Below are 67,428 nucleotides of genomic sequence, written 5' to 3'. Positions count from 1 at the left end.
ATCTACATGTAAAATGCCTAATATTTGAATGCTTAAGGATGATAAAGAGTAGCAAGAAAGTTGTAGATCAGCAAGCTAAGAAAAATGGCTACAATTATGCACCAGCATGAAACTTTTTAAAACGAACAAAATTTCATTATTATGTTAAGAATGACAATCACAGCAGTAATTCAACAAACAGCAATCAGCATTCTATGTATTAGAATTACTCCTAATCATGATGATCAGTAAAAGAACAGTAGACATAATCATAGGAGCAATGACGAGGAAAAAACACATAGCATCCTCAAACCAAACCCAGTAATATCACGTTATCTCATATATTCTCCCCATATGTTAGACAAAGGAGCTAAAATAACATGAGAAGCTAAGGAGCCAAAGTACAAGAGATAAACAGCTGATAGAAACCCAAGAAAATCATCCCCAATGATTAGACCTTACTTTTATTCACCAGAATGGCCTATCATTAGTCATTCTCTGGTTACTTCACTATGTATCTCAACCAAGGACACTTGTCGAGCCAAGAAGTCTCCATCTCATTTCATTTTTGGTAAAAGGACATCCTTTGTTCTTTCTTTGCTATGAGCTCTGCAAATGGATGTGGACCAGATAAATAAGCAAAAGCTATTGGTTGGTGACCTGAATCTAGTAATCATTTATCTTAGAACTTTCTTTTTCCGCGTTTTTTATTTCCGAGTTATACCACACAAGATATTCTACCTTTCTTTCATTGTCTCTCATGTTGATAAGAATTCCATCTTAGACATGATAAAATTGTACAATGAGGTCCAGCCCTACAAATGCCGACGAAAAGATGTCACAACAGACACAACTTGCTATTTTTCATGAGCTTGCATTTTCTTTGGAGTAAAAGATTACTCGAGTTTAAGATTAAGCAACCCTTCATTATGTAGTTTCCCTATCATTCAAGATTAAACATCCATATAGTTGCTTCCAATCCTAACAAAATACGCTTATCAAAATAACTATTCAAGCTTATAAAGTTGTTCATTTCTCTCATCTTTTTCGAGGGACAGGATAACTCACATGGGTTTTCCTTGGGATCTCAATAATCATGTTTGCTCAAGCTAGGGATCATATATATGTAATACACTTCTGAAAACTTGAGAGGCAAACTTTATAATTTAAGAACATGTAAAAGTTGTTACATAAATAAACATATCTTAAACATAATTACAAAATGCTAAACTCCATTTAAGAGAAAGGAAGCCATGCATTTGATATTTTTCAAACAAAATAAATAAAGTAGTTATTCCTATCATTGAAGCTTTAAGCATCCATATCGTCACCCAACCAGACTAACTCCTCAAGCTTATAAAGTAGTTTATTTCCCCTCATTTAGTAAAGGAAAATTTGTCAGAAACCATCTTTTATAATCACTTTTTTGTGAGAAACCACCTTTTAAAAAAAATTGGTTAATTAGCCACCTTTTTGGTTCTTTTTTTTGTTGGAAGCCACCACTTGCCGGAATCCGGCATTGACTTTAATTTTCCGGCGTTGACCATCAGATTTTCGCCATTCTTCCCCCTTTATCTTTCTCTCCCCTCCTTTCCCCCTCGCATCCCTGGCAACCCACCCTCCCTCTCGCATCCCCCGGCAACCCCCTTCCTCCCTCGTAACCGGCCGACAAACACCCCCCCCCCCCAACGACCATCCCCACCCTCCCAGCCCTGAGCCCATCTCCTCCCTCGCATTCCCCGACATCTCAGGTGGAAGAAATGGCGAAAATCTGGAAAAAATAGCGAAAATCTGATAGTCAACACCGGAAAATCAAGGTTAACGCCGGATTCCGGTAAGTGGTGGCTTCCAACAAAAAAAAGAACCAAAAAGGTGGCTAATTAACCAAATTTTTTTAAAAGGTGGTTTCTCACAAAAAAGTGATTATAAAAGGTGGTTTCTGACAAATTTTCCTTTAGTAAATGTGGGATAACTCACGCGGTTCGCCATGGGATGAAGCATTATGTTTGTACACACTTGTGAAAACTAAAAGAGTTTCAAAACTCATGATTAATAGAACATATAAGATTTACATAAAAAACACAAACTATCAAATCAAAACAACATAATGGCTGACATAATGCATTAACTTTAACTCAAAAAGCAAGAAATAGCTAGTACTAAACAGAATCACTTGATCAAAATAGGGATGGAAGAGAAACCTGAAAGAGAATATAAGAGCAGACACGTGTCAAGAATAGAGAGGTCATGATGAGCATTTGCTACGCCTTGTTGATAACTTACCCATCTCAAGAAGAATATGCTAAAAAATAAAAATCTTGTGGGCGACGAGGAATCAATCAAAGGCCAAATATAAAGTTGCTTTCTTACTCAAAATCACAAGTGTCTCTTGCAGCATCAACCTAGTGACTCAATACTCATCATATCTACAGCATCCCACATAACTTGTCTGATATTTCATTGCACAACTTGGTGAAAGAGCAATAATTTAAACATGCACATCATCATTTTTGAGTTTATTTCTTATTATAAAATTTAAGAAAATAAAAGAAATATATATTAGCGAATTATCGAATGAGACAATAAGACAATCTGAGAGGTTGTTTGATTGACATAAAATGTACGGGAAATGGAGTTTTCTAGTAGAATAGGGTGAAGTTGTTTGGTTGGTAAAAATATTGTAAGTAGACTTCCTGTATAATGGACAAAGTTCCTTACTTACTTAGGGAGACCCGGTAAGTAGAACTTCCTAAATTTCATATGAACAACCAAACAACTTTTGTTCACTCCCTAAAAATTGAAATTCTTTTAAAAAAATCTAGGAAATAATACCTCGTATGTTCAACCAAACAATACTTAGGACTCAATTGATTACCATTAGAACAAGTCTTATTTCATGGGAAGTAAACTCTCTCGTCTATTTCTTAGAAAGTGCCTTTGGGTTTTTGATTAAGCATAGGAATTTGTAATTGAGACAGAAATTTCTAATCATCAAGAGAGGTTGGTGATTAATTTCCTACACTTCACAAGAATTTCTAAAATTGGAAATTCTATTTCCCATAAATTCCCTATTTCCTGTATACCAAACAAGTACCCTATTTTGTACTTCCTAGAAAATCCAAATTCCATTGAAATTTGAGGTGAACCAAACGACCTCTTAGTTATCCAATCCAAAAGAGGTTAGTTTTTGTTTACGCGACTTTTTAGATGACCCCTTTAACTCAAATAGTAAGGTAAGATGATCTTATTCCAAAAATTCAAAGTTGGTGCATGTTTGTACAAAAAAGTTTAAACAAGATACATGGGAAGTATTGAAATGAAATTACTGGTGAACGAACAAACTTCAAATTGTGAAAGATCGAAGTTTTGAATCTTGAAACTAGCAGGAGTACTGAAATTACCTCTAAATAAAGGAACCTTCATAATTTTGGAAGATTCGAGTTCTAATCTCGTCCAAAGGTTTAATATGCTCCAAATTCTCTCCTCAAAAACCCAAATTGCGTGTTATTATCAAACTTTTAGATGGAAAGTTGGAATGGACAATCTAATCTAGACTAGGGATAAAAAGAGGGTGTTAGAGTTTATTTCTTACGAAGGCAGAGTGTTATATTCTTATAAGATTATGATTTATGGCTATGGTAAAGATAGATTTGAGGAAAACTTAAAGGTTTGTACTCATATTTGATGATTTAGTTTGTCAATCTTTTAATTTGAGTGTTTCGTAAATGAAAGCTTCAAATAGCTAATTGGGGATAAAAACAATCTTTTTGAAAAAAGTTGGGAATGACTATTTGACAATAGAGGTTTGGAAATGAGTGAGTCAAATTTTATTTATATTCTAAAATTCTTGAAAATTAAAATAATAAACAATAGTCCTGTTTGGCAATTAGCGAATAACGGTTAGCTATTAGCTAATTGTATTGGCTGATAGCTTATTGTATAAGCTGATTTTACTGGCTGGTTGTATTAACAATTTGTATAAAGGTGTTTGGTAAATATATAGTTGATTGATACATAATTATGTAGAATGACCAATAAGGAAATGTGCATAATCTATTGTTTTACTTTTTATTAGTTATTAATGTAATTTTCAAAAACTTTATGACATAAATTAATTGACCCACTCATTTCCAAACCTTTAAGTCAAAAAGCTCCTCCAATTTTTTCAAAGAGAGCTTTTTGGGCCCAATCATCTAAATGAAACTTCTCTTTATTTAGAGGATGACTAGTCAAATCCTCTAATATGAGTTTAAACCTCTAGTTTTCCCACAATTCTCTCTTTATATAACAAGGCCATATATATAATGATATAATAATAACGGATTATGCTCGTATCTTTATTGGTCATTTTACACAATTATGTAGCAATCAACTATCAACTACTTACCAAACACATTTATACAAACAATTAATGGGAATCTTTATAATAGACCTGGGTGTACCATGCTCATGGTACACCCAAGACTATTTTCTCCAAATGAGCAAAATGAGCAAATGAGCAAATGAGCAAAATGAGCAAGCATTTATACCCATTTAAGAAAATGAGCACATTTTTACCCGAATGAGCAAACTTTGTCATTTGCTCATCATCATCTTCCTCAATTTCAAATCTGGAAATTTCTTTTTTTTTCGCGAATTTTAGATCTTCATTGTTGTGTTTGGAAGGTTTGGAAGGAGGAGAGAGAGAAGAATTGAAACAACAACAACAATAACAGAACAATTGAACAAATGAACAACAATGAGCAAAACAATAAGAATAGAACAAACGAGCAACAATGGCATCGTCGGAAAACCCTAACCCCCCAATCATCTTGAGAAATTTCAACTCCAATTCCGACAAAATCGACGAATTTCAACTCGTTTATTTTTTAGATAAATAACTCTTCTAAAATGAAAAACAAAACCAGAACCATTGAAAATTGCATCAATTTATTCAAAAAAACATAAAATAAATGAACTTTTAGCAAGAAATAAGAAAGACCTGGGAGGAAAAAGAGCAAAAAAAAGAAGAGGGTTTGTCTCTTCTTCGTCAATTTTAGGAGGATCGACATTCAAGTCTACCAAAACGACGAGTTTCATGAGTCGTGGCTGCTTCCTCAAGTTTTCTTCCATTGCTGACATCTGATCTCCATTTTTATGGGTTTTGTGTTTTTCTTTACTTTTTCGCCGGCGGTGAGAGGTAGAGGAGTAGAAATGAGCAGCGGCAGCATCACCGGGAAAAATGACAGTGAAAGCACGTGGAAGAGGAGAACATGTGGAAGAGGGAGATGAGAAAGAGTAGGCAAAATTACGAACGTGCCCCATAACTAATTTATTACAAAAATACTTGGGTGTACCATGCTCATGGTACACCCGGATGTACCATGAGTGAACTCACAACTAATACAACCAACTAGTCAAATTAACTAATACAATAATCTATTAGTTATCAGCTAATTCAATCACCTAACACCTACAATCATCTAATCGCCAAATAGGGCCTATTTGGTAAGTGGTAACTAGTAAGTGTAACCAACTTAATTCATAATATAAACGAGCCAAAATATTAAAGGTGTTAATATAATTATAGTTATTTGATGGAAAATTTTAAGGAATTATCTTTATATGAAAAAGTTATTCCAAAAAACTATATTTTTTTTTTTTCTCAAAAAAATATATATTTTACAATAAAGTTTCTTTTAAAATAAATACTACCAGATGAAAGTCGCAGTTATGTTTGGTCATTTATTCCGCCATTGACTTGTATATGGTAGGCATGTAACCTTATTGCCACAAACCAAAAAAATCTGCGATTGATTTGTAGGTTCATTGGACAAATCTCTCAAATTTGAGCTTCGGATGGAGCCAAAAAAGGAATGTGGTTACTACGTTTAAGAATAGTGAGAAAAATCTAGAAGATTCCTTTTAATTATGAATAATGTCAAGATTACACGTGAGAAACTAAAAAAATACACAGGGAGTAAAACATTAGGGTTTAAATATCAACATTTATAAACTAAAATACAATTTTTAAAACTGATAACAACATTATTCATTTGTTAAATATAATTTGTTTTATTTATGATATTGCGATTGATACATGTGTCTTTTGCATGTAAACTAGTTATTAGGCCCGAGCTATGCCCCGGGTAAGAAAAAAATTTCATTTATTAATATAATACTTTATGATAATTACAATAAATACAACTTAGTCTAATGGTTAAGACTTTAGTATATGTACTTGAGGTCTCGGGATCAAACCCTATACTAAGCAATTTCTAAATTTTTTTATGTACATAGATTACATGAACTAAAACTCCCTACTATAGTGGTCAACACTGCTCTTCAAATGGTATGATGATACATAATTAATTTTAATGAACATGCAAATTTATTTATTTTTAAAGATGCAAGGGATATGTTTAATAACATTAACTAATTACAACACATACTTATAATTTTGCGGAAACATGGATCACTAAGAGATGTTAGATGAGATGGTGATTCTTTGAAAATCCTTACATAAGGTAAGGGGTTTGAGCCCAAGCTTTAGCATATTTATTTTTAAATAATGACAGCTTGACTTTTGTTGGTTAACAGAAACTTGGCAAAATTTTGGTGGCCAGAGGAGGGTGCCATGTGGCGCATCGACGTTGTTACGCACGCCTTTTAATATATTTGTATAGATTCATGTAACAACTCATGATTTGGCATTTTTCATCAACCGAGGGTTTAAATATCAACATTTATAAACTAAAATACAATTTTTTAAAACTGATAACAACATTATTCATTTGTTAAATATAATTTGTTTTATTTATGATATTGCGATTGATACATGCGTCTTTTGCATGTAAATTCATGTAACAACTCATGATTTGGCATTTTTCATCAACCGAGTTATTGAACTGAGTAACTTATCAAAATTTGTGCATCCTTCTTTATTTAATAGTTGCAATGTTTTGAATTTCATATTTGCCAATACGCTACTTTGACTATTAATTTCTGTAGATTTTTGACAAGTTTATGAGAATAGAGAAACAATATGATTTTATTAAGTTATGTTCAATAATGAACGATGACTACAATATATATATAGGAGTACATAGAAACTCCCACCCGGAAATCACCTCCAGAAGATATATTATTCTTAATACTTATCTGAAATAAATCATAAGATAATATTTCCCTAATATAATTCATATCCTAACTACTAATATATCCTAAAGATATTTATCATATCTTTAGTATCCTAATATATCTTTAACACCCTCCCGCAATCGCAACGGCAGTAATACGAACGTTGCGATTGGAAAAACAAAAAAAATTAAGTCAAATCAAATTAAATAAATATATTGTTGGGAACGCCATTCTTTTCGAACCCACCAAATTTTTTCTTCTTCTTGATGAGAACGCCAATTCTTTTCGAACTCACCAAATATTTCAATAAATCGGGATCTTTCGGTTTAGGCATGTTCAGCAAGTCTAAGAGGTTCTGCCACTGATCAGGCGTGATGCCTGCCAATCATGCGCTTGCAGGGTCGCGTGGTTGAGAGTTCCCAACACCCCCACCACCTGATTTTTCGTGAGAGCCACTACCACCAGCCACGGTTTTATTGGCGCGGGCTAATTTTCCCGGGGTAGAAGGCTTAGGAATAGTGCTCTGCAAGAACCCTAATTTACGTTTAGCATTCAGAGACATGCGAATTGCACGTGCCCATTCATCAAAGTTGTCATCTTTCAACTGAATCAGAGTGATTAAGTTGCCTGGATTATCATTGGAGCCTAGAAAGTAGGCGGGATCCGGTTTGGGAATATTGGTTTATGTGGATTCGGTCATTATTGGCGAAAAAAATTTGGAGTGCTCACGTTCTGTGGTTCATATGTTTGGTGTTTTTGGTTCGGAGTTCAAGATCTTGGTTTCGGTTTTTTTTTTCTTCTTCTTCGATCTGTCGATCGATTTTTGGTTCGTGGGTGGAGAAAATTTTTCTCAACCTTTGGCTCTTGATACCATGTTAAGTTTGGTTAATTTTGTGTGTCCCTTCTCATTCATCAATAACGTATATATATACATCCAGAAACTCCCACCCGAAAACCACCTCCAGAAGATATATTATTCTTAATACTTATCTGAAATAAATCATAAGATAATATTTCCCTAATATAATTAATATCCTAACTACTAATATATCCTAAAGATATTTATCATATCTTTAGTATCCTAATATATCTCTAACAATTTTTTAAAGAGCAAAAAAATTTTTCGTCATACATTTTAAAGTTTGTATTATATAATAGTCATAAATTCCTTCATCATAATATATATACATAAATAGTACAAAAGTTAAAATGTAAGATTTGAGAATGTGTGAATTTTAGAATTGTTTTTGGTCCTACTACAAGGAGTTTATCACCGCCTTCAACGAGTGGACTAATCTCCTTAGGGAGTTTGCATGGGTACCTCAAATGGCATCATTTTTCACTCGAGCCCGAGATCTTAATTAAGAAGCGAGAAGCCCTAATTACTCACGCCAATCTCAATTGATATTTTTGTAGAGTGTTAACGCTCTCTCCTCAAAAAAAAAAAAAAAAAAAAAAAAATCAAACTCACCTTTACTGATTGCAGATCATTTTCTCCCTCCTCAAAATCCCTAAGGTCAGTAAGGTGCTGTACTCTTACCAGGGGCGGATTTAGCACATAACACGCTGGTGCGTTCTTTTCCTCACCCCACACTCGCGACCTTTCTCTCTCATAAAATCCCCAACTTTCTCGCTGCCTCGCTTCGTCCGGCGGCCTCACCGGCGGCGCCTCGTTGACTAATAGTCCTGGGCGATTTGTGGCTTCGTCACTGCTGGTGGCTTCGTCCTTCGTGGGCGATTCGTGGCTTCGTGCAGTCATTGAGTGTTCGTCTGTTCCTTGACCATTCGCCGACGTGCAGCCGCAAAAGTGGTCGGAATTCATTCCTTGGTGGACGACGGTGGACGGACAAATCGTGAATCTGCTCTAGGTATATCTTAATCTACTCAATTTGCTTGATTTTTGTTTTACTTTATAGATTAGGGTTTATAAATTTCACGAGAATTAAAAAATAAATTGCAATTTCAATTGTTATGGGTGTTTATATATCAGATTATGTAATGTAGAATTCTTATAATTGTTGATTTTGTTGTTGTATTTTGATTTGTGTGTTATTGGTGTTTGATAATTGAAATTACATTATATTTGAATTGGGTGTTATCTGTTGACAAATTGACATATGTTTCATTTTTTGAGATACATCAAATTTAGTTCAATTGTTACTTGATTTTCAGATTTGATAATGAAGAGAAAACGTACTCCAAACAAAATGCAAAACATTGGTAGTTTTTTCACAAAATGCAAATAAAATCCCCAACTTTCAGATTCTAGTACTATTTGGTTGTATTTTGTATAATTATTGTTTATATATTTATTTTCTTTTCGATTGAAATTTAGTTTGGAGTATTTTTTATCAAAAATTATTTTGATTTAGTGAACGGTAATGGATGGTGAACCACCATTAGGAAATTCCTGGATCCGCCAGTGACTCTTACTACTCTATTCGACCGACGACCCTGACGACAATGGCGCCACGGCTGCAATAAACGCCGGTGTCTGGTGGCCGGCAGTTCAATTGGAATTTGAAAGTTGACACAAGGTATTTATTAATTGTTATCTTCAATTGCTATAATATGTTTTAGTTTTGATAAATTAGTAGATGTAATTAAGTAATTTTAGTTTGAGTGAGTTCACATTGTTTGGATTTAATTTTTATATGTCTTTTTTGGATTGTGACTTGTGAGTTAATTGTTAAACAAGTGAATTTCTTCCTAAAAACAATTGCCGTATGACGTTAGGATATTTTTTTGGACCCCCATTTTGAAATTCGTAGATCCGCCATTGCTGCCAGCTATGTTTTACCTCCCGTTTAACACGAAAGAACAGCTGCCATTACTACCATGGCAACAGAACTAAAATCATATATAAACAGGGGAAAAGATGTTAGTACTTATTGGTAGGGGAAAGATGTTAGTACTTAGTTGTAGGGGAAAAGATGTCAGTACTTATAAGAAAATATGGTATTTTTTTTTTGGATTTTAGGGTTTGTAGAGTTTGGCGTAGCAATGCAATGCAAGTATGATTGGAGTATTTATAGCGATAGATTTAGTTTTTAAAACAATGTTTTTGAAAACATTAATTCGGTTTTTTTTTTCTTTAGGAAAACCGTATATAATGAGTTTTAATATATCAAATCCCTAAGATCATTCTTTCAAAAAAAAATCCCTAAGATCATGTTTTTTCAAATTAGGAATGATTTAGAATTAGTTGATTAAAGAATGACCAATTAAATAGAAATTTAGGTGGCAAAAGAAGGCTTAAGAAACGACACGTGGCGAAGACAATACTTAGGATGATTTTTGCTTTGCCAAATGCGAGAGCAAACCTATGGATCACACTTAGGACAAATTATCAAGGTTTATTAGTATATATAGATTTTATAGATTAATTGATTGAGAGAAACTTGATTGAAGATGACCAATTAAATAGAAATCTAGGTGGCAAAAGAAGGCTAAAAAACCGACACGTGCGAAGACAATACTTTGGACAAATTTGCTTTGCCAAATGGCAAGTGTAAACCTATGGATCACACTTAGGACTAACTATCAAGGTTTATTAGCATATATAGATATAGATTGTCATTGATATATGCGTCTTTTGCATATAACAACTCAAGACTTGACGTTTCTCATCAATCGTGTTATTGAATTGAGTAACTTATCAAATTTTGTGGTTCCTCCTTTATTTGATAGTTACAACCTTTTGACTTTCATGCTTGCCAATACACAACTTTGATCATTAATTTCTCTAGTTCTTTTAACAGAAAAAAACTAAATTATATATATATATATATATATATATATATATATATATATATATATATATATATATATATATATATATATATATATATATATATATATATATATATATGGATTTTTTGTCCCAAACTATCTATAACTTTCAAGTTTTTGCGAGAAACTACCTTATAAAAAAATTGTTGTCCTAAACTACCTTACTTTACAATTTTGTTGTTGACAGCTACCTTATGCCGGTTTCCGGCGTTGACTTTTGTTTTTTCAGTTCAAAATTGTGGAAAAAACAAAATTACCCTTGTGGGAATTGAGGAGGGTGATTGTTTCAATTTTAGTTTAAGTAGAAGAGGAATTTAATGGTGGATTGGTGGTACAAAGTGTCACATAGATATGAGGGAGAGAGCGCGCGCACACCGGAAAATGAGGAAATTAAGGTGGGGAAAATTAAAAAAAGGGTTTGAAGAGGTCAAGTGATATAATGTGACAATAAAAAAGCGGAAAAAACAAAAGTCAACGTCGGAAATCGGCCTAAGGTAGTTGTCAACAACAAAATGGTAAAAGTAAGGTAGTTTGGGACAACAATTTTTTTATAAGGTAGTTTCTCGCAAAAACATAAAAGTTAAAGGTAGTTTGGGACAAAAAACCCTATATATATATATATATATATATATATATATATATATATATATATATATATATAGGGGTAGGATCCGCTGAAAACAGCTCTTAGTCTGAAAACTGAAAACAAGGGTAACTTTTACCACTTTTAGGGTAACTTTATATACTTTAGAGGTAACTTTTGCCTGTTTTAGGGTAACTTCACTATATTAAGGATAACTTTATATATTTCCAGGGCAACTTTATATATTATAAGGGTAACTTTTAGTACGTTTAGGATAACTTTAGTATATCATAATTAATTTTTATCTTTCTAGGGTAACTTTGAGTATTATAAGGGTAACTTTGAGTATTATGAGGGTAACTTTTAAGTCTTCAACAAATCAACACCAAAATCCACCAAAAATTCACAAGTCAAAAATCAAATCGCCGACAACTTCTAATTTCCCCCCACCTTCTTCTTCCACTTTCATCTTCTTCAGCCTTCTCTTTCTTTCTCAACTCTCATAATAAAAAAATCTGGTGAAATAATAATATCAATTGAGCTAAAAATAGCGAATTCAAAAGCTAAAAATTTGAAACACAAGCGAATTCTCAAACTACTAGACCAGAATTGAATATCAAATGAGCTGAAAATAGCGAATTCAAGAAATTCAACCTTAAAATGCGAAAACACAAACAATTTGTCAAACAACTAAAGCAAATTTGAGCAAAAATAAGCTAAAAGTAGCAAATCACAAGTTTAAAGAATGAGTAATATAAGAAAAGAAAAAACTAATCCAAATCATACAATTTGAACATTTGCTCTGCCACCATAGATCAAACCAACCACTGCATCATACACAAGAAGATGCATACAGAGAAGACTTAACGTCACCTTCATATGTTCTAGAGCATGGTTTTCACTTCAGGAAGGTGAGCAACCCTCTCGCCGGCGATTTTCTCTCTCCTATATTCTCTGAAACACGATTATCTTCTTTTTGTGATTCGAAAATTAAAGGATTTTCTAACTGATGTTGTTATTGATTTGATTAATTATCGCAATTTAGGGATGAGTGAAGAGAGCTCTAATGAAAGGTGAACAATTGAATAATGGATTTGTTTCTAGGTTTTTTTTAGGGAAGATGAATAGTGAGAGCAAGAGAGATTAGAAGAAATTCATAAGAACAGAAGAGAGAGAAACATAAGGTGAGTAAGAGTTCAGAAGAACAAAAGAGAGAGAAACAGATAGGTGAGTTGTGTGAAAGGAAATACAGCGAGATGCGTGTGTGAGTGTTGATGTGCAATCGTCAATCTTACAATCAACGGCTCAGATTTTTAGTTTTCAGTTTTCAGCTTTATGGGTGTTTTCACAAGATCACATGAGAATGCTCCTTACATGAGAAATGAGAATAAATCTCAACCACACGATTGGATTAGAGTTACAACACTTGTTCATTAGAGTTATACCTCCCTAAAAAATTTTGAGCCCAAAAAAAAATTTTTTTTTTGAACTTTTTTTTGAACTTTTTTTTTCTTATATTCATTTTTTGGAGTTACATCACTTTTTCGTTAGAGTTACATCACTTATTCATAAGAGTTATATCGAATAAACTTCATTCTCATTTCTCATGTAAGTATGCATTCTCATATGAACTCACTTCTATATATATATATATTTGAAAAAGTGATGTAACTCCAAAAACAAAATATTTGAAAAAAAAAATCAAAAAAAAAACAATTTTTTTTTGAATTCATTTTTTTTTAAAGGGATATAACTTTATTGAATAAGTGTTGTAACTCTAAACCAATCGTGTGATTGAGATTCATTCTCATTTCTCATGTGATCTTGCCCCTCTCCCTCTCTCTCTCTATATATATATATATATTGAGATAAATCGAACAATATATTACATTCTAAAGTTTTGTATTATATAATAGTCATAAATTCGTTTGTCATAATATATAGTTATATACATAAATAATCCAAAAGTTAAAATGTTACAACCATAAAAGAAAAGAGAATGTGTGATTTTTTTTAGAATTTTGGTCTGTTGCTAACCCTATCTCCTCCAAAAAAAAACTCACCTTTACTAATTGTAGATCTTTAGTTAGGAAGGGTGTAGAAAAACTAAGTCATGGATTGCTAGACTATAATCCTATGTTGGGATATTAAAACTCATCAAAAACACTTTTAATAGTTAATAGTATGTTAAATTAAGGTTGATGCACTCGAGTTGCGTACAAATTCCAGGTAAATTTTCCTGTCAACAATGTAATTCACTAATTGTGATTTGGTTTGTAACCGATGAATGAATTGGTCATTTATTGTTTAGACGAGAATTGCAATTGCAATGGGAAAAAAGGAATTATTGTTATCCCTCAATTTTGATTTCGTTCCCTTTATGTTGAACTAAACATGCACATTGTGTGATTTCATTCCCTCCATCATTCCTACTTGGGTGTTGCTTGGTTTCTCATACTTTTGCTTATATTTCATCCAATCTTTACCTCTAGAAATCGTGGATTTCATCTACTTCCATATTCAGTTTTTTTTTTTTTTTTTTTTTTTTTTTTTTTTTTTTTGATAAGGAAAGGAAACTAGGTTACACTCTAGTGGAAGCGAAACCTAACTCATCCTTGCGGATGATAAGAGGAAGCCCCGGAGGAAACTCCGAAGAAGAAACCCAGAGTTGGTGTTGATGCTTGCCCCAATTTGCTAACAGATCCGCCGCTTGATTAGCCTCCCTATAGCATGTTGGGCCGAGAAGAACTCCATCCTCTTGATATCATGACCTGCATCCTCGATGATGTTAGTAATCTCCCAAGGAACACGCCACTCCCTCCTAATAGAATTAATTACCACTAAGTTATCTCCTTCTACAAGAAGTTTGCTAATGCCCAGGGAAATCGCTGTCTTTATGCCAATATACATGCCCATTGCTTCCGCCATAAGGATAGACCACGAGGCTGGCAGGGCCTTAGCCCCAAAATGGATTGGTATACCATAGCTTATCTCTAATAATGAACCCAAAAGAGCAGTGCTTAGAATCTGACTTGGATCCGTCAAAGTTAAGTTTGAAGCAATCGCGGGGAGGGGGGTCCAGGCGACTGAAATAGGGTAATTTGTCTGGTGGTGGGTGGGAGCTCCTTTCGAGGATGGGTTACCACCCACATCCTCATCCAAAGAATTAGACCAAGCCTCACAGAAATTGATGATGATTAAAGCCGCATTTTGAATGTTAATGGCTTCCTTATTGAAACACACTTTGTTTCTAAAAAACCAAATGAACCACCATCCAATCATAACTTTTTGTATTTCTTCCGATGTCATGGAAGCACGTAACTTGTTCAGGACTTCTACCATTTCTTCGGTTTGGAACGTCATCTCCCAACATCTTGGCCATTTAAATGATCTAGCTATTGCTTTGAACAAGTCCAAAGTAAACGGGCAATTTAGGAATAGATGGTTAGTTGTCTCAGTATGGTGACTACAGAAGACACACTCTAGGGGCACTGACACATGACTGCGAAATAATCTTTCCTTCGTTGGGAGTCCATCATTACAAATTTTCCAAATGAAATTGCTTACCTTTGGCGGGACATTGAGCTTCCAAATCCACCTATAGGAGCATTTTTGGATGTTTTATGGGGTTATCCCCTGGATAAGAAGTGCTGCAGATTTGGTTGAGAACTCACCATTAGGAGTGAGTCTCCAATACATTGCATCCTGAATATCATTAGAAGGGATAGGGGTATGACTAATTGACTGGACAAGGTGATCTGGGAGACAAACTTTTAGGGCGTCAATGTTCCAATTTTTGTTGGGAAGGATGAATTCTTCCACTCGTTGGTTGGGATTGGTGCAGGTAGGGATGATGTCTAACAAAGGATATGGAAGAATCCAACTATCTTTCCAAAATTGAATCGTTTTCCCGTTTCCAACCTTCCATTGAAGACCTTTGCTAAAGATTGGTCTTAATTTCATTAGATTTCTCCATTGCCAAGAGCTTGACTGCGAGGGTGCATAGTCAAAGAGCGTTTTGCTTTTCAGATATTTTTTCGTGACTAGTTGAACCCATAAGTTGCTAGGATCCATCAGTTTATTAATTACTATGATTCTTCATTATGTTTTTGTGGGTTTATAAATAAAGACTGAAATTTTAGTGTTCTTTTGGAAATGGGTGAATAAATGTAGATTTTGGGATCTTGATTTGAGAAAAATAATCAATTGGGGTTTAAGTTTTCAGAGTCAATTTCATTGTTTCATTTCTTGGTTACTTTGATTGCAGGTTGTTCAATGAGGGAAAAGAAGAAGCACAGGATATTGATGGTGTCTGATTTCTTCTACCCTAATTTTGGGGGAGTTGAAAGTCACATTTATTATCTATCTCAATGTTTGCTTAAGCTTGGTCACAAGGTAATTGAAATTATTGTTGTTCCACAATGTTAATTGTCTAGAGAAAATGTTAATGACTTTGTATTTTTTTTGCTTTAATTTATGCCGGACTGTTATGGGTTGAAGTTTTAATTTGGATTGTTTTGATCAAGTGCTAGTGTGCTACCAATTATCAAATAATAGGTTCTTGCACTTTTGTCTTGTGCCCTTGTTGTAGGAGTTATAAAACTTCCTAGAAGTTTCTCTTTTCAATGATGGATTTTGTTCTCTTACATCAATTGAGGTTATGTGCTAAAGTTTAACACGTGTGTTGATTTCATTTCAGATTTTATTGTTGTTTCAGACTGTTCATAGGCTTGTGATGATTTTCTTTTTTGGCATGTAAGAAAACAATTTTGATGGTTTTCGGAAACTTTTTATGGTTGTAGGTGGTAGTTTTGACTCATGCATATGGAAATCGCTCTGGGGTTAGATACATGACGAATGGTCTTAAGGTTTATTATGTTCCATGGAAGCCTTTGTTCATGCAGAGTGTGTTACCCACATTCTCTGGGACACTTCCGATCATGAGGACTATCTTTGTGCGCGAGAAGATTTCCTTGGTTCATGGACATCAAGCATTTTCTACTCTCTGCCATGAAGCTTTGATGCATGCACGCACTATGGGATACAAAGTTGTTTTTACTGATCACTCCTTGTATGGTTTTGCTGATGTGGGTAGTATACATATGAACAAAGTCCTGCAATTTACCTTAGCTGATGCAACTCAAGCAATCTGTGTTTCCCATACTAGCAAGGAAAACACAGTGCTAAGATCAGGTATTCCTGCTGAGAAGGTATATGTGATACCAAATGCTGTGGACACAGCAATGTTCAAGCCTGCACCCGAACGACTTCCACAGGACCAAATTGTCATTGTTGTGATTAGTAGACTGGTTTACCGAAAAGGTGCAGATTTGCTTGTTGAAGTCATTCCTGAAGTTTGTCGTCTACATCCCAATGTTAGTGATATCTGTTTGGGATAGTATTAGGTTTCGCTTCTATAAGTCATGAATCACCTGATGTCATTCTTGAATTTGAAAACTTTCATCAGTTGTAGAATCTTTATTCATTTGCTTTTCTAGCTTTGACTTTTACTATCAAAGTTTGATATTCAGTGATCATCTTAGGTTCGTTTCATTATCGGAGGTGATGGCCCCAAAAGAGTACGGCTAGAAGAGATGAGAGAAAAACATTCTCTTCAAGATAGGGTTGAGATGTTGGGTGCCGTTCCACATGCTCAAGTTCGATCTGTGTTAATATCTGGACATATTTTTTTGAACAGGTAAAATTTTGTGATCTTTAGAAGAAAATGAAGCGAGAGATATCGCCCCATATCATTTCTTTGATTGGATTTGTACATCTATCATTTCTTTCAGAGATTTCCTGTCATCTGATTTTTTCTTTTTAACTTGGGAGATAAACCTAACGTCTCATTTGTTGCTCTATCCAATTTACACTCTGGACACCTGCTTCCAGTTTGAAATATGTATTTATATTTTTATGTAAGCATGAGTGACTGGCAGTCTCACTTTCTTCTGATGGATCAAGCCAAAGTATTACTTCAGCATGTTTACTTTGGCTACACTTGATGGGTTGCACAACGAGAAATACTCGTTTATTTTTCATGGATTTATGAAGTCAATATGGACATTTTGTGGGAGTGATCATTGAGTGGTAAAATATTTTGAAATATTCTTTCACTTCTGTAGGAGGAACTTGGAAATAATGGAAGGTAGATGTTTCTACTAATACAAGGTGTTTGCTTAATATTGCAAGCATCCTAACTAATTGTTACTAAGTGTTTAACGAGTTACACCAGCACAGAACTTTTTGATGCTTCTTTAAAAAGATGAATGAGAAACCTTTATTGATTCATTCTATCTGTTTGTGGTTTATGTTTGACTGTTTTTTATGTTGGGAAGTTTAGGCTTCGTACTTAGTGAAGACTGAAACCTCGTAAGAAACTTAAAGCCTCCATACATAGTAGAACCCATGATCCAATGTTATGGTTGAAGCATATCTAGCACCATGATCTTCAAGATTTTCTACATGTAAATGTAGCAAACAGAAATTTATGCTTAATTAGTTAATTAACAAAATTTCCTCTTTCTTTTCTCTTACATGGTAGTCTTGAGTCTTGACCATACTGATGTATAAGATTCTATCTTGCTTCAGAATTTTCCGGCATATAATTTCTTTGCTTCGAACTTCTGGACAGTTCTTTAACAGAAGCGTTTTGCATAGCAATACTGGAATCAGCTAGTTGTGGATTGTTAACAGTCAGCACACGTGTAGGTGGTGTCCCAGAGGCAAGTGTTTCGAATTATTTAGACATTCGTTTGTATCTCTCCTCATCTTTGCCATCCATGTCTTCAACCATCCTATAGCTGTTCATGAAACTGATATATATGCTCTTTAAAGTTCTATATTAGTCGGGTAAATTACTAAATTCTAGGTATGATTAGTGTTCACTTTATCCAAATTTCCCCTTTTACTAATTAGGTTTTACCAGATGACATGATCGTACTTGCAGAACCGGACCCTAGAGATATGGTGCAAGCTGTTGGTAAGGCGATAACCATTCTCCCTAACATTGACCCACAAGCTATGCACCTTCGAGTGAGTATAATCATTTTTACATTAGGTTTGCTCCCCCCTCTTGTTTCTCTTTTCTGATTTCATTCTCTCCTGCTGCGCCTAGATGAAAAGGCTGTATAGTTGGCATGATGTTGCTAAGAGAACAGAGAGAGTCTATGAGCGGGCTCTGAAGTGTGCTGATCAGAATCTCCTTGAACGGCTTTCAAGGTAATGCTTGATGAATATGCTAGGCTTCTAAGGTAGTAGCATATGAACAGAATTGTTGGAATTCATCATTTGCATGATGAAAGTTTAGATGAATGGCTTCTGCATCTCCATAAGTTGGACAATAAACGCTGTTGTGATTGTAGTTTTGTTCTATCTTACTCATATGTGTCGGACATGGTTCCTAGTGTCTACTTCAGCTCTTTTAAGAAATCATTTTTTATTTTATGATTTGGGCTTAAATTGAAGTGTCAAAGTGACCATACCTATGTCGATCTGACAAGGGTACTTACGGAGAAATGAAGAGTTTGAATAATGTAGGTTTTGCTCTAGTCTTTTATGCTTGGCCGAAGAACTAATCCAATATAATAAATGCATCAACCCGAAACCTTAAAAAGTCATAAAGTTATAGGAGTATTGGTTATTTGTTTTCTGATCGAGATAAATTGATCAGGTACCTTGCTTGTGGCGCATGGGCAGGCAAGCTTTTCTGCTTGGTTATGATCATCAATTATCTTTTCTGGTGTTTCTTAAAATTATGGCAGGTATTCACACTCACTCATTACTCAACCCTACCTTGAAATACATAATCTCATTATCTTCACATAAAAGTCCGATCGTAATTGGTTCAATTTCAAAATGTTTGTGTTAGCCGGAGGAGGAGATTGAGGAGGCTCCAGATGTTGAATTACTTCATCAGCGAGAAGAGATGTCAGAGGATTCGACTGTCATTGGAAGCATGAGATGACATTATATGTGTACATTCTACGGACTTTAAGCAGAAATTAGGTACAGGTAGCAGCAGATCAAGTCATATTTTAATCCAAAGCAATTTCACTCAAACTGATGAGATGAAAGAAGTCCATCTTTCTTCTCAAATGATTTTTTTCTTCCCTCAAGATGTCCTTTTGTTCACTTCTAAAGTTGTAAGGTTTGATTATTAGCGCAGATATGCAACGACTTACTATGTGTTTGATGATTGTAGCAGATCTATCAAAATTTGAGGTGCAATATAGCTGTGCATCTGTCATGTGTGTTAATTTGGTGTGTAATCTGTTTTTTTGATATTGTTATGAATCTTCAAATAACCTAATCCACAAAAAGTGGTCAAGAAAATGATAGGCCACATCTCATTTTGATGGAAATGTGGAAAAAATACTGGCAAAACGTGCACAATCCAGCTAAAAATCTCGAATATTTCATTTCACTGATACCCTTCCCCAAAGATTAAAATCATCCCATATGTTCACTGTTACTAACAAAATCATCTTCATCATGCTCCATAATTCACCTTACAAGTGGTATAAGCAAATATTCTGCGTAAAACAGCTTCCAGATGAGCATGTAGAAAGAAGTTATTGCAGCTTTCTTGCTCAGATCAGTGGACTTATCAGCACTTCTCCACAGTAAAGCAGCCAATATACTGTGACCAGCAACCATGACAAGTTTGCTCCAGACAAAGGAAGATGATGCCCCGACTAAAATGGCGACAGCGTAAGCCATTTGAAGATGTTATTTTGGTGTGTATAACTACCAGTAATAAGTATGAGATTTGATCTCGAGTCTTGGCCCCACTAGATGAGTTGGGTAAGCTTTATAAGTGTATGGCTTTTTTCGGGGGTGACTTTTACGAACTTGAATTGACGTCTCAAATATTTGGTACTAAAGTTAAGTCAATTTAGTATCAAAATAGTGTTATTTGATACAAAAATCAAAGTAATTCTACTTTGGTACCAAACTTCGCTTTGGTATCAAGGTTACATTTTGGTACCACTTTGACTTAGCTTTGGTACCAAAATTTTGTGAAATGCCATTTTGGCATCTCACTATGAGTTACCAACACTTTCTCGAATTTTGTTAATATAAGTGCACTGTCTGATTTGGATTTATTCAGTGCTCTTTCGGTTATATATGATAAGGGTCCTCGGTTACAAGATCTGGTTAGTTGTATACTTCTATCTATGTTGCTCGGACTCTTCATTTTACCTTAATTACCCGTGTCGGATCCTCGGCACTCGAACGTGGATGGGCCACTTTGTTTTGGGGTAAAATTTAAAAAGTTGAAAAAAATAGCCGAATCGAACATTTGGACACGTATTCGTGTTGAACATGAATACACGAGTCCGAGCAACATAGAGTTGTATCATGTTACATAAGTTTGTACACAACGATTGTGAGTAATCACTATAAAAGTTTTCTCCTTCTGAGGAGGAATACCTAGGTTGAGTTTTTTAGAGGCTTTCAATCCTTTTTATGAATTAATAAAAGACTATCTTAAATTATCAAAAAAAGTTTGTACACAACGACTTAACAAGGTTAAGTGTATGATACTGAGTTATCAAAGTTCTTGTATACTCTTGTCTATGTAATACTCCCTTCATTTCTAAATATAAGGATGCACAGTACTTGAATATTTGATCTGGTAACTAATACTTGTATCACTTTTAACATGACATATAAAGGGTGTTTTTGGCAATAACGTTTGAAGTAGTTTTTAGTATTTCAACCAAGTCAAAACTCTAACAATGGTAAAAGGTGTATTTGGTGAAGAAATGTTTGAAGTAGGTTTTGGTTTTTGAACTAGTGTTTTGGAAAAACTTTAAATATTAGTTTTTTGAGTAGGCATAGCTTTTGAAAATTGAATATAGTTTATCTATGTTTTTTTTCGAAGCTAACAACTAACTTTACCGAACAAAAATTATGATAAAAGGAACCTAACTTGTCAAACGCTAATAGCTAATATTCGACAACTAACAACTATTACAATAGCTAACAACTACAAGTAAGAGAAATGGCTGCATCTACTTTTGCCGAACAGACTCAAAGTTTATTAGAATTGAACCATTCTATTTTTCCCTCAAAAAGAAAATGAAAAACATATATCATTAACTTGGGCTCTTTTCTTTTGGACTGAATAATAAAATACAATTCATTTCAATTCAGTTCAGACACATTAAGTCAGTTCAGTTCAGTTCAGTTAGTTTTCTTTCACAGTTTTCATTCATTTCAGTGCAATGCAGTTCAATTTATTTCATTTCAGTTCAGTTCCGTTCAAACAAATTCAATTCAGTTCAGTTAAGTCGAAAAAACAGAGCCTAATTACGAGTTTCCTACTTGTCAACTTATATAACCAAATCTAAGTTATAACTTACAAGAACACAACAACGTATAGTGCAAAGGTACACATGAAAGGTTTCCCAACAATCTAACAAAACTGAACTAAAGTCAGTCGCTCCTCATATTAAAAATCTGAATTTAGTCGATACAAGATCTTTCCATCTCCTCATAATTAATTACATTCAATCACAAAGATATGGTTAATTACATTCAATAAGTTATAACGTAGATCATATATATCACTTCCCCTTCTATGCCTAAGTAACTGATATCAACTAACAACCCTAAACACACTATATATATATTCCAACCCTTTTTTTCTCTTCATCTCACACACACACACACTCTCATATAGTCATATGCAATGGCTTTCTCAGTAAGAATTGTTTTCACAATTTTGGTTGCATTTACAATATGCTTTTCCACAAGCATCAATGCACGTCCTGGTCCTTTGCATGACGATGATCTTCGTCGTACCGAGTCACGTACTCTAGTGACTCGTTTAAACTTGGATGGAAACTCAACGAGTTGCTGGGACTCATTGTTCAAGCTTCAATCTTGCTCAGGGGAGTTAATTCAGTTTTTCTACAATGGTCAGACTTATTTGGGCCCTGATTGTTGCAATGCAGTTTTTATTATAGTTCATGATTGCTGGCCTGCTATGTTAGGCTCATTGGGCTTTACTTCTGAAGAAGGTGATATTTTAAGGGGCTATTGTGATGCTGTGGAGAATACTTCTGGCCCAAAACCACCTAGCCCACCTCATGCTTCTGGGCCCATTAAGGATGGAGTTATGGATTAAGATTGCTGAATCTTGTTTAGTCAATCATAATGATTAGTTTTGCCTCTTGGTGCTTTGTTTTTTTTTGTCTAAGCCTAAAATAGCACTTTTTAGATTTGATGAGTTCTTACGATAGTTGTCCAACACTCAGTTGCATAATAATATTTTGATTTTTTTGATCAATAGTACTTTTTGTTGTTGTTGTTGATGGAAGGTCATATACTTTTCTTACTTCCTCCGTTTTATAATACTCGTTATATTTTTTATAGTGGGAAGTTTCATATTATTTGTTACACTTTCTTTTTTGGACAATAAACTCTTTCTATTTCTCTCCTCTCACATGGGTCCCTTTTCTTTTTACTCTCTACATCTCTCTTATTCAAAAATTGTCTAAAAATCCGTAAATTAAGAAATATAGTGAGTAATATGAAACGAAGGAAGTATTTTGCTTGAATTCTCTGACATCTACACTTTGTCTTTAAAGTTCTTTTGTCCTTCAACAAATGTTTGAATGTTGTCTTTTCACAAGTTAAGATTGTAAATTGTTAACCATAATCCTTGTCCAAACTAATTAATACACTTTTATGTAGCTAATACTATTATGGAGTATTGACGTGAAACATCTAATTAGGATTCCTTTTCTTCAACCAATTTGAACTATTTAGTAAGTTCAAATAATATAATCTCAATTGAGTGACTCTTTAAACTAGTCTCACACATCATATATAACTTGTTAAATATAATTTAAAAAAGGGAGATATTGTAGCCACAATGAGATAGCAAAACAATACTAATCTTCAAAATGAAAGCAATTGTGTTTACATGTTCGAGAGTTCTCAAGTTATAAAAAAAAATTGCTATAGTTTGGGGGGGGGGTATTGTGAAATAATCAACAATTAAGAACTATTTAAGCAAGCGTGACATACTTGAGATTGCCGTCAAATTTTCTAATTACGTTTTAATTCAAATATAACAATCATAGTTTGTTATTCAAATTTGTACGTCTTTTCATATAGTTTTATATCCTAATTTGATATTCAAAGTATGATCTACAGAACAAAGTATAAAAATATTTGAGCGTGTTTAATTAAGCATAAAATATTTTTCAACAAATTAATGTGGTTTCCCCATTTTTCTTTGCTTAGTAAAAGGTGAACTATGATTTTTTAAATGGTGAAAAAAATTCAAAGGGGAAAAATATCTTCGAAGGAAGAAATTCGATATTTACCTACATTATTTACCTTCTTTAGCTCCACTTGGCTCTTACCCATACTCTCCATCCCATAATTCTTCTTCCATACATCTCTAATCTTTCATGTAAGGAATCAAACAAAGAAAGTGAAATAAAAGTATATATTTTTCCGTTGTTTTTTTTGGGATACAATAAAATCGAGTCTTTGGGACATCCAATATAAACCATCAATTAAGTTGTAATTCTTATTTTTTTTTATTTCTTCAAAATTATTGTATATAATTGAGTTAAATATGGGGTGAGCTTTCCCTCAACAAACAAAAAAATATGGGTGAGCTGAGATATTAAAGCAATAACAGTATAACACATATGTACCATTCCTTAATTGATGGACATAGTACCACAATCATGAGGAGGGATTTATGTGAAATCCCTTGATATGTGCATGGCATCCCTAATCACTTTTATGCTTATTCTCATTAACAGAAAAATCCATAACTCCTCCAAAAAAAAAAAAAAAATCCCTAATGAGAAGGTTTATGTTATGATAATCACCTTTTGAGAATTAAAGAACTGAGTTTAGGTTTCCCACAACGAGGGAGGAGGATAATTTGGATCATTAATTACAAAATTAAAGGAGATTCGATCTTGAAATAAATTGGCAATGAGATTAAGAGCATTATCTTTTCAATTTTAAGGTGATTACTTTCTCTCCTATACTTTTATAATGTGTAGAATATGTGTTAAATATTTAGAACAACTTTCAATCATTATCTATCCATTTAATCTTGGAGTAGATATGATATGATCCTTAATAATTACGCTAATGATTGTGGCGTATATGAATGGCATGCCCCCAAAAATTCGATTCAACATGTTGAGTCATTGGTTTTGGACCACTCAAATCATTTTGATTGTGACATTAAAAAAGATTGCTACATTATTTTTTATGAATATGTGCATAAATCATAAATGTTTATAGAAGGTTTATGAATTGATTATAAGTTGTTAAGAAATTATAAGATCGTTTAGAATTTTTATCAATTAAAAAGTTATTATACATATCCTATTATATAATTTATGTTTTTTCCTTTTTTAGATCTAGTTTGTTGATTTTTATGTATATTTGCAAGTAATCCATTTGGTTAGCATGTAAAATAAAATTTGTTTATTTGTGGTACCTTTTGAATTTAGTCTATAATTCTACAAGATCTGTCAACAACTTTTTATGTCAAATATGAATTTTCTATTTGATTTAATGTTGTTTGGTTTATTCTTAATTTGTCTCAAATCGAGCTCGAGCTCGAGCCTTTTGAGAGAAGCTTACGAGCTCGACCCGAGCTTCACTTATCGAGCTCACGAGTTGAGCTAATAAAAGATAAACTAGATGAGCCGAGCCGAGTCGAGCCGAGCCGAAGCTTGTATAGTTCGGGCTCGACTCATGCGATAAACACTCCTACACCAGCCAAGAGATAATGGCAAAATAAAATAAATAATGTAATTATGACATAGAGGGAAATACAAGTCTACAACCAAGTTTATTCTCAAAGACATGCAATTTGACAATTTCTACTTATTTACAGAAAATATCAAATCAAGCTCGAGCTCGAGCCTTTGAGAGAAGCTTACGAGCTCGAGTTGAGCTTCACTTATCGAGCTCACCAGCCGAGTCGAGCTAAAAGATAAATTAACCGAGCCGAAACTGCTTGCACAGTCCGAGTTCGACTCGTGCGATAAACACCCCTAGGCTAGCCAAGAGTGAATGGCAAAATAAAATAAATAATTTAATGTATAACATAGAGGGAAATACAAGTCTACAACCAATTTTATTCTCCAAGTAATGCTAATTGACAATTTCTACTTATCTACAGAAAATATCATATGTAATCATTATATATGATGTGTAGCACAAACCCATCTCTATTATATATGATAACTACTTTTGAGTATTTTGGTGTCAATTAAAATTTTCTTAAATACCTTTTTATGTATTTTATTATTATTCGTTGATAATTAATAAGAGAAAAAAATGTAATATTAAAAAAACCCTAGTGTAACTGCCATATTTTTTTGAGTGAAGGTAATAACTTTTATTTTTGTAAAAACAAAAGAAACATGTACATAATACCACCAATGAATCTCAAAGTAATAATTAAAATTTTCTATTTAATCCTTATTCATAATCTATATATAGTTATACACTTATGACTTATATCTTACGAGTAGATTTTCATAAAAATTTATCAAGCCCTTTTTTTTTTTATAGCTATACTAGGCTTACATGCACGTGTCAAATCATTATCAAAATTGCATTTTTTTTCTTCTTGTTTTACTTTTGTTTTTAAAATTTATATACTGGCAGATTATGTAATTTTCTTTGTAGTTAGGAGTAATTTGGGTAAAGAGGGTGGACACCAAAATGCTCAAGAATTACCGTATATATTAGAAATATTTATACACTTATTTGTATAATTACATTTAAAGCAAATTTGTAAACCAAAATTATGAATGAGGATTAAATTGAAAATTTCCACAAAATCTCTTACACGCGATATCACGTGCACATCTCATGCAAAAGATACTAGTTACCCATTTTTAATGGATAAAACTAGTGAGTGTCCCGGGCGATGCTCCGGATTGTTTCTTTTTTTAGATTTTTGTCTTGTGAGGAAAAAATTGACCACAATAGTCTATTATCAGTACCATTAATGTGCTAAATATCTAACTACTTGTATAGTCTTTTAATGAGATATAATTATAAAATGTTATTATATTTTATTTTGAAATATTAATCAAAGATGTTATGTTGGATCAATGGTTAAGCTCTTAAATTTCTAGGACGTAGACGTTCTTATGCACGCCTTTTAATATATTAGTATAGATTTATAATACATTTGCATTCAATCATTCCCAAATTAAAAGCCCTTTTATTTTTTGGATTGTGAGGAAGTTGCATTGTCACGTGCACATAATAAGTCTCAAAACGTCATTTATTATAAGCTGGTGTACTATTATGAAGAACATACACCTCGGTAAATGTTCTAATTAGCAGAACATGTGAATTAGTGAGTAATGACAATGAAGAAACAAAGAGGGAAGAAAAACACGTAAGAGAGAAAATCTGGTCATATATTCTAGAAAATCAGGGAACACTAATGGAACTCATTATTATATGCCAACTTGGTTCATCACTTCAAAAAAAAAAAAAAAATTGAGGACGTAGTAGGTGGAAAAATAAACTCCCTTATCAACTAGGACTAGTAGATATATACACTTTACTTTCAGACATTCTATAATGTTCCAAAGATCCTCTTTAAAAATTTAAGATGATCATAACTCATGCTTTTACATGAAAAGAGATTGGAACCTTAAAAAGTAATGTAAACTCGTTGATTTATAGCCTCTAAATTCCCGTCAAAGATAAAACCAGTTTAAAGGTGATGAAAAAGGTTAAGTAAAGCTAATCAAGACTAAGAAAGAATAGATGCTTATATATGGTTTCTTAACTTTGTTGAATTCTTGGGGACACACATCACACAACTTGCAACCAAGCACCAATTAACATGCTAAATTTCTAACCTTCGCTTTGTTGATTTTTCTTTTTCTAACACAACTTCTATTATACTACTACTATATATATTTATATTTAAATTGGTAAGAAGAAATTCCCTATTGAATCGGAACCTCGCACATGTTAATCTGACATTAAAAAAAAGGGATTTGGAATGGGTCCTAAATTATTATCCGGATCCAGACCCGTTTACCCGATTTTATAATATTAATATTATAATATTAGTTATTACATGTAATAACGGATTTTTGCTTGAATTTCGAATTATTGTTTTAATTAATGTGCAAATTTACTAGATTACCGAGAGTTCGAAAAATCAGTTGATAATTGTTAATCTTTTAGTAATAGTTGACTAATCTACAGTTTGATAATTAAATAGTTGTAAATGGTTGCAATGGTTATTTTTCAGAAATTAAATTTGATTTTTGGTTGATATTAGATGACTTTATTATTTAAAATCTTTAATTATTGTGAAAATTAGGTTAATTTGAAGAAAATAGGCAAGAATCTGTTTTGGATCCGAATCCGTAGGATCCATACGGATCTGGATCCTCATTCTTATTACCTAATGAATCAGGGTAGGATCTGGATCCTTGCCTAAAAAAAGAATCTGGATCTGAATCCTAAAGGACTCTATTTAGATCCTACCCATTGCCATCTTTAGGCTAGCACACTGCCCATGTAAACTTGTTATTATCCCCATTTAATATATCAATTAATTAAAATGTACGTCCTCATTTTTGAGTAAAAAAAAAATCCCTGAACGATAAATTGTCTCATTGGAAATAAAGTATATGAATAATAAAAAAACAAAAATGCTGCATTTTTCTAGAAACAGAAGAAATCTATATTAAAAGCAATATAACTGAAATGATCTAAATAATCTTAATAAACATCTAAACGGATAAAATACGTAACTTTTACTAGTATATATTAGTCAAAGTAATCTTCTTGCATACTTGTTAATGATTAGTTATGTAAAAGTAATTCGACTCATAGTAGTATTACTGATAAGGATTTCTATCATACCCTTAAATTATTGAAAATTAAGCTAGTTGCCATGTTGAAGAAAAATACTCCTTTTTTTTGGGGTAAGAAAAACTCCTCTTTTGAAGTGGAGGAAGATGTTCATAAATAGTATGAGTTTTAACACAAGGACCACCAAAAAAAGAAAGACATGAGAGTATTTTGAAGACAAAAAATACAAGTCCTAGCTAGAATTGTGCCTCTGAATTAATATCGATCAGTGTTTCTTAATTATTGATTACAACAACTATTGATTTGACTCTACCTTACTGAAGGAAAAAGACAAGTACAAAAAGAAGGTAAATGGGAGGCACAAGAGATGAGGAATTTCAGCATAATGGTGGTGATTCAATTGCTAATAATAACAACTTTGTAGATGATGGGGAGTTTGATGATGATGGCAAGCCCAAAAGAACTGGTATTTTCTAGCTCTTTTAACTTGCTTTTCTACAATAGTTTTTCTCATTTATTTTAGCATATGTTATTAATTACATTAGAGATTTGACTAAGAACTAATTCTTGTCACGGGCGATACGTTCCGGATTATTTACTAACATTTATGTGAAATTTTTAAAAATAGAAATAATATATCTTATTTAAATGATTTATTCTCCCCAAAAAACTAATATGAGTATTACAATGTAGTTGGTTAGTGCAGTAGCATATTAAAAGAGAAGTTATGGATTCGAATCTTGAAAGTTGAAACACACATTTTTATTGTTTAACTAGTTATTAGGCCCGGGCTATGCCCCGGGCAAGAAAAAATTTCATTTATTGATAGAATACTTTATGATAATAGCACTAACTACAACTTAACCTAGTGGTTAAAACTTTAGTATATGTACTTGAGGTCTCAGGATCAAACCTTATACTAAGCAATTTCTAAATTTTTTTTATTGTACATGGATTACATGAACTAAAACTCCCTAGGGAGAGCGCCACATGACACAGTTTCTTATTTATGCACGCCTTTTAATATATTTGTATAGATATCCCATTTTATTGTGTGGGAGAGAGGAGAGTACATGTGACAGCATGACATTTATTTGTCTTAGGTTTTAGATATATATAGATAGGGTAAGTTGTAACAATATTGCATTGGTTCTTGTTAATCATGATCATACGTGGCATATGTACTCTTAGAATTTATATAAATTTATTGGAATTTTTTTTTGGGTGTTAGAATTTATATGAATTTATTGGTACTTATTAAAATTAATTGGAACTTATTAGACCATAATCCCAGTATTTTATTAAGGTAAAGAGAATACATCTTAAATTTAGATAAAGAGAACATCAAATATTTTATTTTAATTAAATATGCACTCGTTTCATCTTAAAAAGGAATATAATTTTTTTTTTGGGCAAATTCAGTTTTATCAACCAAAAGAGTTGAATACAAGTATACAACCTAAACACTATTAATAAAATTTTATTTTTCTGTTGATATTTTATGAAATGTATGAAAACTTTTGAGTGATTTGGTGTCCATTCTTTTAGACCAATATACCCTTACTTAAAAACATATTATACAATTCGCAGTCCTCTAATTTGAAAAAAGAAGAAAAATTGATCATTAAAAAAAATACACAGTAGTTATATTTCACGCACACATAGTGTGCATATAAGACTACTTTATGAAATGGCAATAGTGTATGTATGAGATAGGAGGAAGAAAGATTATTTTGCGGTAGGTGCAGTGAAAGTTCATATTAGCTCATGAACGAGAAAAAAAAAAGTAGTTCAAAATCAGATTAGACCTCCTCTGTTTGTTGTGGATATTCATCTGTATACTTGGGTGTAATTCTATGACCTCTTTAATATTTGTGTCACATGAGCACATGAGAGGAGAATATAAAACAGGGTATAATTATATGTGGGTGTTAGATGAAAATTGTTACCTTGCTGTGTGCCTGTGTCCTTACAGAGATTGAAGGATGTTTTTTCGTTTTTGGTGTAAATGAATGGCTAAGCATAATGATTGGGTGTCACCTCTAATCTACCACAAGATTTTACCAACTACGCTAGATAACATCCACATCAAAGGATAATAAATTCTAATGATTATATGCGGATTTTGATATAATAGGGACACATTTGTAATTTCCTGTTGGCCTTTTATCTTCATTATCATTTATCAAGCCAATTACGGCCCGTTTGGTAGTTGGTTATAAACGGTGGTAATGAGAATGAAATTGTGTGTAAATTTGTGAAGAATATCATTGTCCATTCCTATGGTAATGCTAATTTATCCTAAAGTGTCCACTTTCCTTCTTTAATTTTCATTCCCATCCAATACCACATTGTAGGTGGTAATGAGTGGTAATGAAAATTGCTTCCCCTTGGAGACAAAAACACAAGTTTAGGGGTGAGATTGCTTGCCCATGGAGAAAAAAAGCCTCCTCATGGAGATTTTAAGGGTACTTACCTAATAAATTTACACTTAAAATTCATTCCCATTACCGCAATTTATTGACGACTACCAAACGAGCCGTTAGTGCTAAACAAATACAATCTTCATCAATAGATGTAAATTTAACCTACTAATTGCATTTTTATAGGAACTGTATGGACTGTAAGTGCACACATTATAACAGCAATTATTGGTTCCGGAGTTCTTTCACTAGCATGGGCCACAGCGCAGCTTGGATGGATAGGAGGAACTGCAACCATTGCTATATTTTCCGGCATTACACTTTATACTTCAAATCTTCTTGCAGATTGTTACAGATCTCCTGATCCTGTCACCGGGAAGCGAAATTATACGTACATGGATCAAGTCCAAGCTAATCTAGGTATACTACTAATTGCAATGTAATTAATCGTTATACTATTGTAAGCATCAAGCATATCACAATTACAAACTGAGCAACTCTCATTACACATATGTGTTTAACAATTACTCCCTCCGTATTACATTAGTTTACACAGTGACTTTTTAGTCAAACTTCATAAGTTCTGACGATCGACTCTTATCAATGTATACGAAAAGTATAGTCATGTGCAAAGGCTGATCTAGGGGGTGGCCTACCTGGATCTCGGCCCACCCCATGATCCAAAATATCTATGAGTAACCTATCTGAGATAGTAATGCAAATAGGTATGGTGGAGTAGGTGGTTGGAGCACGAGTATACTAGGCATCAAGTCATGAGTTCGGCCCACCCTATATAAAAATCATAGATCCGCCACTGGTCATGTGGAAACTTAGTATAATTACCATAAATAACATCATTAAAGTATTAGTAGTGGTCACACGTATGTCTAATTACCGACTGTTAAAGTTGATCAACTTTTGTATACTGATGTGGGACAAAAGAGTGATCCTTAATATTTTCCCTGCTGATGCATTAACACTGTATTTTTGTTTTTGGTTACTAGGCAGATTGAACTGCATTGCTTGTGGGATAGTGCAATATATCAACTTAAGTGGAATGGTAATTGGTTACACAATCACTGCATCCATAAGCATGGTGTAAGACCTTCTAAACTCTATGATTAGCTTAACCTTTCACTTCTAATATTCAAAAGGCTGAAGTATATGCTTCAATGATATAATTTCAGGGCGGTCCATAAGTCCAATTGCTACCACAAAAATGGACATACCGCCTCTAATTGCGTATATAGCAATAACCCTTATATGATTGGTTTGGGAATATTTGAAATATTTTTGTCTCAAATACCAAACTTTCATGAGCTAACATGGTTGTCAAATGTTGCCGCCGTTATGTCCTTTGGGTATTCCTTAATTGGTGTATGCCTTGCACTTACCAAGATCATCTCAGGTAATTAATTCCTCGTAATTGAGGAGGTGCGTTCTCTTCACCAGAATTTTGATAATCTTATTTAATATGCAGGGCAACGAGGGATATCAACGTTAACAGGAGTTGAGGTGGGTATAGATGTAACATCAGCTGATAAAACATATAGGATGTTCCGAGCTCTTGGAGACATCGCATTTGCTTATACTTTCTCTCAAGTCCTTGTTGATATACAGGTAGTTAAAACTAAGGGCCCTTTCGTATATCTGTGCCGATTTTCTTTTTGAGGTTTAAAAAAACCAAAATTTGAAACCAAAATTTGCGCTTCCATTTCTTATATTTTTGTTTTATCTAACTTTTAAGACGGTTGCCTGATTTAGTGTGTTTTACAATTACCTTAGGATACACTGAAATCACCACCACCAGAGAACGAGGTGATGAAGAAGGCAAATGTTATATCAATATGTACAACCACAACATTCTACTTGATGTGTGGTTGCTTAGGCTATGCTGCATTTGGGAATGATGCACCAGGGAACATGTTAACTGGCTTCTACGAGCCTTTTTGGCTAGTAGACGTGGCCAACATCTTCATTGTCATTCACTTAGCAGGTGCATATCAGGTATTAATCAATATCAGCATTCTGTCAATTACAAACATATAAATTTTGAACCTTAGAGTTTCTTCTCTGATGATGGGCTAGGTGTTTGCTCAGCCTGTGTACAAAAAGTTCGAGTCATTGGCAAGCGCGAAATGGCCTAACTCAAGCTTTGTAAAAGGAGAATATCCCATCAAAATAGGCAACAAAACTATCTTCAGTTTCAACTTGCTTAGGCTAAGTGGAAGAACTATGTTTGTAATCTTAGCAACCATACTAGCAATGGCAATGCCCTTCTTCAATGACATTCTTGCGTTTCTTGGATCACTCGGGTTTTGGCCATTAACCGTGTATTTCCCAGTCGAAATGCACATCGCGAAAACCAGGATCAAACGGTTTTCAATGAAGTGGTGCGTACTCCAACTTCTTAGCATGCTTTGCTTGCTTGTATCCTTGGCTGCAGCAGTTGGGTCAATACAGGGAGTTGGTGAAGCTCTTCGTACCTCAAAGCCCTTCCAATATAAAGTATGAAATAGGAAGCTGATTTTGTTTTGGGCCTTTTTTTCTTAATGTTTGGCAAGTATGAAATGGGAGGTTGGTTGTGAAATTATAGTAGTTTGAAATGTTTCAAGGTAAGAAGGCCATTTCTTTTGTTCAGGAAGACAACAAATTATGAGAATCAGCCACATTGATCACACTCTTTTGGACTAGCCTTACACGCACACTATGCGTGCGAAGTTGAAAGATGAGTGGTAACTACTTTGCAGTTTGTTCGATCGATCGATTTTCCTTTTTTTTTTCTATTTTAAAATTAACATAGTTTAGGTATTGTAATTTTCTTTTCTAGTTAGGGATATGAAGTATTCGTTAAAAAGGGTGGACATCAAATTTCTCAAGAATTTCCATATATAATAGAGTTAGGCGGACATAAAGGAGTGTATGAATGAGTTGAGACTTAATCTTTGGAGAAAAAGTGGACAGAATAGACATACCAAAAATACATGGAGCAACTAGCAAGTAATATAGGACCCCTTCAAGGAAAAAAAGTATAATATATAACAAATGAAGGAATGAAGCCATGAAGGGTGAAGATTTAGTGAGGAAGTGGTTTTTTATTTGTACCCTTTATAATTTTTACTACATCTTAATAATGTAATTACGCTTCCGTCTTGTAGAAATGTTTTCTTAGATAAAAATTATTAAAACAGATGGTCTAATTTTAATATAAAAGTGACCTAGCAACTAAATGGATTAAACTAGTCACCGAAAGAAATTAAACTAGTCACTATTGGGCTAATTCTCTTTTTAGTAGTGGGCTTACGATTGCCTAATTTTAATTTAAAAGTAGGCGGTCTCTTACAAGACAAACTCTTTCTTAGATGAGGAGTCCAATTGTTTTATATAGTTCTTTCATGATGAGCAATGGTTATTCACTCAAAGACGTTTTTATTTAAATTACCGTTGTTTATAATGAGCATATAACAAATTAGTTATGAATAATGGCATGTTGATTATTCTCTTAATTAATTTTATTTTCGATATTGGTTGAATAATCTTGAAATTCTTAACTTATGCTTCGTGGCATAGGTTAGAAAAATTCATATATTTAATTGAAATTATAATATGATAGGAAGTTAGCGGTATCATTATATATATATATATATAAAATGAATATGGAATCTAATTATCCTTGTTATGTGCTTATGCACTCGATCCGAAACACACTTTGGAAAGAAGGCAACTAGAAGTCGCCATCCTTAATCTACCATTAACAAAACATATTTACTCCAACAAATGGTAAACATAGATTTGTACATATATAATAGATAGCAATAAAGAAACAAATATATTGCTAGAGATATTATTGTCAGTTGTCACAGTTGACAATTGACATCAAGTAATTTATGTTAACCAATAAATGTCGATACAATATAATTGTTATTTTAGTACATAATCCCTTTCATGATAAAATGTGTGATAGCAAAGACTAGCAATCAAATATAGAAAGCTTAGGCACATAGAATATAGGAGGGCAAACATCTGAAGTATGTAGTTTCGTTTCCAATTGGTCGATGATGAAGTAGGTATAGCTATATTACAACCAAGTCCCAGAAATATTATAAAGTTGCCCAAATCTTTAACTTCCACCCACTTTTTAGACTTGTAGTTAAGCCTAAAAACCTCAAAGCACTCGGTGTAATAATCGCGAACATACACATAGCCATCCAAATGCAAATCATGTATTAGGGTCTTATGTCGTATAACCATAACAAGGTCACCACCCAATTCTACCAAATAACTGTTATCGTAATCAATAAATTTGTTACGAAAAAAGCCGTCCATAGGAGGAGGAGGCAAATACTGCATTACCTTCACAGCTTCAAAGTCCTCAATCTGTTTAATATCACAGTACCTAAGCGAATAATCAAGTTTCAAAATCAAAATTAAGTCCTTCAAACATACGATACTTGCAATGTCCGTATCTATCGTTACCCATGCTTGGTCACTAGGGCGAGCAAGAGCCAAGAAATGTAGTTCACCATATATTGCCGCAATAACTAAGTCACTACCATCAGCATGGATAGACTGGTCACTTGAAGGCATTTTTAGTACAAGAAAATTTTGCACAAAATATTTCCAAATCCATCTTTCTTCAATTTCCCAATCAGCATATTCTTCTGGTTGGTTTGGCAAGGTTCGTATAGATGGTAATGTAGTTATTCGATCATTGGTTAATGGGTTTTATAGCTCTATCTCTAAATCACGAGTCTGCACGACAACCCAACCATAATGCGAACCCCAACACCGCACCCCAAACATATGAGGAAGTTTTAGTGGGTAACACTTATAGTTACTGAGATTGAGATTTCTAATATAACAAGGGTTATTTTCTGTGTCCTATGGTAGCAGAACCCATGGCATCATTGTTATGGCATTAAACATGGGCTTAATTAGCGGAGAAGAATGATTCCATGAACGACATACTGCAGAGAAATATATAAAATCTTCAATTGTGTTCAACTTCAGTGCAATTTTGCCAAGGACATCATATGGAAGCGTCGACCAACCAACCATCTGAACATATTAACAAGTACATCGTTGTCAAGAGAATATAGCTAAATTAGTTAGGGCCTGTTCTTTTCGGCATAACAACTGAACTGAACTGAATAGTGATATGTGAGAGTAAAAGTATTGAATTGAATCGAACTGAACTGAAAATAAGTTGGGAAGAATAGGCCCTTAGTCATTATATTATAGTTTAAGAATAAAACAAAGGTCATATACTAATATTTGTTATCAAGGGTAAAGGAATGGAGATCGATTTCATCTCCACTCTCTGGGGCATCTGGGTTCACAGAAATGAAGTTATTTTCAAGGGAGCGTCCACTAACCCTGAGAGAATCTTGGCCATTATCAGAGATCACTCCTGTAGAGCTAGAAGCAGGCCCGGCTAAGGCCCTATGCAGGGTGAGCAACTGCACAGGGCCCCCAAAATATAAAGGCCCAATTGTATTTTGTTTGCCTAAAGTAAAAAAAAAAAAAACTTAAAGAAGAAAAGCAACTGCACGCGTGACATATTCCTCCCACCTTCCCAAAACTCTCTGACTCTTCGTTTCCTCCGTCTTCCAATCTTCTTACATGAAGGTAGTCAAGAAGAGTTCTAACGCCATTGGCAGTACTTGAAGCTAGTCAACAAGATCATTTGGTGTGTGTGCCCACCCTTATCTTCAATGCTTCTACAAGATCATTTTTAGTTGGGAATAATTTCCCATCCTTGAAAATTCTAAGGCAACAGAAGTTCTTCTCATTCTTCTCCAATTTTCATATCTTAGTTGATGTCCAATATTACACATTTTCTAATATCTCTAATTTACATGCATAATGCTTCTGCAATACCCGATAAATTGGATATTATGTTGGAATTTCCATATTATAAATTTGAAGTAATTCGATATTTTTTAATCCATGAGCAACCAATTTCCAAAACCCAACTCTTCGTCTCCTATCTTCTCTAGTTTTCTAAGAAATTGGCTAATGTTCTATAGTTTTGGCTTCTTCTAACACATGAAAATTGAAGGTAATTTCTTAATTTTAATTTTTTGTCATTTAATTTTTTTTACTGTTATTGTGTAATATGTCGAATTGTTGGAGGTATTGTGGTTCTGCTTTTATACTTTAATTATGAATTTGTTGGTGTTGTTGTTTTTTAGGGTAAGTTTTGTTAGTTTGATTGGTTTTGAATGTCCTATATAATTTTTAACAAATTTAGATGTAGTATATGCTGAATTTTCAAGTAGAATTTGTATAGAGTATATGTTAAATTTTGTTTGGAAAACAATAACAACTTTTATTAGTGGTATGAAAATTTGACCTACGATATTTTAGTATATTTTTTTCAACTTTTAGGGTCTCATAATTTAATTGAGCACAGGGCCCCTAAATTGTACGAGACGGCCCTAGCCTAGAAGAGAGAAAAGAGATACCAAAGATATAACAGGTTCGCGGAGCATGATTAGGGAAGACGTTGGGCCCCGGGTGTTAGAATGGACAATAGGGGACAAGCATACTCTTAACATTCAAACAATAGTGGTAGATGGCGCATGGAAGAAGAATATACGTTCAAGCAAGTGGCAAGCAGCAATAGCTTGGAAGAACCTTAACAAAGACCCAAAAGAGGAATCAGCAACGAAAATCTTTGCCAATTCAGCAGAACAAGCAGAAGCTTACGCAATTTTGAAAGCGATATCAGATATGGCTTGGGGGTGCCACGTTTATTAGGGGTTGGGAGGAGTTTAATACGTGGATTCACTCTTTAAACCTACAAGATGTTCCTTTCTCAAGGGCCTAGGTTCACTTGGACCAATAACCGAGATAATGATGAACTAATTATGGAAAGGCTCGACAGTGCTTATGCGTCCCCAGCCTGGTTGGAGGAATTCCCTAATTCTACTGTGTATAACTTTCCGATCACTTCGTCGGATCACGCCCCTATAATGTTGAAAACCTCGGCCCCTGCCGTGTCCTCCTTTCGGCCTTACCAAGTGGAAACTTGGTGTTTATCTTTTCCGGATGTGCGGAATATTGTGCAAAGTGGTCTCAACCTTCATATTGTAGGCTCCCCTATGTACTCCCTCTCCCGGAAGCTATCCATTATCCGTAAAAGACTTCAAACCTGGTGTTTGGACCATAAGTTGTTTTGGGGCGTAAATTGGAACTCCATTACTTCTTCCCTAGCCTCCAGAATTTCCCATATTGAAACCCTTTCTCAGGGGATCAGTGCCATGGGTTTTCGAAAGGATATTATGTCCGAAGCTTCCCTTGCTTACGCCTACTGGCAGCTAGGGGTGTAAGTTCGGTTTTTGGTTTGGTTTTAGGTCAAAACCAAACCAAACCGAAATAAATTCGGTTTTGAAATTTCCAAACCAAATCCAAACCGAAATTCGACTCAATCCAAACCAAACCAAACCAAAATATGAAACCAAAAACCAAACCAAACCAAACCAAACCGATTTTTTTTATCTTTCAAAATCCAAACCAAACCAGACCATATTCTTTTCATATTCCAAAATCCAAACCAAACCGTAATGAAATTAAATCCAAACCATATGATTCTACAAAAATAACAGTGATATCAATTTCCTATTTTCGTAACTAATTTTGCACTACTAATTTACACTACTAATTTAAGAGACAATATATTGACATTTACACTACTAAAGTACTAATAACAGTTCAAAGCATATACTGAACTAATATTTTATATTTTCGTATCAATGAATCTGCATACGCATATCCAAACAAATTAACAATAAATTTTCATTCAATTCAGTTAGAAGTCCGAATAATTTTAGTGGATGCTAATTAAGGCATAATTAAGGCATCTGCTTCTCCATTTTTTTCCCATCATCATAGAAGTAAATTAAAGTAGTGAACACAGATTGTTCAAGACAATGATATATTTTCGCAAAAAAAAATTAAAAAGATCAATGGCAGCATTTAAAGTGACAATATTTTTGTATTTTCGCAATTAATATTAGAAAAAATACACAAAAAGAAACAGAGATTAATGATCTAATTTCGTAACTAATATTAAAAAGAATAAACAAAAAAAATACACATATATTAAAATACCTGATCTGAAATCTTCTTAAACCTCTTCAACACTTCAACCGGCGAGAGGAGAGAGAAAAAGAGGTAGAAATGGCGTGCGCAACCGGCGAGAGGAGAGAGAGAAAGAGATTGAAACGGCGTGCGTGCCAGCGTGCCGCTGCCGCGTGGAGGTTTCTGCCGCGTGAGTCAGCCGTCAGGACTCAGGGAGAGGAGAGGAGAGGATAGGAGAGGAGAGTGTCCTAGGGTTTACTGGTTTAGTTTAGGAGTTAGGATTCAAAACTCAAAAGTGGGCTGGGCTTGAATCTTGAGTTTAGGCGTGGGGACTGGGCCTACTGGTCCAGCTTATCTTTTCGGTTTTTTTGGTTTTTTCGGTTTTCCAAAACCAAAACCGATCCAAACCGAAAAACCAATTTTTTTTTTTTTTGAATCCAAACCAAACCGAATTTCAAAAAAAACCAAACCAAATTACTTATTCGGTTTGGTTTGGTTTGGTTTTCGGTTTTTAACCAAATAACTTACACCCCTACTGGCAGCAACAAACTAAAGATCTGCATACCAAGCTCGGGGACTGCCACTCATCAATCTTGTTTCACCGTATCAAGCCTCGAAAATGTAAAAACAATATTTTCATGATTCGTAGTTCCAATGGTCAATGGGTTGATGACCCGAAGGAAATTGAAGACCTGATCACGGATCATTTTTAGGACCTTTACCTAGCCCTCCCTGCTCCTAGCCCGGATGATGCTGATCGTAGTGAGCGAATTGCATTAGCTCTTCGAGAGCTGAACCTCCCAACCCTCACACCGACAGATAAGGCACTACTTGTGGCCCCGTTTTCCGATATGGAAATTCAAACGGCTCTGTTCGACATCCATAACGATAAATCGCCGGGCTTGGATGGATTTCCAGCTTCGTTCTTTAAGTACTACTGGTCTTCGGTGGGTAGTCAGATTATCCGTGCTGTCAATCGATTTTTTGAGAATGGTCATATGTTGAAGGAATGGAACCAGTCGCTCTTAATTCTGATCCCTAAGCAAGACCCCCCGGAAGAGGTAAACCACCTTCGCCCGATCTGTCTATGTAATGTGGTTTATAAGTGCATCTCTAAATGCATGGTTAATCGTATGAAGCCTCTACTCCCAAAGCTCATAGATCATTACCAAAATGCTTTTATCCTGGGGAGCCAAATGGATGATAGTAAATTGCTCTTTCATGAAACACTTCATATTATTAATAAGCAACGTTCTGGATCTCGTTACCTGGCCGCTCTCGAGTTGGATATGAATAAAGCTTATGATCGTGTCAGTTGGCTTTTTTTGTTAAAAGTATTAAAGGCTTACGGTTTCCCCGATATTTGGATTAACCTTATCCAACAATGTATTTCAACTGTGTCTTACCGCATTCTAATCAATGGTGGAGCCTCGAAACATTTTTCTCCTCAATGTGGTTTGCGTCAAGGTGACCCTTTATCTCCTTATCTATTTCTCTTCTGCATGGATATCTTTTCTCGTATGACTCACTGGCAGTGGATATTCGTCGCTTTCAAGGAATCAAGCTACGTAAGCAAGGTCCTACTATTTCCCACCTTTTCTTTGCAGATGACTCGCTCTTCTTTTTCAAAGCCTCAGAGACGGCATGCACCGGCTTAAAAAATGTGATTGACCGCTTTTGTTCTATCTCTGGTCAGCTTTTGAACTTGCAAAAATCATTCATCAAGTTCAGTCCTAACACGCCTATGGAAACCCAAAATAGCCTGAAATCAATACTGAGGATGGAATCAAAATGTTCTTTGGGGGTATATTTGGGGACGTCAGTGGATATTCAGGATTCAAAAGTTAAACACTTCACTCCGCTCCTGGATCTGGTTTCTAAGAAAATCTCGCAATGGAATCATCGGTCGTTAAGCCAAGCTACTAAAGTTATAATTATCAATTCGATTTTGGTTGCTTCTCTTCTGCACCATTTAACGATCTTTCGCATCCCAACAACCATATCAAATAAAATTGATAGCATGCTCGCCCGTTTCTTATGGAAGGACCATACTGGTCACGGCCTCCACTGGTGTCGGAAAGCCATCATTCATATCCCAAAGGGGAGGGGAGGGCATGGAGTTCGCAATATTCGGACTATAAATGATGCTCTACTGATGAAAAAAGCTTGGCGTATTATGCACCACATGCAACTATTAGTGACAAAAGCTTTTGCTAGAGGTACCTCCATCTACAATCAGTGGCATCATAATCGTACTATGGTATCATAGGGTGAGCAAAGCCTTCGACATGCCTTCCAAACTCTGACGAAACATAGCCCTTGGAAAGTTGGTGATGGTAAAACTGTTAAAGTAATCTCTCACAACTGGGTACAGGGTAGGCCCCCCCTTTGTCGTGACGAGATTCCTATCAAGGAGGTGGCTTCACTTCATGTTGCTGACCTCGTGTGCCCTCAGACTCGGGAGTGGAATGTGACAAAGATTTTTAGCCTGTTTGTCCCCTCTAGCGCCCGTGCAATTCTGGAGATGGAACTCCCGAAGCATACTGGCACAACAGACTTCCGATATTGGCCTTATACTGCATCCGGTGATTATTCGACAAAAACAGGTTATGATGTTATTTTACTATCCCAACAAAATGATATGTGTAGCATGACAAGCCATCAGCAGAGTCCATTCTTCCGTACTCTGTGGAACTTGAAAATCATGCCAAAATGGAAAATTTTCCTTTGGAAATTAAGACGCAATAGCATTGCGTCAGCTGATAACCTCCGGCATAGGGGTCTCGGGACCTCTCAAGCTGTTCTATTTGCCTGGAGGACCTTGAAGATACCCGCCACATCTTTTTGACTTGTCCCCTTGCCCTGGAAGTTTGGGTTTCATCTGTCACGCCATTTGTCTTCGAGACCCCTCCGGAAGGCCCCTTTGCGCATTGGCTGGAAAGTAAGATCCTCCACTTATGGAAATCTGAAGGGATTCAGGGGCCGCTTTTACCTGTCTTTGTGGGTACACTATGGGCGATATGGCTGACTCGTAATGGTCAGCTGTTTAGACGCATTCGGGCCACTAAGGAAGTGTTCAAAATGCATTTTGATCTTGGACAAAGCCAGTATATGACGTTCTCCCAGGAGGACCAAAATGGGCACCACCCGATCACCCCCTTGGGGTCCCCCGCCAGGTTTCCTGTATGCCCAGCTTGGTAGGGATCTCTCCTGCCCTGACCCCCTTGTGATCCGGATAGATGGGGCCTAGGATAAGCATACTCACAGAGCAGTAGCGGCCTGGGTGGCGGAGTGCCATACCCATACTTCTGATGCGAGTCAGGCTTTACTTTTGTGGATAACTTCGGCGGTGCAAGCGGAGGCTATGGCTTGCCTAACGGCCATCCAGTGGGCGAAATCCTGCGCCGTGGGAAACATCATCATATATACCGACTCCGAACTACTGGTGAAATATCTAGCCGGGAAGATAAGACCAGCTTTGTCAGTCACACACATAGTTAAGGATATTCACCACCTTGCCACCGTCTTCGATTACTGTAGGATTCTGAAAGTTGCTCGTGTGGATGTGGCCCCTGCCCACAACTTAGCAGCGATGTAGGAATATGGGGGTTCCACTCTTCGTCTCTTGATTTTCTTTTCTGTTTTTTTCTGTTTTGTTGTTTTTTTACGATTTCCACGTTGTCAACCAAAAAAAAAAAACAGAAAAAGAAAAAGTGATCATCCATATTGCGATCTAATAATAGCCCAGGTTTGCACTGGGCAGAGTTCGTGTATACAGTATACACTACGGAAAAAACTTTATTTACCCAGTGGGTCAACAACGCACTACTAATAGAAATAAATATATAGTGGGATCCAACTTATCAGTTCTAATAGTTTTTTAATGCTCTATTTCTAGTGGGATCCAACTTATCAGTTCTTTCGTTTGAAAATAGTTGCATTATTTAAATTTGTATAGTGTTTACTATATATCTTGTACTTTGATCGTCTTTGGTAATTTATATTTTAGGAAAATCATAGTCATATGAGATCTTGTTAGATTCGTCTCAATGTATATTATATTATTTTAATATCAACTTTTTATAATTTTCACTTATTGATAATCAGAACTATTAATGTTTGAAATAATGCATTAACAAACGTGAAAACATGAAATGATGCAACTATTTTTAAACAGAGAAAGTATATAAAAATGTTATCTTATTGGAATAGTCGGGTTTGAATAAAAACTCATAATTGTCGCTATAAACTAGTTGATCACATTGATACCCTAGTCCCTAAGGCCTAATTAAGTAACAACCTTAGCTTTCCTAGATGAGATTTTTATGCTTAAAGCCATTACGAAGATGTTTTTGTAGTTGATCTAAAGAACAATAATTATGATTTGTAGGGCCATCTACTATTCTTTCACGAGATCTGAACCAACCAATATGATAACAAAGCAAAATTATTGGTGAATATATACTACTTGGGTTAACAAGCTTATCATTTATTACAAACTCGCTTTTAATAGTAATACATTCTATAAAATGTCCAAACATCAACTTTGAAGATTTTGAGTTGGTCATTCGTGCTTTTTATAATAGCGAACCTCAAAAGCAATGGTGTACTGCTTATAACTTATAAGGACCACATGCAAAGAGAAATACGAAAATTTAAATTTGAAGGTCAATATAAGTTCTAACTTGCTTCTAAGTACTGCCGGGATGCTTCGAAGCATGAGACCATATCTTCGTAGATTTTTTTTTTTTGTGATAAGGGGCTATATTATTAAATTTGACCCTACTAGTTTTTTCCTACTTTCTGTGCACTTTTTTTTTTTTTTTTTTATCTTTCTCACTCAAAATATTGACACTATTCACAATTAGAAAGAATCTTCAAAAAATTCTCGATATATAAGAAAAAACTTAGTCATTCTATATAAGAGCCTGGACAATCTTCTTCATTGGAGACAAAAAATTCTCCTCTTAAAATATTAAACACTATTACTAGATCCTCTAATCTTCTGGACATTATTCTTGGTGCTATCAAATTGTTCTTTAGTACTGTATCGGAGAAACAGTTGTCGTGTATCCCTAGAGGCCATTTATGCCAAGAGTATATATGTGTGTACGTAGTTTATTCACGCCATGACTTTTCAGCGAAGTCGTTGTTCCAATTGTTCCACAAAGAATTCATAGCCCAACTCGTCTGCTGAAGCTAAGGCTCAAGCTAGGCCACAATAGAATGCATAAATTTATTTTTATTTTTATTTTGATTAGGAAAAAAAATTTAGACTGAACCAATCCTAGTCAAGAGGTCAGGCTAAAACATCATTGCGGATGATAAGGGAAAAATCAACACTATAGGGGAAACCAGTACAAGAGAGAAGAGTAATCATGCCCTTTGTGCGTCATGCAATTCGCAACTCTATTTGTCTCGCTAAAACAATAAGACGCTCTCCAACTAACCAGTTTAGACAGCTCCACCCCTGCATCAGAATTAATATATTCAATATCCCAGGGAATGTGCCAAGTAGAATTGATAGCTTTAATGACTATAAGATTATCTCCTTCTATGCAAAGATGAGAAATACTAAGAGAAATAGCTCCTCTAATGCCTCCTAGTAGCCCCTAAGTTTCAGCTTGAAGAATGCATAAACTACATTGAGGATCTAATTGCATATATGACTATATTGTTTTTTATATGTTGCAAGTATGCGAAACAATCCAAAAAAGTACTAGCCCTCTATATAGTGGATGCATACAATCCAAATAAGGGGATGCATGAAACAATAGAATGGCTATAGGAGTGCTAACGAACCATGACGACTCGCAAACTATTTGGATTCGACTCGGTCAAATCTCGAATCGAAGGGGTTTGATTCGAGTTCGGGATCGGCTCGAGACTTTAACGAGCCGAGCCTAAACCTAACAGAGTTCGACTCGAAAGTTCGCAAACACATTCCATAAAATTTAGGTTAATATTTTTATATTTTAATTTGTACTAATCCAACTTGGATCTCTACTCCACTAGGCACTAAAGTCCCACATTGGTTAAGAAAACAAGCGCCGACTTTATTTTCTTTACAAATAGGTACTACTCCTTATCTCAACTTAGAGTTTGATTTGGTACCTCCTTGGTGGGAAACAAAATTTATACTCTATTTTCTTCACAAAAGGAATGAAGTATATATTTGAATATTTGATTATTCAATAATTAAAATATTTGATAATTGATTATTTAAATGCACTTAGAGTCTTATTGCTAGAAAGTTGGAATTTTGTTTTAATAAAACAAGGAAATCAAGTTATAGAAGCATATGTAGACTGTAGGAGTTTTTTCTTTAAACAAAACATGGAGTCCCACGTTGAAATCTTAGCAATGTTAAGAGCGAAACCAAGTTATAAAAGCATGAGAATAATGAGTTTGTTTTCCTTTAACAAACCGTGAAATTCCCCCATTAAAACCTTAGCAATGTTAAGAGGGAAACCAAGTTATAAAAGCATATGATGGATGAGTGAACAAGTTCACCTACTTTTTTTGGGCATACTTGGCTTATACCGTTGAGCCTACCACCTAAGTATAGCTTTACTTATTGACTTAATTAGGCCTAAATGTTTGGGTCTAAGCCCAACTTTTTCAAACTAAGTTTCACGATGAGCTTGGACTTTGTCCTCTCGAGCTTGAGCCGAGCCCAAATATTTGAGGCTCGTTGAGCTTCGAGCTCAGCTGAGCTTGACTTCCACCGTTTTGAGCCGAGCTTGAACATGTTCGGTCTCAGTTCGACTCGGCTCTTTAGCACCCCTAGTAGTGGATATATATATTTTCTTGTGTATCACAACTCACAAGTATGTGAAAAAATCCAAATAAGGGGATGCATGAAATAATAGACGACTATATAAAAAAATAGAGAATAGTTTTATATCCTTATAAAATGAATATTAATAAGTTTAATTTAGTTCAAATAAGATAAATTTAGGTAAAGAGAATGCTCCATTAATTGAATATAATTTTATCCTAACTAAATAGAATCAAAGCAATTGATTTTCCAGATCTAGATTCCATCTCAAAAATTACTAATATACTGATACGCATTCGAGTAAACTTTTTATAAAAGAGCATATATTGGGGAAGATGTTAAAAATGTCGTAAGAAGGGATCTTAAATTGTAGATGCGTATGTATATTTTCCATAAGATGTTGCACCATGTAAGGTTTCTTTCCAACAGATGACGCAAATGTCACAAGGAGTACTACTGATTGAATTTGAGGGCCATTTACTTGTGTCATGTGAAAAATACTTCTTCCCTTATATAATAGAGATTAGAAATTTTTGCATGCTATACATGTGAGTAAATTAACTTATTTTTTCTCAATTAGTTATTTATCAGTGTTATAATTCTAATAAATATTTATTTTTAAGTTTTTAAATATGTTTTTCTTAAATCAAGGTTTCATTGATTTTTTTAGTTATTTGTTCATTGTTATTCAAACACAGTATTGAGAGAAGAAAATATAAAGCAGAAGAAAGCTTGTGTTCAAATAAAGTGGAAGAATTTGTGTATCAGGTTCAATCATTAAATATTAATAAAGTAGAAAATTTTAATTTATATAATAGAGATTACCGAATAATAAATAACATTTAAGCTTTAAAAATACGATTTTTTCACCAAATACAACTGAATTTTTTTTATTCACCAGATGCCCCAACTTTTTTCAAAATTCACCATATACCCCTGACTTTCTAAAAAAAAAAAACACATCAGAATGCCCTTAATGACTAACGGCGGTTAACTCAGTTAGTCATTAAACCTAATTAACCCTTAAAAACCCTAAGTAAATCCAATTACCCTAAAAAAACCCTAAGTAAACCCAATATGAAATTCAAGTTTTTATTTTTTCTTCTGATTGTGTCAATCAAGTTATATTGTTAATTTAACTTTTTATAAGAGTTTTGCACACATATGTAAGAAGAGCAAATCATTCTCCTTACTTTAATATTTAATTCAAATTTCATATTTGATTTCATTGTTAACTTGTTCAATATATGTGGGAAGTAGGAAGAGGAAAAAATTACGTAATATATACGGCCATTTAAATTCATTAAGGGTACATCAGACTTTTTGTAGGGAACACCATCTTCCTCCCTCCTTCACTTATATAATAAAGATAGCTTAAACATTAGTTCTCATATACTTCATTAGATTTCACATTATCTCCCAAACTAATTAATATGTATAAAATATTACCACAAAGAATCCTGTTAGATCATTTTAAATATATTTTTAAGGTATGTATCTGTATGGGGGCTGATTAAGTTCCATACCGGTCTGCCTAGACCGATAAGTATCGCCATGGTCGACATGCTTAGTACAGAACCGTTGACTTCGTCATACCTGTTATTTCACTAAGATACCCAGACGGTATCCCTCACTGGCCATTACCCATGGGCCTAGGCTTGATCCAGTTTCTATCTACATGTGCCTACGGGCCTAAGGATAAAACTTCAATAGAGGATAAAAGTATATCTTAAAGGAATATTCCTGTGTCCAACCAATAGGAGCAGAGTCCTACCTGAACAAGGACTCTTGCCGGCTCCTATAAATACCCCATTGATCTTAGTCATAAGGTACGTGGAGATATCACAATCATACTCTAACTGAGAGTTACCGGTTTACCCATTACTGACTTAGGCATCGAAGGGGCGTTCCTCGGATCAACCCTCGAGACTAGTTTACGTGTTCTCTTTTGCAGGAAATCGAACCGGCTTACTTACCAAGGACATACTGGTTCACACCCTAATATTTATTCTGTACCGGAACAGTATCAACTCCTTATACTAATATATCAATGGTCAAAATTATAATACCTAGTACACCATAAAATTGATTGACAAGTATTTCAATTTTTTCTTAAAAACAGATGGACTATAAATATAAGTTATAATTGACTTCTGAAGAATATATGGAGACAAACGAATCTAAGGGTGGTATGTTGAAGAATGTGATAATATTGGGCCTTCTTTCACTACTCTACTCAGCATCTAAACTTTTTGTTGCTCTTGGACAAGTCAAAGTTTCTTTTAATGGGGTGTGAAAAATATACAAGTGGATTAGACTTAGAGATGAATTCATGGTTTATCATTAATACTATTTTAGCTTAGAGTTGTTATATGCTTAACAACTATTATCTCTCAGAATCACATATTCTTTCTATAACTTTTAGGTAGAAACACATATTCTTCTTGGAAGGCAATTAGGCAAATGCGTCTTGAAAAGGACAAATTGCCGCGTCGGTAAGAAGTACTATATATAAGAACAATATGAACACTCTTTTCAAACATGAATGTCATATAGAAATTAGAAAGATTACAATTTCTTAGCTCGCACACTTTATCAATTAATGGTGTGACACATATACAATAAAATACTAATAAGAATAATATGATGAAAACCCCCTTATAATTTCATGATTTACTATTTAATTAGTAAACCGCTTGATAATGTGATGATTAATTAGTTATCCTAATAATATATATATATAAGTACCCCCTAAATAGTGTGTTAGGTGAATTCTTCATAATGCATGTATTGAGTGATCCACAAATGATAAGGGTAAGTAACCCCTAAATAATGTGATAATAAGTAATTTGCATATAAAACATTAGAGCAAGTAATCTCAAACTAATATAAGATATAACTTGAAACCCCTAAGTAAAATTTGAAAGGTAAGAAATCCTTAAATAACACGGTAAATAAATTTATAAATAAAGTAGGGCAAGCAAAAAAAAAAGTTTTTACTCCCTCCGATCTTTATTAGTTTACCCAATTTTTTTGCACAAAGTTCTAGGAGAAACAATATTGTGGGATATAGAAAAAAAGAGAAACTATTATTTTATATTAAAGTTGAATGTATGTGTGATGAAAAGTTAGTGGTCCAAATCCAAAAATAGAAACAAAAGAAATGGGTAAACTGATAAGGAACATCCCAAAAAAAATGCGGGGAAGCTAATAAAGACCAGAGATAGTGCTTGTTTGATTGACATTGTTTAATATGAGAAGTTAGAATTCCTAGGAATTGGAATTTTATGATGCTGTTTGGTTGACAAATTCATGAGAAGTGAAATTTCTTAAGAACTTCCACTTTCGACTTCCACTTCCGACAAAATGAGAATTACTTATCTAAGAGGACGTAAGTAAGTGAAAATTTCCAAAAAAATACAAGTAAACTAATAAAGATCAAAGGTAATATATGACAAATAATCCTCAAAACGATAGTGTGAACACATCACACTATCGCGGCGCGTGACACATAGGACGAGCCATCAAAAGAATTGGGTGATTAGTCTTTAGTCTTTACAAACTCAACCGAGTATAATCAAGAGAACAAAAGAATATGTAGTCATTAGTGTCTTAAAAGAATATTATTCTTAACAAATTGCCAGTGAATCATGTGCAAAATCTATATATATAAATGTTGTCAAGCGAATCTATGTATGTGTCATGATCTCAAACAAGTGAACAACCATATTAAAGATTAATTCGCTGATCCAACACTATCTTATACTTCCTCCGTTTCAAAATAAGTGCAACATTTGCATAGTGTTTACTATTCACAGTTTAAACTTTAATTAGCTTTGGTGATTTACATTTTAGGAAAAACATAGTCATGTGGGATCTTGTTAGATTCGTCTGAATGTGAATTTTTTTAATATCAACTTTTTATAATTTTTACTTATTGATAATTGAAGATATTAACGGTTAAAATAATGCATTGGCAAACGTGAAAACAAGAAGTGTTGCACTTATTTAGAAACAAAGGAAGTAGTTCCTTTTACGAAAATAGATGTAGCAAACGATAATATGACTTCAAAAAACTATAAACCAATTGGATCCACACATGATAGTTGTAATTTCAACTCAACATACAAATCCCAAAGGTCATAAACAATTTTCCTAATGCAATCCGGAAAATGTATCAGGAAAATGTTTGAGTAACCCTTAGGGTTGCCAACCCTCTTAGACACATTAGAATAAAATATTGATATGTACTCCCTCCGTCCCATAATATAGTGCCTATTTCATTTTTGGTGGGTCAAACTTTAAAATATTTGACCGAATATTCTCATTTATATATAAAAAAAAACATATTCATGTGGGATCTTGTTAGATTCGTCTCAATGCGTAGTTTCATAATATCAACTTTTTATATTTTTTATTAATACAAAAGTGAAGATATTAAAGGTCAAAGTTACGTCTTGGAGACCGTGTAAAAAAGAAACAAGCACTATATTATGGGACGGAGGGAGTATGTAATAAATAAGGAGAGAAGAGACATAAAAATAATGTTTTAATGTATTATATATTCCTAACCAATGAAAATTCAATAATAAGAGGGTTGGCAACTCTTAGGGTCACTCAATCAATGTCCAATGCAATCCGGTGCATCACCCGAATCCAAAAGGTAGTTCCGAATTTCACGTGGTGGATAATTATTAGTTGTGCCATGTAGGCATAGTGAATATAACGGAGGCGGAATATGTTCTAGAATAAAAAAAGAGTTTTACTTTTACTAAAAGCTAAGATTGAGTAATGAAAATATTTTCTAAAAAAAAGTTAAGTTAAGAATCCATGACAAATTATGCCTCAATAAGTGTAAATAATAATCATTTAATTGTCACTCGAAATTAGATTTAGCTTTTTAGTGTTTATATGTATAACAATTACCTTATACTTCCTCCTTTTATAAGAAGTGAAACACTTATTATTTTAAAACGTTTCAAAATAAGTGAAACATATCTTAAATGGAAATAGATAAGTGATAAAACGACAAGAGTACTGATCACAACTTGTATGTTCTGCTTTTTTCTCTCCTCCTCTTAATAATGAAAAGGGTATTTTATGACTTTTTTAGCTTTTGAAATTGATGTTTATTAAATTTTGTGTCCATTCCCTATGTTTCACTTATTATAAAACGGATGAAATGGTAGGAGTACTTGTTTTCCATTTTTGGGGCCATATCTTATAAATAATATGTTCTTTCACAACAATATTCTTCATTCTATGGGTTTGTTCTCTCCCCAACTTATTTTCAATTCAATTCAATTCAGTTCAATTCAGGTCATATCAGTTCAGTTCAGTTCAGCTCTTGACAATACTTTCATATCACTATTCATTTCAGTTCAGTTCAATTCAGTTCAGTTCAATTCAACTGTTTTATGTCTTACAATCAATTCTTTTGTAGAATTTTTAGAGGAGGAAAGAGAGAAATTTGGAGAGAATTAAAAAGACTACATTTTTATATATTTTTCATTCTCACATAATGAATAAACAGAACAACCTTTAAGTAGGCATACAAAGCACTACTAATAACATGTCCACTATGTAGCCCACTACTTGCTATCCCACTAACTAAACCATTATCTAGACCACTACTTGTTAGCCCACTAACTAATATTGGAGCATAATCCAACATCTTTCCCTTAACATGAATTATATTTATATTCCATCTATCTTAATTCATGTGAGAAATGAAAAAAATGGAGTATATTTTACCTAATGTGATGTGATAATATAATGTGGTCGGTAAGTAGTGATTGAATTAGGCAAAATATGCAAAAAAAATAACTGTTCATAAATGACAGGGGGCCTATAAATAGCACGTGTTTGGCAATAGAACAGAGGACGAAAAACACTCTTTCGTTGTCGTTGATCAAGTTGTGAAATAATTGAGCTTTGCGGTGGGTAGGTTTTATACTCTCTTGGAGTTGCCTTCAAACTAGAAAATATGGGAGGCACAAGAGATGAAGAGTTTCAGCATGGTAATAAACTTACTGCTACTTACCAATTTTCTTATGAAGAAGAGGTTGATGATGATGGCAAGCCCAGAAGAACTGGTACTTATTAATTTCTTTCTCTCTCTTCTCTTAGACTTCATACATTTAACCCCACCTGAAAACTCGATTAGAATTCTGTCTAAAATTTAGTCCTTGTTCGTTATATTTTTTGTTTTGAGGAAAAAAAAATATCGTTTTGGGATTTTAACAAACAAAGTTGTTTCTAGCTAATATAATTAGTATTAGTACGACTAAGAAATAATAATGAATATGGCCTTAGATTTTCAATCCATCTAACAAGTATACTCTCATACATTTCACTTAATTTTTGCACAGTGCATGCATTTAGGAATGTTTTACATACTCCTTCCGTTGTAAAATATAATATTTATTTTCCTTTTCACACGGCAATTTATGCAAGTAGAATTTAATAGGGATAGTAAATTTTTTTGTATATTTAAATAAATGTTGTATGGAAAAATATGATTTTAGGAGAGAGAATGGAGAATAATTGGTGAAAAAGCATTAATTGTAATATTTTGGTTGAATAAACAAAGGAAAATACAAAATTCAAGAAGCAAATAAATGATGGGACATGGTTTTTCTAGACAAATTATGGGAAAATATGAAACTAAATATGGAAATGAAAACTATATTTTGAGACACTCAAATGAAAAAAGGAACTACTCCCTCCGTCCCAAAATATAGTTCCCATTTCCCTTTTTTCACGGTAATTTATGCAAGTAGAATATACGAGGGATAGTAAAAAAAATTGTTTATTTAAATAATGTTGTATGGGAAAAGATGATTTTAGGAGAGAGAGTGGAGAATAATTGGTGAAAGAACATCAATTGTAACATTTTGGTTGAATAAACAAAGGAAAAAACAAAATTCAAGAAGCAAATAAATGATGGGACACGATTTTTCTAAACAAATTACGAAAAAATGTGGAACTAAATATGGAAATGTGAACTATATTTTGGGACACCCAAAATGGAAATGGGAACTATATTTTGGGACGGAGGAAGTATTTATTTTTGTGTTTGGATCCTTTAGAGTTGTAAAATAACTCTACAAGGTAGAGTTTGAGCAATATCGACCATTCAATAAAAAATCAACGGCTCATATAATCTCTTTCCAAAATTCCCCCTATTTTATCTCATCAAAATCTACCCCTAAATCTTTCCCTTCCATCAATATGAGCCCTTGATTTTTTGATGTATGGCTCAGATACAACTCTATCTTGTAGAGTTTCACTAAAACTCTAGAGGATCCGGACTCGGACTAGTGGTTGTGGTACTAACTACTAGGGCCGGGGTAAGAAACAGACCAAGTCAATTGTTAGTTGACGCCAGTGTCATCTTTGTATGACTAAATCTTCAGGCGTGCAACATGCATTACCCTAAATTTGGGCAGAATATTAGCTAAGCTAACTAACCTCCTAAAGAAAATCTAAAGGGATTTATACGACTCATAGTTTTTTTTTTTAATATAGGATTATAGGAATATATAACGGAAAAAACTTTGTTTATCCTAATCTATCTATTAGAGATAGACAATAATAATCAATGGAGTCAAACTTAACATAATTAATTGTTTTTTTAATGTGTACTTCTAATGGGTAGTCTATCTAGTTGTCGTAGTCCGTAGATGTAGCAATCTCCACATATAACCCATGATTGGGTTCAAACGTTTGCCAAATTTATGGTGTTAGAAACATGCAAATTTTGACTTTGGAAATATACATTCTGCAAATAATGAGACTAGTTAAGTCAGGTGGTTAATTAATGGTGCATTAACTTTTCTAGTTAAATTCAGCAAGTTGTTAAGTACTCCTTATGCATTATTTTTCTATTCTTCTATATGTACTCCTATTATTTTAGGTTCATGCATGTAATGTGATGAAATTTACGGACGAAATAGATGCAAGTTTATTTCTTTCCTCATTATGTTGCTGTCATATGTGAATTTTTTTTTGTTTTCATATCACTTAAAACGTGTTGGTGGGTCATGTGTGTATATTATAGGAAATTCTTGTTGATAAGGCTCTTACTCGTTTTAGAAGATGAAGACGGCCTTAATTAACTTTTAAGGCCCCTCATAACATCACTTTTTAGGGACTGCTTGTTACCTCAATTGATATATATTATGTGCTCGCATGAAGCCTTATGCATAAAAAATAATAGAGTTAGGTTGGCCATTAAGTCGAGCCGAAACTCTAATAAGACTTAGCTTAATTTGGTTTTACGGAGTTTGAACTTGAACTCACCTCGAACATGGCTTAATAAGAATAATAATAGTTCAAGTAAGACTCAAGCTTGAATAAAAAAAGCATGTTTTTTTAAAACACTTTCTCTGTGTTTCACTTATTAAGAAACAGGAGGAAGTATATGATATTACTACTCGGCTCCATACTAGCTAACTTGGACTTCTCATATTTTAAATTTCCGGGTAACTCAAACTTGGCTAATTAATAAATGTACATCCCTAAATGTTCACGAATTAAGGGCGTAACCTACCCGCATAGTATTCGCATAAGAAAGATTTAAAGTGAAATATATATGTAATTGAGTTAGATTTATGTTACACTGCACCAAATCTCTTTCAATATAATATAAGCATCACATATTAGTAAACTAGGTTTTCAGCGGCAGGAAGGGGTTAATTCCAACAAAATTCGAACTCTTTGGGAAAGGGAATGTGGCCATGTGGGAGTGGAAGCCGGAATGAGATTCGGATGGAGGAAATAATTTTATATTAATTACTATTACTCCCTCTGTTTTTTTTATCATTCTCACTTTTTCTGTGCGCGTCTCCCAATGCACTTCTTTGAACTTAAATATCTTTCATTATATATTAGTAAAAATTATAACGATTGAATATTAATAATGTATTGATTGAGACGAATCAAACAAGACCCCACATGACTATATTTTTTCTTATAGATTGAAAACAATTGAGAAGATTCTCTACAAGTATGAATAGTGTCAAGATTCTAAGTGAGAAAGATAAAAAAAACAGAGGGAGTACTATTTATGTTTATTTTTTAATATGCACAGTATGATTTTTACGCTTGTTATATAATTTTTTTTTTTTGATTCATCGCTATATAGAATTTTGATCATTGACATCAAAAATTGTAAAATACTTGTGTTTTTTAGTTGCACCATTTCATTTTTGTTAGTCTTCCTCAACCAACTTTGCTAAGTTATCATCAATCAACTTTGTTAAAATATCTCGCATCATCATAGAAGAAAACACATAGTCAAATGAGGTCTTTTTAGATTTTTCTCAAGACAATGATTGGCTTTTACTTATACGCAATATTGATCAGAGATACCGACTTTCAAAGAAGCGTAAACGAAATGGTGCAAATTAAAAGAAACTGAAGAAATATTTGATAATTTGGAACATGTATACTAAGATGAATCTAATAAATTATCCTTCCATGTAAGTAACAACTGATTGTCAAAGTAGAACGTGTGAATAGTATAATTTTGTAAAACTATATAAAGTTGATACTGATAGATTAAAAAGAAACGGATGACTAATTACTATAATTTTTATGTGAAATTAATTATTACATTATCTCAACCTCTCATAGTCATAGAGTTTTGCTCTAATTTCTCTTACCACTCAATATAATCTCTAAATTATGTAAAGAGATTCATATATATTTGGACTTCTGTTTGAAACTCTTTTTCACAAATTTACCTACAAACTCAGTACTATTATTTATTACCAGATATCAAACAGAGCATAAGAAAATCCTAGAAGGTGAAGCTCTTCCTTTGTCAATGTACATGTTTTATGAATCATTAATATTTTTGCAGGGACTGTATGGACTGCAAGTGCACATATTATTACAGCAATCATAGGTTCTGGAGTTCTTTCACTAGCATGGGCCACAGCACAACTTGGATGGATAGGAGGAATTTCAACTCTTTTAATATTTTCTGGCATCATGCTTTATACTTCAAACCTCCTTGCAGATTGTTACAGATCTCCTGATCGTGTCACTGGAAAGAGAAACTACACATACATGGAGGAGGTCCAAGCCAATTTAGGTACAAGATCAAAAAATTGTTAGTTAACTTCTATAATACAGTTGAACCAAGGTCCACAAACCACTTAGTTAACATTGAGGGAAATGTAGTAGCTCCGTGGAGTACCACCGTACCCCAAATTACAGGGTATTGTCTAGGTTTCAAATCCTCATCCCAATAATATGTTGGGGAATGTGCTTCTGGTGGCAATGGGCCTTTAAGCATGTTGTCTTTTAAGTTGTTTAGCCTTGTACCCAAGCCTCTGATTGTATGCTCTACATGCTAGTAGCCTAGCAGTGGTTGGTCTTCGGACCAATTATCTTTCCTAATAAAAAAAAAACCAACTTAATTTTTCACAAGTCACACACATTGAAACATTTGCATAAAAAAAAACATACATTCAAATATACTCCCTAGCTTTACTATAGAAATATCTACAAGTCAATCTGTGGGTCCAGATTTGGGTCGTACACTCGTACAACCTAACCTTTAAAATTTGATGATTTTCATATAGCAACTCGTATGTAGTATGCTTCTCAGATTTTCACTTAATTTTGGTTGTTGGATTTTTGGTTTAGATTCAAATTCATGCTAATTTTAGCGGTTCGAGTCCACCAATCTTCTACAAAAAGATTGAGGCTCTTGTGGTCCAAATAGGTATAGATGTAAGGTGAAATAAAAATGACTTTAAGTTCAATAAGGTCTAATAAGTTCATTTTTCGATAACTAATGTCTCAAGAATTGACGAATATGTCATTGAAAGTGATTGTCTTTACACATTGGGTCATCAGGAATCAGCAGAATCAATATAGCATTGTGTATGTGACCTTGGTTCAACTAACAATTTTCATTGAGTGATTCACTGGACTGACACAAAATGTTTGATTATATATACAGGAAGATTAAGTTGCATTGCTTGTGGGGTAGTACAGTACGCCAACCTAAGTGGTTTTGTAGTTGGCTACACAATTACTGCACCCATAAGCATGGTGTAAGACACTCTAAATTACAGTTTAAATTAGTTATCTTTCCCTTCTACAAAAATGCAATTAAGTAAAACTAACTATATATATATGTTGGTTGAAAATATTTCAGGGCAGTCCATAAATCAAATTGCTTCCACAGAAAAGGACATGCTTCCTCTTGCAAGTTTAGCAGTAACCCTTATATGATAGGTTTCGGCATCTGCGAGATCTTCTTATCCCAAATACCCAATTTCCATAAGCTAACATGGTTGTCAACTGTTGCTGCAATCATGTCTTTCGCGTATTCCTTGATTGGTATAGGACTTGCACTTGACAGGATTATCTCAGGTAATTAATCCTCTAGTAAGTACGAATTTTGGCTGCTTTTCTTTTCTTATAGGAGTATGTAGTAAAGAGAAATGCTGGACTTGTGTAGGGAAAGGAGGGAAGACTAGTTTAACAGGAGTAGAGATAGGCATAGGTATATCAGCTGCTGAGAAAACATGGAGGATGTTAAGAGCTATTGGAGATATTGCTTTTGCTTATGGTTTTTCTCAAGTACTCGTCGAAATACAGGTTATGTTCTGCTAGCTCATATGAAATCGTCTTTGCTTCCTGATCCTAGCCTAACAGCTTCATTGTAATTGTGTTTATTATCGTCTACTAAACAAGTCGTGAATATTGTGAGACTGTTTCATTTGGACTACTCCTAAGTATTAACCCTTGATAAAGTTGAAGAATTGGATTTCAAAAGGAAAACTATTGCCTGATGAAATTGGTTAATTAACGTCCTCAGGATACGTTAAGGTCGCCACCAGCGGAGAATAAGGTGATGAAGAAAGCAAACGGAGTATCACTATTAACAACCACAGTATTCTACATGATGTGTGGCTGCTTGGGTTATGCTGCATTTGGGAATGATGCACCAGGCAATATGCTGACTGGCTTTGGGTTTTATGAGCCTTTCTGGCTGGTAGACTTGGCCAACATCTTCATTGTCATTCACTTAGTAGGAGCATATCAGGTACAAACTCAACATTATTGCTTTTAAGTTCTAACTATAAACATGTCCTAAGATTTATTCGGTCTTAAATGAAAAGGAGACATTTGATTGGGGCTTTGTATAGAAAGTAATTGGGTTATCCCTTCAAACAAAAGAAGAAATTAATTGGGCTAAAAAAAATATAATTGTCCTTCAATATATAATACTCCCTCTCTCTCTCCCATGTTTATATACGTAGTATGACTTTTACAGTCTCCTTTACGCACATTTACCTAGTTATATGAATGAAAATATTATAAATTTTGATACGTTGGAACTAGACAAATCTAACATGAACTCATATGACTATGTTTTTTTCTTATATACCGGTGAATATTTACCTCCAAAAATTGTGAAGTAAGACTAAAAAGAAGAGAATTGTGTGATCCAAAATAGGAGGGAGGGAAGGAGTCCTCAATTATATTAGAATCTGTATTAGAAATGATGAGATTGGATGTGTTTGGTCCAATAACTGGTCCACTATAAGGATTTTGGTATAAAGTTATTGGGTCCTAAGAAATGTTCTTATGATGGGCCAGGTACTTGCTCAACCAGTGTTCAGGAAGATTGAATCATTAACCATTGACAAATGGCCCAACTCAAAATTTGTAAAGGCAGAGTATCCCATAAGAATAGGGAGCAAAACTGTGGTAAGCTTGAATCCACTAAGGCTAACTGGAAGAACCATATTTGTAGTCTTAGTAACACTAGTTGCCATGGCAATGCCCTTCTTTAACGACGTCATTGCGCTGCTCGGCGCACTCGGGTTTTGGCCGTTGGCAGTATATTTCCCAGTCCAGATGCACATTGCCCAAAACAAGATCAAACGAGGGTCGTCAAAGTGGCTTAAGCTTCAACTTCTTAATTTTCTATGTTTGCTAGTTTCCTTGGCTGCAGCAGCTGCTTCTATCCAAGGCATTGGTGAAGCTCTTCGTAGCTCCAAATTATTTGAGTTCAAAGAATGATCAAATTAGTCTTTCTTTTTTGTGGTTAAGGTAAAACAAATGTTTTGTAATGATGGAGTTTGTAGCTAATTTTAGCGTGTTGTGTATGCTTGGAAGCAAGCCAATTATGTGAAATGGAAAATAAATTGTTCGAACTTTCCATTTTCGGTCAAATATCAATGTATCCACTATTAGAACCCTAGTAGTATATCAACTACCCACAAGGATCACCTCCAACACAATCAATCAAATAGTACAACTAAAATACACCACAGATAATTTACCAAGCAAATAACCTAGCAATCAACCAATAATAGGCAGCAACTAATAATCAAATGTAGAAGAATAAAATGCAATCAACAATCGAATTATACGTGGAAACCCCCTTCGATTTATAGAGTAAAAACTACGGGACTTTTGAGGAGTTCACCGTTGTCACATTCTCTTATTATGAAAAAATTAAGGGCAAAAGAACCCAAATCAATCATACAAAGGTTCACAACCCACCAACACTTCCATATATAAGAGATAAACAATTGAGAAGTAAAAGATGAAGAATATCACCCAATTTCGTAGGTTTTGTCCAGCTACGACCATAGACAAACTAGAGCTCAAAACGATGATCCAACCGTCCAAAATGAGGCTCTATGTGTCCTAACAAGCTGACAAAATTAGCACGATCCAACGGTTGAAACTCTGGCAAATTACAATTTTGTGCAACTGTCCTGAAAAATCGGAACTGCTCTTCTCTATCTTTCTCCTCTCTTTTTGAGTGTGGGTTTTCTGATTTTTTTTTTCTGCTAACTTCTCTCCCTCTTAAGTCATAAAAATTCATCTAAAAAAACATTCCAAGGCTTCTAACATAAGCCAACACATTTAGTCCCAAGTGGACTAAAAACATAACCCAACATTTTGGGCTTACAAACACAAGACAAAAATACTTATTTGTAAAACAAGTGGACTGGACCCACAATATCCACTATTGAAAGCAGTGACTATTTCTCTCACTTCGAGTGTTTTAGGTAAGGGTAAAGGGGTGACCAAAAATCTATTTTCATTTCCAAAAATTACGGATTAAAACCTCAACCAATTGATTAATGACAAAGTCAGCCGTCACTGTACCAAAACTACTTGATTAAGGCTATAGCTCACCTTATTTTTGCTTATTTCATATCTAATCAGATCAGATTAGATCAGATCAGATCAGAAAAAATAAGTTCAGATCAGATCAGTTCTGATCATGCTTATATTTAAAAATCATCATATCTTTCATTACATATTAGTAAAAATTATAATAATTGAATATTAATAAAGTACTCATTGACACGAATTAAACAAGACCTCACATGACTATATTTTTTCTTATATATTGAGAAAAATCTAAAAGATAAGATCATGTAATCAGATCAGATCAGAAAAAATAAGTTCAGATTAGATCAAATCAGATAAGTTCAGATCAGAAAATTTCAGGTGAACTAAACATAGCCTAATTGTTCAGACTTTAGAGTGTTTGAGATGATGATTTGTTTATGGTTGAAATTCTTTCAAGCCTCTCTATAGTATTTATGATAGATGACACACTCATATGCAATTCATCACGGGAGCACGATAATTTTTTCAGATTGTTTTTGGCACAAGTAGGATATTACGGCTTTTGTACCTAGTGAAACTACTTTTGGCCCTGTTATCTAAGTTCATGATCAAATTTTGTGCTGATCGCATCGAACTTTTATGATTTCCTACAAACAAACAAAAGATTATTATACTCAATTACTCACACGAAACATTTTTGCCATCTTCGCAATTATTTTGGCAATTAAGGACATTCCTCCATACCAGCAAAGTGGAGTATGTGGCAAATACTTCATCTATTTTTTATCCTTACGTTTGATTTTGCATTATTTGCTTATTACCTTTGACTATAACTTATTTATAATATATAAAACAAAAAAGCTATTAATTAAGATGTTGGATAATTCTTGTATTTCACAATATCATCTTGTCAAATCCCGCTAAACCCAACGGCTAATGAAAGACACTCGGCAACTATAAACTACAATCAACTCTTGATTAAATAAACTCGCAGCGGAAATTGAAAAATAACCTTAATTACACCAATAACTCTAGTAAATTCCCTAAATAATATATCAACGCATTTTATAATTTTGTTAGTTGATAATAGAAGATATTAAGGGTCAACGATGTGCATTAGCAAGAAATCAAAAAGTATTTTGAAATAGGGGACTCGCTAAAGGTAATCATGGGGTCGAGCCAGGCCGGGCCGGTTCGTGCATGACCCCAAAAAGTGGCCCATTTTGGGTCAAGGCCTCAGGCTGAGCTAGACCGGGCCAAGTCGCGGGCCGAAATTCACGTGCCATAACCCGCAAATTCTGACTGGACCAAGCGGGCTTTTCAGACCATCTTCGAGTCAGGCCAAATTTTAGACTAAATTTGCTTATTGAAGTTGCTCGTGGCCCAAAATTTTTTCCCTTAAATCTGACCGGTCGAAAAAGTTGTGTCCAAAACTCGCCCATTTTCAGGCAGATCCAGACTCATGTTGATCGCATCAAGGACTTGCACCTAATACATTTATATTGGTATCGAATACTTTTACAATTGGTACATTAAAATAAAAATACTTTAAAATAAGATTCAATAGCAATGGCGGATCAAAAGGGCTCGGACCGTGGCCCTCCCCAATCCCCATCATCTCTTAAAACTAACAATAGATTAGGTCACCGTTGAAACATAATGTGCTCTGTAGCTTAGTCAATTAGTTGGTTTTGTTGCGTGTTGTGTCCTCACGCGGATGAGGATGTTTTTATGATAGCCTTCTCAAGAAAAAGGCTACCATAAGAAATTAATGTAAGTCACAAATTTGTTCACGTCAACGGATGATATCTATGGCTAATTAATATGGATATACTCACATACTCGATATTCCTCATATGCACAGATGTATTTAAAGCAATTTTTTTATTTTTCAACATACAATTGGTTATGTATTATTTTTTAAAGTCAATTTATAAATTCTGAAACTGATATTTATGATATTTCAAAATGATATTTATGATTTATGAAATCAGCAATTATAAATTGAGAAATTAAACTGTATAATTTACGAAATTTGTCAATATCATACCAAAAAAACTATTAACCCCGTAAAAAAAACACTCCCACAAAATCTATCATCCGTAATGTTAAGATTAGATGGCGGTCAATATATTACTAATTAGACGCCAAGTGAAACATCATATCATTTCATAATTTTTTTTGATGCAAAGATCATTTCAAAATTTAATAATATTCATGATGCAACTCTTTCTTGCGAGAAATAATCACCTAATCCCACTCTAAAATCCATATAACAAATCTTGGAGTATTTGAGCTTGGTGGATGAATATTTGGGAGATTAATAGGGTTTCTCCAATGAGTTTGAAGGAGCTATTCATCCAATGGGCTTTCCCTAAGCAAGGCGAATTTTTTAATAAGGTATGGGATGCTAGTTTCTCCATAATAGCATGGTCCATTTGGAAGGAGTGTCATGCGAGAATTTTCTCCAATTTTGTCTCCTCACTCTCTCAAATTCAAGAATTGATCCTACTTAGAATGAGTTGGTGGATTAAAGGTTGGGACGACCTTTTTCCTACTTCATTAATGATATTGTAAACAATCCAAAATGTCTCTCATGGGCTGAATCTGCATCGTCCAAAGTCGACATCCCACCACCTCCCTCCTTATCATGTTGGAGCCCACCACCAATCAATGTTATGAAATGGAATGTTAATGTATCATTCCATCCATCTCTCAATCAAGCCGCCATCGGGGGTGTATTGCATGACCATGGGGGTAAGTTTGTGTGTGTTTTCATCTCCAATACCTCCAAAGGAAATCAACTCCGCGGAAGTATTAGCCATCCATCATGCAATAAAGATCACCTTGGGATGCAATCGCTTCCATACGTCTCATTTCATTTTGGAATCCGACTTAAGTAATGCGGTTAGATGGTGTTCGAATGGAAGTGGGGGTCCATGAAACCTCAACTTCTTCTTGAACTATATCAGGAATGCATTGAAATCGGATCCGCTTTTCACCATTCAATATAAGAAGAGAGAAACCAATATAGTAGCTGATTCTCTTGCCAAACAAGACTTGCGTCAAGTACATGAGTTTGTAGCATGGTTGTAGGTCTCTGACATTAGTTTGGCTAAGGCAAATTTAGCTTGAGGAGCTTTGTAATATGTTGCTTATTATAGAAGATATACATCGACTATATCTCAGTCAAATATTTTAGTTATTGTAATCTAGTATATTTAGGATATCATATTTATCTTTAGAATATTATCACTTCATTATATAGCATATTCTCTAGAATATTATTAGCATAAAATCTTTATTTCCCCTATTAGTTGTCATCTCTTGTACTATATAAAGTGTACTTACCATACTATTCAATATAAGCTTTCTCACAAACTCTATCATGGTATCATGAGCCTTGATCTTTTTGCGCTTCCGCAATCCCACCTCCCTCTCCACGCCTCTCCTTCCTCTATTTCATATTTTCATCTTTTTCTTTTTCCATGACTTACACCATAAATCATGCTTGCTGATATATACAGCAAGCAATGGTACCCTAACTATTGTCCCTCTCCATGCTTACTCCTATTCTTTAATGGCTACGTACACCATTAAAATCATTGTCGATGCCGACAAATGACGGTGCCCACACCACACCTGTTCTTCCTCTCCATGCTTCCTCGTCTTCCCCCCTTAAACTCAAGGAGAAGAAATATAGCATATGTGATCTTCTATCCCTCCACTCTCACGTACCGTACTATACTTGGTGACTTCTCACCCAACAAGCCAAAACCAATCACATCATCATCATCTCCTTGTGTATTGATCCATTTTATTTTTTCCTAGCTTCCTCCATCATGGCTACACCATCAAAAGCTTTTGCCGACGCCGACAAATGATGGTGACCATATCAAACTTCCTTCTCATAAAGCTTCAAACTAAAATTACACTTCCGCTCAACTCTTTTGGCACCCTGTATTTCATATACCATGAGATGTCAATTATCAATTTTTTTTTCTCTCCAAACCCTATACGGAGAAACCATCCCTTCTGGACACCTCGTAGTTTGTCTACCACATGTTGCCAAACATAAATTTCCTTTTCAAAAACCATCATGGAGAACCATAAAATTCTCTTTTAAATAACCATCATCATCATTACATTTTTCTATCTCTCCTCTAATGGTGGTGAAGGAACCCAAATATTTTCTCCCATACAATAAAATATTCCTCTAACCTGTCAATGGCAAGTTGGCAAGCAGTTACTCGACGAGAGCACACCCTACTCATCCTGTTAACTGTCACTCAAACTCGCCGTGGAGCTCCGAGAACTTCTCATATGGTACACCCCACATCTTCATGTATGGTGTTTGCTACCTCCTGATCCTCCTCTACTTTTGTCCATGACTGGACTCTCGTCCCGGTCGTCCGTCTTGCGGGGGCGTATAGAAGATATACATCGACTATATCTCAGTCAAATATTTTAGTTATTGTAATCTAGTATATTTAAGATATCATATTTATCTTTAGAATATTATCACTTCATTATATAGCATATTCTCTAGAATATTATTAGCATAATATCTTTATTTCCTCTATTAGTTGTCATCTATTGTACTATATAAAGTGTACTTACCATACTATTCAATATAAGCTTTCTCACAAACTCTATCACTTATTGGGTGAGTGCTCTTTTTCATGGGAGTTACACTACAATTATTTTGTAAAGCCTCCAAATTTACTAATGAAAATGCTACTAAATTATCAAAAAAATATAACAATTCTTGGCATGCGTATAAACTTAAACTAGTTTTCCGAACGTATAGCATAGGTTGATAATAAAACCTTGAAATTATTCTATAATTTATAATATAATAAATTACTTTATTTTAACTCTTAATTTTTTTTTTGTTAAATAAATTTTTTTGGCATAGTTTCATAGTATTGCTGAAGAAGATGGCCATAAAAGAGCTGAAATAATTATTTTTTTGTAAATTCGAAACTTTTTTTTGCATAGGATGATAATATTAATATTGAAGTAAATTGTCATATTCATCGATTATAAACTACCTTCTTGTATTATAAAATTTTATTTCAGAAATTATAATTGATATTTTTTTATATGATATCAAATTTAATATAAAAAAACATTAATTTCATTTTTTATAGAGTATATAATTTAGCAAATTATATACTTCCTCAATTTTTTTTTACTTACAAGACTTTCCTAAAAGGGAAATAATTAATTACTAACAATACTTTCTACTTTTGCTTTTCCTTTCTCTCTGTCTCTCTCCAATCACATGAGCCCTCTCTTTTTTTCCTCTCTACCTCTCTCCTACCTAAAATTCACATTGGAGTTAATGAAAAAAAAAAAGTGTTACAAATAAAAATCGGAGGAAGTATAACTAATTTTGAAAAGTCAAAACTGATTTAAATATTAGTATACAATAAAAAATATACCGTATTTGACTTTTTTTAATAATATCTAGCCATAAATAATATACTATTGACAATTTGACATGTACAATTGCGTAACTCACATTAAAGTATTATGGTTACTTTTTTCTTAAGAAGGCTACAGATGAGGGTTCAAATCCCATGCTTAACATTTTTGCAGCTTTTCTCGTTTTCCTCTTTCTCTTCTTTAATCTGTTTTGGCACTTTCTTTTATTTTCTTCCTCTGATTTTTTTTATTTCTTTGATTTAGGCTTCTCTTGTTTTTAATTTATCTTATTGTATTTTAGGCATCAGCTAGCTTTACAAATATTCAAATACTCTTCAATTTACCCAACTTCTAATATGTATAAACCCTTTATATTATTATATTTATTGTTTTAAGTAGTATCAAATGATACAATGGTGAATCAAGAATATAAGATTGGTAAACCTTTTACAAATACTTCATTGTGGTAAAATAATAAACTAGGTAATAATGTACCACAAGACTTTACATGTTACTATTTGGGCCATTCAGTATTTATTTTCCCTATTGGTCACTCTCAAAAATAGGTATTAATTCATATCTCATCCAAATGACACTATTTTGTTAAGTATCTGTTTCTGTCTAGAAATTAAGGATGCTAATGTGTGCAGAGTAGGAGTGAGCCCCAAGAGTGTTGACCTGAGATAATTATCTGTACACCGGAAACCTGCAAAACAAGGTTAGACTACCCGGCCGGGGTGGTTTCGAGATCTCCCCTCCGATGCTCAAGTCAGTTGATGATCGAGGTAGAGAAAAAGAGAGTCTAGAGAAAGATGCTCTAGTTTGTTAGGTGAGAATTTAATACATGTTTATTGATGAAGTTGCTGGTATATATAGTGTTGGGGCGCGGGATTCCCAGATAGGGAGCACGGGGTGAATGGGCTTTTTTGGGATCAATGGTCATGTTGTCTTTTCAGGCATTGACTATTTTAGCCCTTTAGTGGATCTCCAAACCCTTAATTAGGTCAACTTAGTGGTGGGACCCACTGTAGCCACCTGTCCAAGACTTTTTGGAGGCTTTTTGTGCTCTAATTGGGTTGCTGATCAATTTGGCCCAAACAGTATCGGTAAGAGATATTAGTACCAAACTATCTAATAATTGTGAATTTTATAGATACCATATAGATGCGTAGAAGGGTTCCTGTGATAATTCCAATTTAAAAACATACTTCCTCCTTTCCAAAATATAGTTTTCATTTCCCTTTTTTCATGTTAATTTATGCAAGTAGAATCTAAGAAGGATAGTAAAGATTTTTTGTTTATTTAAATATATATTGTATGGTGAAAAGATGATTTTAGGAGAATATTTGGTGAAAGAGCCTTAATTGTAACATTTTGGTTGAATAAACAAAAGAAAAAACAAAATTCAAAACGCAAATAGATGATGGAACGTGGTTTTTCTAAACAAATTATGAAAAAATGTGGAACTAAATATGGAAATGGAAACTATATTTTGAGATATCCAAAATGAAAATGAGAACTATATTTTGGAACAGAGAGAGTATAATTTTATAGGATTGGATAGAGTCTTAACTTAAATGAAAGATGCTAGATATTCAAGAATCACTGAATCAGTACACAGAAATTAAAGGGATATTCCATTTGGTACCATTGAATTTTTGGTTTTTCCATTTAGTACCACTGTTATTTTAAAATTCCACATGATACCACTCTAATTTAATATTAATCTTTATCATACCATTTTTTAAATAAAATGTTAGTTAATGGTTGAATAAGAATACAATTTTTTTTGGGTTTGCATGTTTCTATTTGCAGTTGCAAAAATTTTAAAAATTAAAATTTTAGGGTGTCGTTTTAACCCTTAAAACTCTATTTTTCAGTCAAAATTTTCATAAAAATGATCATAATATTTTATGTCTTTTTATTGTCAAATATGACCTCAACTTTGACCTTATCGATTAAAACGATTACTAAAACCTTAACGCAAATCAAAACATGTAAATCGAAGTAAAACTCTAGTCTATTCTAACTTAAATTAACACTTTACTTAGTTGAATGGTACAATAGAGAATAAAATCAAATTATAGTGATATCATGTAGAATATCTGAAAAATAGTGGTATTAAATGAAAAAGCCAAAAGTATAATGGTACTAAATGAAATATCCCGAAATTTTAAATGATTTTGGGAAGTAGACTATGAGAACTATATTGAACTTTGACCAAAAATCCATGTGTAACATGATCCCACAGACCT

The 67,428-nt window shown here is 34.0% G+C and overlaps 5 protein-coding genes across 8 annotated transcripts; 4 read left to right on the top strand and 1 right to left on the bottom strand.

Moving 5' to 3' along the window:
• Positions 1 to 8,431: 8,431 nt before the first annotated feature.
• On the top strand, positions 8,432 to 19,731 carry LOC104885747 (phosphatidylinositol N-acetylglucosaminyltransferase subunit A). 3 transcript variants are annotated; one of them, XM_010670386.4, is made up of 10 exons: positions 8,433 to 8,966; positions 9,502 to 9,635; positions 15,741 to 15,868; positions 16,276 to 16,848; positions 17,017 to 17,171; positions 18,108 to 18,198; positions 18,392 to 18,508; positions 18,591 to 18,694; positions 19,146 to 19,236; positions 19,344 to 19,731. In XM_010670386.4, the coding sequence occupies exons 3-10, from the start codon at positions 15,749 to 15,751 to the stop codon at positions 19,437 to 19,439; spliced, it is 1,347 nt and encodes a 448-aa protein (XP_010668688.2). In that variant the 5' UTR covers positions 8,433 to 8,966; positions 9,502 to 9,635; positions 15,741 to 15,748; the 3' UTR covers positions 19,440 to 19,731. The 3 variants fall into 3 exon arrangements, with proteins under 3 accessions (XP_010668693.2, XP_010668688.2, XP_010668681.2); XM_010670379.4 differs by having other exon boundaries at positions 9,471 to 9,635; XM_010670391.4 differs by lacking the exon at positions 9,502 to 9,635 and having other exon boundaries at positions 8,432 to 8,966.
• Positions 19,732 to 22,172: 2,441 nt separating this feature from the next.
• On the top strand, positions 22,173 to 22,610 carry LOC104886258 (egg cell-secreted protein 1.2-like). Its single transcript, XM_010670726.2, has one exon. It carries the CDS (start codon positions 22,173 to 22,175, stop codon positions 22,608 to 22,610), a length of 438 nt encoding a protein of 145 aa, XP_010669028.2.
• A 5,684-nt stretch (positions 22,611 to 28,294) lies between these two features.
• Positions 28,295 to 33,433, top strand: LOC104885774 (amino acid permease 8). Of its 2 annotated transcripts, none has more exons than XM_048639784.2 (7): positions 28,295 to 28,796; positions 30,940 to 31,173; positions 31,758 to 31,851; positions 31,941 to 32,161; positions 32,234 to 32,373; positions 32,539 to 32,749; positions 32,842 to 33,032. In XM_048639784.2, the coding sequence occupies exons 1-7, from the start codon at positions 28,682 to 28,684 to the stop codon at positions 32,898 to 32,900; spliced, it is 1,074 nt and encodes a 357-aa protein (XP_048495741.1). In that variant the 5' UTR covers positions 28,295 to 28,681; the 3' UTR covers positions 32,901 to 33,032. The 2 variants fall into 2 exon arrangements, with proteins under 2 accessions (XP_048495741.1, XP_010668697.1); XM_010670395.4 differs by having other exon boundaries at positions 28,298 to 28,796; positions 32,539 to 32,760; positions 32,842 to 33,433.
• Positions 33,434 to 34,674: 1,241 nt separating this feature from the next.
• LOC104886264 (uncharacterized) lies at positions 34,675 to 35,340 on the bottom strand. Its single transcript, XM_010670731.1, has one exon. The coding sequence runs from the start codon at positions 35,338 to 35,340 to the stop codon at positions 34,675 to 34,677; it is 666 nt and encodes a 221-aa protein (XP_010669033.1).
• A 16,131-nt stretch (positions 35,341 to 51,471) lies between these two features.
• LOC104885796 (amino acid permease 8) lies at positions 51,472 to 58,806 on the top strand. The gene is made up of 7 exons (XM_010670412.4): positions 51,472 to 51,714; positions 55,488 to 55,721; positions 56,598 to 56,691; positions 56,796 to 57,013; positions 57,102 to 57,241; positions 57,462 to 57,689; positions 58,247 to 58,806. Exons 1-7 carry the CDS (start codon positions 51,606 to 51,608, stop codon positions 58,670 to 58,672), a joined length of 1,449 nt encoding a protein of 482 aa, XP_010668714.1. The 5' UTR covers positions 51,472 to 51,605; the 3' UTR covers positions 58,673 to 58,806.
• Positions 58,807 to 67,428: the final 8,622 nt, after the last annotated feature.

The sequence above is a fragment of the Beta vulgaris genome, chromosome 2 (assembly GCF_026745355.1).
Source record: "Beta vulgaris subsp. vulgaris cultivar EL10 chromosome 2, EL10.2, whole genome shotgun sequence".
NCBI classification, from domain to species: domain Eukaryota; kingdom Viridiplantae; phylum Streptophyta; class Magnoliopsida; order Caryophyllales; family Amaranthaceae; genus Beta; species Beta vulgaris.
The sequence above is the reverse complement of the archived record's forward strand: the minus strand, read 5'-3'. Positions and strand labels throughout refer to the sequence as shown.

Bases quoted from the DNA above. Each gene is read 5' to 3' on its own strand.
- LOC104885747 (XM_010670391.4), top strand. From the start codon at position 15,749: ATGAGGGAAAAGAAGAAGCACAGGATATTGATGGTGTCTGATTTCTTC. The intron at 18,509-18,590 runs GTGAGTATAATC...TGCTGCGCCTAG, and splicing joins CACAAGCTATGCACCTTCGA to ATGAAAAGGCTGTATAGTTG. The intron at 19,237-19,343 runs GTATTCACACTC...TGTTTGTGTTAG, and splicing joins GTTTCTTAAAATTATGGCAG to CCGGAGGAGGAGATTGAGGA.
- LOC104886258 (XM_010670726.2), top strand. From the start codon at position 22,173: ATGGCTTTCTCAGTAAGAATTGTTTTCACAATTTTGGTTGCATTTACA.
- LOC104885774 (XM_010670395.4), top strand. From the start codon at position 28,682: ATGGGAGGCACAAGAGATGAGGAATTTCAGCATAATGGTGGTGATTCA. The intron at 31,174-31,757 runs GTATACTACTAA...TTTGGTTACTAG, and splicing joins TCAAGTCCAAGCTAATCTAG to GCAGATTGAACTGCATTGCT. The intron at 32,374-32,538 runs GTAGTTAAAACT...CAATTACCTTAG, and splicing joins AAGTCCTTGTTGATATACAG to GATACACTGAAATCACCACC.
- LOC104886264 (XM_010670731.1), bottom strand. From the start codon at position 35,340: ATGCCTTCAAGTGACCAGTCTATCCATGCTGATGGTAGTGACTTAGTT.
- LOC104885796 (XM_010670412.4), top strand. From the start codon at position 51,606: ATGGGAGGCACAAGAGATGAAGAGTTTCAGCATGGTAATAAACTTACT. The intron at 56,692-56,795 runs GTAAGACACTCT...AAAATATTTCAG, and splicing joins ACTGCACCCATAAGCATGGT to GGCAGTCCATAAATCAAATT. The intron at 57,242-57,461 runs GTTATGTTCTGC...TAACGTCCTCAG, and splicing joins AAGTACTCGTCGAAATACAG to GATACGTTAAGGTCGCCACC.